Below are 70,488 nucleotides of genomic sequence, written 5' to 3'. Positions count from 1 at the left end.
ATGGAACACCACCCTCCTCCATAGCACTGCACATTTGTTTCTGTGGTGGCACCTGCTTACCGGGCACCTGCTGGGGCCATTCTCAGCCTGGACACGTAGGAGTTCATTTAATCCTCAAGCCACCTTGGACTGTACCCGTTTTGTTTTTATTTTTATTTTTTAATGTTTTATTCATTTTGTAAGAGGGAGAGAGAGAGAGAGAGAGAGAGACAGAGCCTGAGCGGGGGAGGGGCAGAGAGAGAGGGAGACACAGAATCCCAAGCAGGCTCCAGGCTCTGAGCTGTCAGCACAGAGCCCGACACGGGGCTCGAACTCACCGACCGCGAGATCATGACCTGAGCCGAAGTCGGACGCTTAACCGACTGAGCCGCCCAGGCGCCCCTTCCTGTCCCCATTTTGTAGATGAGAAGGCCAAGGTCTGGGGAGGTCAGTAAACAAGCGGAGGCCGCACGGCACAGACTGGGGGGAGGGACGGGCAGCACGGACACTGAAACGCAGGCCTGTGTCCCCAGGGGCGGCTGGGGACGAGGTCCCCCAGCCTTCTGTCTGCACACACCGTGAGAGGGGGTGTCACGGCCCTGGCCACAGGGGTCACGGGGAGTTGCCTCAGCTGCTCGAGAGGAACAGGAAACCACGGTCTTATCAGCTCCCCACAAGAGCTGCAGCGTGGCAGTACCCGTGGCCAATTAAGCTGGTGGTTTTCATTCACTTCCTTGTTCATTTATTCATTCATTCACTCACTCATTCACTTGTTCGGTCCGGGCTTAGAGAAGCCTCTCACGTGCCAGTTTCTGGGCCCAGCGGCACGGACGGGACAAGGCCTCTTTCCTGGACTTCCAGGAACAAGTCAGCAGGCGTGTGGTGTAGACACCGTGGCAGGCGGATGGGCTGTGAAGAACACTGATGCGGGTAAGGGGGTGGTGGGTGATGAGACAGGGGCCCACCTGACACGGGTCGGGGAAAGCCTCCGGGGAGGTGACATTTGAGTAGAGGCCTCAGTGAAATGAGAAAGAGAGAGAGCGAGCCAGGCAGAGAAGTGTGTTAATTTTCAGTGCATAACAAATGGCCACAAACTCCGTGGCTGAGACGACACCCATTTATTCTCTCAGGGCATCCGTGGGTCAGGAGTCAGCACCTTTTAGCTGGGTTCTCTGCCAAGGGTCTGGTGAGGCTGCACACGAGAGGTTGGCCGGCCCGTGTTCTCATCTGGGGCCTCAACTGCAGAAAAACCCACCTCCAAGCTCCCCCGAGTTGTTGACCAGCTCAGGAACGAGACCCCATTGTCCCACGCGCTGCTGGCCGGGGACGGCTCTCAGCTTCTGGAAGCTACCCATAAGTCTCCACCATGGGACCGCCCTCCTTAGGCCCCCTCCCACTTTCACTCCCGGATCTCAGAAGGGTCCTGGTTCCTTTCAAGAGCTCACCTGATTTGGTCAGGCCCATCCAGGATATCTCCCTGTTGGTGAATCATGGGAGTGATCTTCCGTCATAATCACAGCCCGGCCCACGTTCAAGGGAAGGGAATTCTGCAGGGCGCCCGTACCCGGGGCCAGGATTCTCCCGGCCACAGGCAGACAGCCTCTTCCGTGCTGCCAGAAAACACAAGAGCACTCTTTGGAAGGACTCCCGGCCAAACTGCCTTAGAGAGAAAAAATCGATGTGAGGCACAGGCTGCTTTCCAAAGCCTTCCTTTGGCTAACTTTAGGAATTTCTCCAAGTCCTGAGCAACCGTGAGAGCCAAATGTGAGTTCTGTTCATATGCAGCTGTATCCTTCACAGCAGAGGGAGGCAGTATGTTGCTCAGGGCTCTTTTGGCCACGAGTGACACAAAACTCGACGGAACCGACTTAAGAAAAACAATGTTTATGCAAACTGAAATGGGCTTCAGGCACGGCTGGATCCGGGAGCTCAAATGCTGTCATCAGGACTTGATTTTATTCCATCTCTGGCTCTGTCTTCCTCTCCAGTTGGCCCCTGATAGCTCAAGGTTTACATCTCCCCACCTGGCCTCCCAGGAGAAAGTCAGATTCTTTCTTCACAGCACTTTCACAGAATTAACTCAGATCATGTCAATTTGGGTAATGTTCTCCCTGAACCAGAGGCTGAGGCCTATGCAATAAGCTGGTTGGCCAGGCCAGCACCGCACAGGCACCCTTGGATTCTGGGAGTGGGGCTTTCCCCGCCCAAACCACAGGGATGCAACGTAGAACATTCTAAGTGCTCTTTCCAGATGTGGGCGTGCACACTGGCGGGCACGCGGCGGGGCAGAGTGGTGGCAAGAATGACAGCTGTCTCTGCATTTGGTGAGACACGAAGGAGTGGCATAAATGCCTCCGCATCCCACCCCACTCAGGGACAAGAAGCCAACGCAGGGAATTTCTACAGCCTGTGCATGTGTGTGCCGTGTGCAGGGGGAGAGCAGCGGGCCCTCCCTGAGGTGGGTGGATGGAGGGTAGACGCTGGGCGGGGTGAAGGAGGCGCAGCCGTCCCCGGGAGCACGAGACTGCCCAAGACTGGGAAGGAGAGGGGGCTGGAAACTTCTCCATGTGGGAGCTGGGAGTAGACAGCAGGTCCCGGGCAGGGGGGCGGGGGGACCCTCTTCCCGGGACTCCAGGTAAGGCCCGACCCATCTTCGGGAGGGTCCGGCTGCAGCCAAGTTCCCCAGCTCCCGCCCAGCCAGAGGCTGCGGACCTGCCCCGGACACGAGCACATCAAGGTGAGGGTGGCCTGAGCAGCCAGCACCTGGAATGTTCCACCTCGGGCGGGACCCTGCCTTTGCCCGATCCCCGGGACGGTGGGGCAGGATGGGCAGTGGAATTTGTGGCGCCCAGTGCGAAACGAAAATCCAGGCCCGCGTTCAAACACTGTTGAGAATTTCAAGATGCTGGGGCGCCCGGGGGGCTCAGTCGGTTCAGCGTCCCACTCGTGATGTGGGCTCAAGTCATGATGTCGCAGTTCGTGGGATCGAGCCGCGGATCGGGCTCAGCTCTGTCAGTGCGGAGCCTGCTTGGGATTCTCGGTCTCCCTCGTTCTCTGCCCCTCCCCCACTCACGCGCGTTCTCTTTCTCTCAAGAACGAATAAACATTAAGAAAAAGAAAATGAAACAGACTTCATTAAAAAAAAAAAAAACAAAAAAACCCCAGAGCATGAGACCAAGCACAGGCCCTTCTGAGCACACACGTCGGAGGGTGTGACCCCCCCCACCTCCGACAGCCCACCCTCGAAGTGCGGGATGGACCCCAGACTGCCCTCCAAACGTCGGATGTCATGTGACTCAGAAGCACTGAGCCAAGTGAGGCCTCCTGCCCCCACCACTGTGTCCCTGTCACCTCCGGCACTCGCCCCGGGGACCCTGGCCTCTGCGTTGCAGCAGGAAGAGACAGAGCATCGGATGCTGGGAGGGGAGAGACGAAAGGACCTGAATGTGACTTGCATCAATGCTGCTTTTGTCACTGATCAGCTGTGCGAGCCCAGAGAGAAGGTTCCTCCCGGACCCTCGGGCTCCTCTTCTAGAGGACGTAGTTTGACCGGGGCACATCACAGAACTGTTGCCAGATAAGTGGAGCCCACGGGGCGGCCGCATGCCTGGGCTCTGTGGTGGGTCACCAGGACTGTTGGGGGGGCTTTGGCGTGGCAGGGAGCGTGCTTGGCGGGGGGTGCTGTCTGTAACGGCCCCGGAGGGTGGACACCCTGGGAATGGGGCCTGGGCTCTGCGGCCACCTCTCTTGGTGTTTCTCCTGGTGTGAGGTGACGGGTTAATCCCCTGCCCTGCCTTCCCAAGTTCCTCCTGTCACCTGGCTCCCCCCTCCCCACCCCCCGCCCACCCAAACTGGCCCCTGATGGCTGTGGCAGTGACCCCCCTGCCAGAATCCTTTTTCTGTTTTGTTTTAAGATCTTATCTTTTTAAAAGTAATCTCTACACCCAGAGGTTCGGGGCTCGAACCTACAACCCCAAGTGCAAGAGTCGCACGTGCCACGGACTGAGCCGGCCGGGCGCCCCCAGAATTCTTTTGCTTTGTTTCCTTCCCTTCCCCTCTGTGCCCCCATCTGAACGCTTCCAGAAGCTCCCGGGGCCTCAGGCAGGAGCCTTCCCCAGTGTGGACTCCGCGGTCTGCAGGCTCAAGGCCTGTCCTCCTGGCTGCCATGGGCCAGAGGCACCGCAGGGATGTCCTGGGAAGGGCCCCCCGTGCTGCAGGGCTCTACCCAATGCCGGGCTCCACCTGCACGGTGCCCAGGGGACGTGTAGAAGACCCAGAGGGGCTGCCACTGCCTGGGACAGTGGATGTCCCTGTGTCGAGCTGCTTTCCTTCCAGGACCACGGGAACCAGGGAAGTGACTTTTCTGGCATCATGGCAAAGGTCTGGCAGCTTGGAGGCTGACAGCCGCTGCCCGGCTTATCTCCCGTAGCTGCCCGCTGACGATTTGACTTTTCCCAGAGCCCCCTCCCCTCCTCGCTCTGCCCCTCTTGATAGTGGTGCGGGCCACGCTGACTGCCAGACCGATTTGCACTTTGACTAATGGGGAGCCGCTGGCGGGGGCGGTGAGGAGGGTGGGCTGGAAGGGCCTGGCTGGTGGGGTAAAGGCATCTGCTGACAGCGGTCTCCAGATTTCACTTTTAAGGCAGCCAGGCCCCTGGGTGAGGCCAGCTTCATGGGCATGTGACCCGGTCAGCTGCCTGGGGCCCGTACTCCGAGGGTCCTACGCTCGGTTTCCTGCTCTGCTGTCGCTGCCTTGAAATTCCCCCTTCCTCTGGGGTGCCTGGGTGGCTCCGTCGGTTGAGCATCCGACTTTGGCTCAGGTCATGATCTCGCGGTTCATGGGTTCAAGCCCCGCGTCGGGCTCTGAGCCGACAGCTTGGAGCCCGGAGCCTGCTTCGGATTCTGTGTCTCCCTCTTTCTCTTCCCCTCCCCTACTCATGCTCTGTCTCTCTTTCTCTCTCCAAAATAAATAAACATTAAAAAACAAATTATTTAAAAAAAAAATTCCCCATACTTTTCAAACAAGTGCCCTGAATTTTCATTTCTCACCGGGCCCTGCCCTTGGACTTTGAACTGGGAAGAACACTTATCCTCCGAGTTCAGGAATGACTGTGTCCTCCTGTGCGGTGCCCCCTTGACGTGGCTCGTCCACTCTGGTTCAGGGTCCCCCGAGAGCTGCCTTCAAACCCGTCCGGGTGTTCCGCCTCACCCCATTTGGCTCCTCCCGTTTTTCCGTCAGTTGTCGACCTTTCTAGCAGTCATCAGGTGTGAGTCAGGTGCTTGTCGGTCTCTCTCACTGAGTGTCTTAGTCCTCAGGGCACCCCTGTGAGTTCCATTTTGCAGACGGGGAAGTCGAGGCTGGGATGTGTGCGCAGTAGCTTGCCAAGGCCACACGGGCTGTGGGCGGCCGAGGCAGTCCTGCATCCAGGCCACGGAGCCTAGACCCTTACCAGAAGCTTCCCTGTCCACAAAGATCAGAGGTCGGAGGAGAGAATAGCGTGTCCTGCGTCCACACCCGCCTCCCCAGCCGTCTCCTGGCCCCCTCTGTGCTGGGGTTGGTATAAGTCCCCGTAGTGCTGGGGTCCGTGCCTGCATCACTGGGGCAGGGGGGCGGCCGCCCACGGGACCCGCAGCGGGAGCCATGTGTGCTCAGGACCAGGAGCCAGCCCGGGCATCTGCACACATGCGTCTTCTCCTGGCCTTGTCCGGCCTGGCACAGCAGCCTCCCCGGGGACTCGAGGGACTGGTGTGCCGGGGTTCCCAGGGCTGGGTTCTAAGGGAGCTTTTTAAAGCCATTTCCTGGGCTGGAAAGAGGAAGATGCTAATTAAGTGCCCGGCTGAAGCGTGAGACCCGAACGTCCTTGAGCCCAGGCCCGGGGCCTCCTGGCATTGCTGTCCTGGCTCTCAGTGTGTCCTCTGGACTCACAATGGGCCTGGGCCTCCCACTGGAGTCCCTTTCAAGGGGACAGGGTCCGAACAGGCTTCTCAGAGTGTCTGTGCCCATGGGCTCCAGAAGCTCCCTACAATGCCCATCCTGACCCAGCCAGCGGGGGCAGCGCCCGGGGCATTTCTAGCAGCTCCCAGGTCCGTGGGGAGAGGGAGCGCGAGGGGGGTGCGTCCCCTGGTGGGAAAGAAGCCCCGGAAGGGGCTGCTACGTCGTGTGACCCGCGTGGGCTTTGCCATTGGGGTCCTAGGCCCACATCCTCCCTTCTTCCCCACTGGCTGTGACTCGGGGCCTTAGTCTCCTCCTCCTGAAAATGGGGCCAGTGACAGTTCCTGGCGTGAGGAGGAAGAGGGCCTCGCGCGGGGTGGAAGCTCAGACTGTGTGGGTCTCCGAGCTGTGACCAAGTGTGGATTCTTCCAGAGACCCTCCCCACCCCGATTTAGGACTCCTCCACAAGGATGGGTCACGTGGCATTGGAAGATTCTTTTAAAAGAAGTCTCGGGCACCCGAGTGGCTCCTTTGGTTAAGTATCTGCCTCTTGATTTTGCCCCAGGTCCCGATCTCGCGGTTGTGAGATCGAGCCCCACGTCGGGCTCCACACTGACAGTGCAGGACCTGCTCGGGATTCTCTCTCCATTTCCCTCTGCCCCTCCCCCGCTCGTATGTGAGCTCTCTCTCTCTCTCTCTCTCTCTCTCAACATTAATAAATGAACTTAGAAAAGAGAAGAAAAGGAAAAAAAAGGAAAGGAAAAGGAGAGAGAAAAAAAGAAAGGGAAAAGGAAAGAAAAGAAAAAAGGGAAAAGGAAAGGAAAAAAGACAAGAAAAGAGAAGACTCTCGAAGGTCAGGAAAAGCCACACATCACATTTTAGCTCCTGGGGTGTGGACTTGGGAGAGAAGGGCTGAAAAGCAGGTTTGAATTTTTTACTTTGCACATTTCTGTGCATACAAGCTCCCTGGGCTCCCTGTGCACTTCGAGGGTGCCCTTGAACTCTGAAGAAAAGTTGCAAAGGCTGTACAGAGAGTTCCCGGATTATCCCTCCCTCAGTTTGAGTTTCCTGAATTTCCCGGAACGTTACTCTTCTCCACGACCGGGTTACATTCGTCCAAACTAAGAACCTGACATCGGCACATTATTATTCACTAAATTCTAGACTTTATGTGGACTTCACCAGGTTTTCCGTCCCTTCCCTGCTCCAGGGTCCTGTCCGGGACACGTGCCGTGCTTCCTCACTCCTCGGGGTTGTGACGCTTTTTCCATCATTCCTTGGATTTGCTGATCTGGCCATTTTGGGGACTCGGCTCAGAGGTTTTGTGAGATGTCCTCCAGTCGGGGCCGGCCTGCCGTTCTTCTCGTGGTTGGGTCAGGGCTCTGGGTGTTCGCAAGAAGACCGTAGAGGTCACGCGGTCTTGTCCCATCCTCCCGGGGTAGCATGATCTCCGCCTGGCACTGTTTCTTACTTTGAAGCGACTCTGGAAAAATCGGCAACGCTGCGTGGAGATGTTGGTATATTTGTATCGACCCAAAGCGCTGGGAGGTGAGTCAGACCCTCCTCTCTACCTCCGTTGTTGCCTCAGTTTGAGGAACCTTCTCTGACATCCTGCACTGACTTGGCCAATTTCCTTGCTGAAATCACACCTCATCACCACACGAACCCCCGGCAGCCCGACTTCCCTGCGGCCGCACCCCTCCCCCAGGCGCTCTTGGGGTTCGGGTGGCGGGGTGGGCTCAGGTCACAATCTCGCGGTTTGTGTGTTCAAGCCCCAAGTCGGGCTCTGCACTGACAGCGTGGAGTCGGCTTGGGATTCTCTCCCCACCCCCCGCGTTAAAATAAACAAACTAAAAAAAAAAAAAAAAAAAGAATTTAGTGCAGTGGAGACCTGTGGCACATGCCTCTTTTTTTTTTAAGTTTATTTGTTTTTGAGAGAGAGAAACAGAGAGAGAGAGAGAGAGAGCGCCCCCAGTGCAGGTTTCGATCTCACAAACCCCGGGATCACGAGCCAAGCAGAAATCAAGAGTCAGACGCTTCACCGACTGAGCCACCAGGCGCCCCCGCAGATGCCCCTTTGGATCCCCCCCTCTGGGCCATCAACGCTTCAAGGGCTCGGGCAGGGGAGGGGGCCGCCAGGCGCAAGGGTCACCGCCCCAGACCCGCCACACCAGGACCCGCCCCCCGACAAGGCCTTGGGCGTCCAAGCGCAACGTGAAGGTCAGAAGCGAGCCCTGGTGTGAGGTCAGATGGCCCTGAGCTCAAATCCTCGCCCCGGCATTTTGCCCGCTCTTTTGACGGTGACTACTAATTGTGGGGGGTTCTGCCGCGTCCTTCGCACCCCACCATCCTATGGGATTCATGTCTACAACCCAGAGGCCCTCAACCAGCATTCCGTCCCCCGGGACACTTGCTGATGTCTGGAGAGATTTTGGTTGTCACAGCCGGGAGGGGCGTGTTGCTGGCATCTTGTGGGAATGGAGGCCGGGGCGGCTGTTATGCCCCCTCCGAGGCGGGACGGTCCCCACAGCAGAGAATCGCCCCGCCCAAGGGGCTGTTGGCAAAGCGAGTCAGTCACTCTCATGATCTGTCTCGCAGGGAAGGAAACCGAGGCTTCAAGAGGGGAGGGTTCCGAAGCCGGCCCCCGAGTGGTAGATGGAGGCTGTGACAGTCCCCGCAAGGGTTACTGTAACAAATCAACAGACCATTCAGTCGACTGACGTTTTACAAAGCATCTCCTCTGGGTCAGCGCTGGAATCACATCGGCGTGTGCCGGCACCCAGTAGGCGTCTAATAAATGCTGCTGATCACAACAGAGGCACTTAACTGTTGTGGAGCATTCAGGACACACACGGGGACGTTATCCATCAGGCTCCAAGGACATCGTTCTGTCATCCCCATCTTATGTTCTCCTCGGGAGGGGCGGCCAGGTCTCCCCTGGGGCGACCGCGGGCTGGGGTTTTCCACTCCCTGCCCCCAAGTTCCAGGTCTCTGCGCAGAGCCCGGCTGCCCTGGGGGTTCCCGAAGCTCTGCGGTCCACGGCTTGGGCAGCACCCCAGGCGGCCCATCTGGGGAGTAGACGTGCTGTTGGCAAACCTCCATCCTTTGGCCACGCGATGGGACGGAGGGGGCAGCGCACAGTCCCACTAGTTGGTCTAGCAATTTCCAACCACCCTCCCCTCCTCTCCTCCCTTCCCTGCTTTATTATTTCGTGTAAACTTGTTATCGAGACACGAAATATACATACAGAAAAGGGTGCAAATCTTTTTTTAATAATTTTTTTTAATGTTTATTTATTTTTGAGACAGAGAGAGACAGAGCATGAACGGGGGAGGGTCAGAGAGAGGGAGACACAGAATCTGAAACAGGCTCCAGGCTCTGAGCCGTCAGCCCAGAGCCCGACGCGGGGCTCGAACTCACGGACCGTGAGATCGTGACCTGGCTGAAGTCGGACGCTTAACCGACTGCACCACCCAGGCGCCCCCATATCCGTATTTTCTTAAGAAAAAAGTTTTTTTTTTTTTTTTCAACGTTTATTTATTTTTGGGACAGAGAGAGACAGAGCATGAACGGGGGAGGGGCAGAGAGAGAGGGAGACACAGAATCGGAAACAGGCTCCAGGCTCTGAGCCATCAGCCCAGAGCCTGACGCGGGGCTCGAACTCACGGACCGCGAGATCATGACCTGAGCCGAAGTCGGACGCTTAACCGACCGAGCCACCCAGGCGCCCCGAAAAGGGTGCAAATCTTAACTGACCGGGTGCATAAGACTTCACGAAGTACACACACGGGGTAACCAGCGGCCAGATCTAGAGACAGCAGGTGACCCCGGGTGCTCCCCTGGGCCCCTCCGGCCCCACGCCCCACCCAAAGGTAACCACTGTCCTTATTTGCAACCCCATACGTTGACTTTCCTGCTTTCGAGATTCACGTGTGGGAGCGGATAGTAGGCTCTCGAGGTCTGGCTTCCTTCTCGTGACCCCAAGTATGTGTGGCTGGGTGCCTCGCCTGTTCTCAGAGATCTAGAATATTCTGTCGTGATACAGCCCCATTTGTTTCCCCTTCCCCTGTTGATGAGCATTTCTAGTCTGAGGGTCTTCTAAGGAAAGCTGTGAAGAACATTCTTGCAGAACCCTCTTTAAATTTTACCCTCACCCGGGGCGCCGGGGTGGCTCAGTCGGCTGAGCGTCCGACTTCGGCTCGGGTCACGATCTCACAGTTCGTGGGTTCGAGCCCCGCGTCGGGCTCTGTGCTGACAACGTGGAGCCTGCTTGTGATTCTTTCTCTAATTCTCTCTCTCTCTCTCAAAATAAATAAACTTAACTAAAATTAAACAAATAAAAATATAAACTTTACCCTCACCCTTGACCGCCATCACCAGTCACTGTGACAGCCCCCGACTGTTCCGTAGGGCCATGTCCCCCGCTGGCGGGCGAGCCCAGGCTGTCCCGCTCTCCCTGGTAACCCAGCTCCCAGCTCCCCGCCCGCCCAAAGCTGGTGCTTAGCATGCATTTGGGGGATGAAAGGTCACCAGCTCTCTGGAGCATGTCAGAGACAATGCCCATCAAGGATTAACTTTGTGGCACAGAACTTGGATTTGCATGCATTTTGACTGAGGACCCCAGCAACTGCCATGCAAATGTTAGGGAAATGTCTCCCTTAGGCCCTGGGAGAGGACCAGATTGAGTGCGTGTGGAGCAGAGACCTGCTTTCCTCCCTGCAGCCACCTGCCTGCTGGGCTCCACCGGCCCGGGCTGTCCTATTTATGGCCACCGAGGGCTGCCTGGAACCCCCCGCCCCCTCCCGCCCCGGCAGTCACCAGTGGGAACATTCCTGGGCTTCTTGAAGGCCTCCAGTCCCCTGCTCTGAGCCCACGCATCGTCGGAGGATAAAGGATAATACAGGATCCAACCCCAGCACCGACCCGTCTCCTGGCCCCTCAGACCTGTGCTATCAGAGTCCTGCAAAAATAGCCCGCTTGTGGCTATTTTGGGTCACGGGAGGCCTCGGGGAGGCACAGTGTTCTAAGGAGAACCAAGAGGGAACCCAGAGCAGCCAACGGAGAGGGGAAATGGAGGTCCCCAGGCAAACCCAGCCGCCGATGGCATTTTCTAGCAAACGGGGACGTTTCTAAAAATTGCAAATTAACATCCAGGATGTCAGTATTATGAGTCATGGGCAATGTTTGCACTCAGCCTCTCTCTGCTGCCCATCCTGGTTGCCTGCCTGGCCTGGGAGGCATTTGAATTGTGGCCCTGGAAGGTTTCCATCCTGTGGGGTGGCGGGGGGGGGGGGGGGGAGTGCCCAGTAGCTGGGGGAGGGCCTTAGCAGGAACGTGGTCACACGCTAGCTGGGCAGGGAAGGGCCCCCGGGGCACCCGTGTGTAGGACGGGTGATGTCTCTGCAGAACCCCCGTGGACAGCCCGGCTGAGTGTTCTCTCTTCTGTTTAAATACCTCTCCCTTCAGGGGCGCCTGGGTGGGCTCAGTCCGTTAAGTGTCCGACTTTGGCTCAGGTCATGATCTCACGGTTGGTGAGTTCGAGCCCCACGTCGGGCTCTGTGCTGACAGCTCAGAGCCTTAAGCCTGCTTCAGATTCTGTGTCTCTCCATCTCTTGGCCCCTCCCCTGCTCATGCTCTCTGTCTCTCAGTAGTAAATAAACATTAAAAAAAATTTTTTTTAAACAATAAATAAATAAATAAATAAACATTAAAAAAAAAAAAAAGAAGGGAGCTACGGCGTCTGGAATCTGCCCCTCACTGGTCTGAGGAGCCCCTGCCGGTCACTGCGAAGGAATGCCTGGGTGATGGAAGCTTCCAGAAGCTTCCAGCCAGCCTTCCGGTATCTGCAGCGGGAAGTGGATGCTCAGGCAGCAGAGGCTCCTGGTTACAGCCATCGGCGTTTCACGAACGGTTTCACAATCTTCACCTGTGCCCTCTTTTTCTCTCTGGGAGGGACGGCCCGGGATAGAGGCCTGCTCCACAGTTGTGCTGAGGTCGCCTGAGCCCTGACGGCCTGCGAAGGTCTGCGAACGCCCCGGTTTTCCGCCTGGCTGCTGGCCGGAGTTCTTGGGGAGCTGTGGCAATGCAGAGCCGGGCCCCACGCCAGATGTCCTGGTGAAACTGGTCCGGACGCTGAGATCCGTAGAAGTTCCCTAGGGGCATCCCACGTTGAGAATCGCCGTGTCGATGTGTCTTCTCGAACAGGGGAAATACTAACGACCCTTTACTGGGTAACTTCTGCACCCTGAGATGCTTTTCAGTAAATGTTACAAACTGCGTTCCCTGCGGGGCTCAGGCAGGCCCCGTGACCAGAGGCAGCAGACTGGGCGACAGGCGATAATGGAGGGTGAGGACTTCGGGGAAGCCGTGGCCTGTCCTCGAGGGGCGGCCACAGCCCACGCAGTTGATGTCAACGTCTTAGGAAGCAGACCCAGGGTGCGGGCCCCTCTACTGAGTCAAGGGAAACAGGAACTGTGAATTTTCATGTGAAATTAGCCAGTGGGACCTCAGCAGCTGATTCAGGGTAAGGAAAGTGGGGAGGACCAGGCGTGCCCATTGGTGGGACCGAGCCAGCAGGTGGCTGCTTTGAGGCCTTTGCTTCACGTCCGGAATCTTCTCTCTTCACTGTAGTATCTGTGGGACTAGGACATCCCTGCTCTTTTAGAGGCAGAATAGTGCCCCCGTCCCGAAATGTCCCCATCCTGGTCCCTGTAACCTGTGATGTGTCACCTCTCCTGGCAGGGGGAATTAAAGTCGCAGATGGCAGGAAGGTTGCTAATCAGCCGATTTTTCAATGAGGAGATTATTCTGGATTATCCGGAGGAGCTGGGAGTCATCATAAGGGTCTTAAACGTGGAAGAGAGAGGCAGGAGGGCCAACGTCATCGTGAGAGAGACAAGACCGGCCTTCCCTGGCTTTGAAGATAGATGGGAGAAGAGACCACGCATCGTGGGGTTTGGGTGGCCTCGCCAGGAAAGGCAAGAAAACAGATTCTTCCCTAGACCTTCCAGAAGGAACGCAGCCCTGCTAGAGAGGCTTCACAAAGTTTTTAAGGTCTCAGGCTTCCTCAGCGTGTGACTTGGCCATCCTCATGCTCCAAAACTGTTGCCTGAGCTCCAGCCATCGTATCTTCTTTCCAGCCAGGAGGAAAGAGACAGGAGCAGAGGAGGGTGTCCCCTGCTCCTTTTAAGAACACTTCCCACACCGCTGTGTCACATGGCCGTGCCTCACCGCGAGGGAAACGTGTCTTTGTCCTGGGTGGTCATTTGACCGGCTAAAATCATAACCGGGGTGAGAGAGGCACACAGATACGGGGGATAAGCCACAGTTTCTGCTCTGTTCTGCCAAACCAAAACGGAAGGACTGTCTGATGACGGGTGGGAGCCCGAGGTCACAGCATCATCCCGTTTAAGTTGATTGACTGTGTGGCCTTGACCCTTCCGGGCCTCTTTTTGCTGGTTTTTCAAGATAACCGAATCGCCATCTAGCAGTGACGCTCCCAGCTGCGTCCGGTCTGAAGGTGTTCAGAGGCCCGCGCAGACGAGGAGGTCAGGCGTGAGCGGGGCGGCCAGGGGGGCACTGGGAGAGCCCAAGGCCCCAGTGTCACTTCCCCGAGTACGAGTCGTCCCGGACCCGTCTTTGTTATTTCCGGCCTCGGGGGGTCCCCCGCCTCCCTAGTTTGTTCCTGCCCCTCCGCACAGCTCGCCGAGGCCAGTCCACTCTTTGGGGCACACACTTCCCCGTCCGACGACGCCTCCTTAAATTTTGTGCCCAAGGCAACGCCTCTCCGCCGTCCACCCTCGGCCCGGCTCTACCAGAGGGCGGCCGTGCGTCTGAGGCTAAGGACCAAATGACCAAGGGTCGTTGTGCCATTGAGGCCCGGGTTGTGGGGTGCCCACATCAGCGCCCAGCTCTGGCAGCGGCCGGGGAGGCCGGCCACCGGGGGCTGGAGCACCTGGGCTTCGGGGCCGCACGGCCTGGGTTCAAACCTTGGCTCCATCGGTGAGCTGTGCAGCCTGGAGCACGTTTCTTCACTTCTCTGTGCCTTGCTTTCCTCTCTCGCAAAAGGTGAGTCACGCCGGCATTTCCCTCCAGGGATGGTTGATTAAACGAGAGAATCAGGGCCGACTGCTTGGACTGGGGAGAGCCTGGAACATTCCCCGTGGGCCGGTAATCCCACTGTTATTAGCGTGATGGGGGCAGCGGAGTAGTAAATGCTTGACCCTCACACTCCGCCTGTGGGCTCGGCGGGCGTCCCGCGTCAGCCGTGGCTCTGTCTGGGCCTTGTGTGTGCAGGGGCACGGGGCGCACGGAGGGGGGCGGGGGGGGGTTCTGGCACGGGTCTCCCCCAGGTTGCACTGCCTGTGAAGAAAAATTCTGAAAAGCAGCAACTTCAACCTTCTCTTCTTTGGATTCCGTTTCCCTTTTATAGTCCTTTTGAGGTGGCTTTGACTTTGGATCTCACCCCCGCCCCCTCCCCCTCAGCACAGCTCCGGCCAGAGTTCTCAGCCTGCTTCAAAAGGGCAGATGCCGTCCGGGGCTATGCCATGTGATCCCCGAAGCTCCTTGCAGCCAAAGGGGGATTACCCCCAGTCTATACAGGCAGTAATCATCATCATCATCATCATAGGAGATACTTGCTTAGCACGCACAATCTCAAGAATCCAAGAGGTGACCTTACCGAGAGGGAAACTGAGGCAGGCAGGAACGGAAGCCCAGAAACAGTAACTAGTTCGCCGTCCCTTACAAATGGGAGGAGGTAGCAGGAACCTGAGACCCAACTGGTCTCACTCAGCCTACGCTCTTTCTTTTCTCGCCTGATTCAACAGTAACTCCAGATTTTTCATTTTCCCCAAAGCCCCATATTCCTCGACCCCACACCGAGCACAGCTGGAGGAGGGGAGAGATGGGGGAAAAAGCCATCTTCTCCTAGTTGAGGCGTGGTGACTCCGACAGATGTCCTTGCAAAGCCGTATCTCTCCGCAAAGAGAGGCTTCGGTTGGGAAAGGTGAATGTTCGGCCCGTCTAGATCAGATTTAGAAAGCCCCACACTGGGAGCTGTGCTACTTAGAAACATTGCTCATTATTAGGTTGCTTTTACCATTTGGTAAGGAATTGAAGTTCCCCATCAAGTCAGTGCGTTGCTATGAGTTTAAAAGAATAGCCTTGGATTTCCATTTCTTTCTAAATAGAGCATCAGGACAATAAAAGGGACGTGTGGACATTTCGGGTGAATTTTTTTGTGTGCTTGTAAAATTCTAGGGCGGATGCAAATGAGAACAAACACAGCGACGTGGATATTAGCTTAAACGCGCTGCAAGGGTACCACTTCTGAACTCACTTTGAAAAATCAAATACATTGAAAAAAAAACACTTGGGGCGCCCGGGTGGCTCAGTCGGTGGAGCGTCTGACTTCGGCTCGGGTCACGATCTCACGGTTTGTGAGTTTGAGCCCCGCGTCGGGCTCTGTGCTGACAGCTCGGAGCCGGGAGCCTGCTTCGGATTCCGTGTCTCCCTCTCTCTCTGCCCCTCCCCCACTTGTGCTCTGTCTCTCTCTACCAAAAATAAATCAAATATTTTTAAAAACTAAAGAAAAAAACACCTTTACCACGCTGCTATGGTAAATGGAAAACACCAGCACTTGCCAGAAGCAGTAATCATCATCGTCGTCATGGGTAGTGACATTTTGAGCATTTACTGTGTGGCAGGAACTGCCAGAATGCTTTGGAGGCTGTGTGACATGTTTATCCTCATGGGGGTTCCTCTAGGAAGATGGCCCCATTATTCCCATTCTACAGATGGGGAAAACTGAGCTGAAATCCTCTTAGTATGTTAATAACGGGGATGTCATTGAAGACATGAATCCTACTTTATTCCATCTTTCTAACGGACCTGAATTGCCATGTTCCCTTTCCCTCTCCCCTCCCAGCGCCCAGCTCTGAAACCCCAACCACATGCTGGTCCATACACACCCTTCCCGACGAGCAGGCAGGCTCTTCCAGGGCAGGGACAGAGTCCTAATCCTCTCTTTCCCCAGCAAGGTCACACGGCAGGTGCTCAGCGAACACTTGTTGAGTAGATGGGTGAATCAGGCAAGAAGCAAATCAGATTCAAAGTCCGGCATAGCTGAGGTGCCCCGCCCATGGGCGCCAGGGTGACTGAGGTGGCCTCGCCTTTGGTTTCCAGGGTGATGCGTCTATTTTCAGGGCCGCCGCTCTGAGCCTCTTAACTCATGACAGAGGGAGGGGACAACACGGTGCCTCCCTTGGGGGACCGCAGCAACTCACTGAGTGAGTTAATATCATAGAGTCTAGAACAGCTCCTGGCACAGAGCAAAGGCTCAAAAAGGCTAATTAACAAGCACTATTTATTATCATGGTCGATAATGTCTATCTCTATATAATTACTATGTATGACGGGTGATACTGATTTTCCATTTACTATAGTGTTGCGAGGTTTTATTGAAAAATAAACGTATTTGGGGTGTCTGGGTGGCTCAGTCAGGGACTGAGCTCAGCTTGATCTCAGCTCTCAGGTCTTGATCTCAGGGTCATGAGTTCAAGCCCTGCATTGGGGTCCACGCTGGGTGTGGAGCCTACTAAAAAAAAGTATTTAATTTTAATTAAATTAAATTAAATTAATTATTTATTTATTTTTAATATAATTTATTGTCAAATTGGCTTACATACCACACCCAGTGCTCATCTCAACAAGTATGTAATTTTTAAAAGTGAGTTGAGGGGCGTCCGGGTGGCTCAGTTGGTTAAGCATCTGACTCTTGATTTCGGCTCAGGTCATGGTCTCACAGCTTGTGCGTTTGAGCTCCGGATAGGCCTTCTCGCTGACAGTGCGGAGCCTGCTTGAGATTCTCTCTCCCCCACCCCCTCTGCCCCTCTCCTGTCACCTGCACGGACTCTCTTCCTCTCTCAAAAGAGAAAGAAAGAAAGAAAGAAAGAAAGAAAGAAAGAAAGAAAGAAAGAAGAAAGAAAGAAGAAAAAGAAGAAAGAAAGAAAGAAAGAAAGAAGGAAAGAAACAAGAAATAAACAAGCAATAAACAAGCAAAAAACGAGTTGAAAATAAGTATCAGTAAAGCGGTACCCAGACCTGGTCCAAACGCTGCAGCGGTCATACCGAGCGAGGAGGTCATGAGACCACAGCGGGGAGTGACTCCCTTTGGCGCGGTTTGGGTATTCCAGCCTGGTCACCTGGGGACCAGCGCCGCGCTGCCATCTGCGTGGCCTGGGGCACCGGTATTGGCACAGAGAGTCCAAGGGTCTTAGGAGGGGACTGATAGTGCCTGTGGAGGACCCCGGGGGCAGCCTCCACCCCAGACCGGGGCTGGTATTTTTAGCACGCAGGCACCCTGCACCGCCTCCGACACTCTGACCAAATTTAGAAGTCTCGAAAGGTCTTCAGTAGGAGCAATGAATGAAAAGGCCTCCAGCTGCCAGTCTTGGCTAGACTCACCCCTCGCGTTTGCAGGGCTCTCTCTGCTGACTGGGAGGGAAGCCCCAAGATTTAGCTCCAGCGGTGAGAAAAAGCAAGCTGCAGGGTCACGTGTGTGGTCTGGGTCTACTTCCGCAAAAGCGCAACAAAATCCCCCTGGTGCCCGTGCCCGTGTGTCTGGGAGGCAGAGCCCCGACGGGGCGCCCACGAGGGCAAGGGGGTTGGGGTGGCGGCGCTGGAGGCTGGGGCGATAACTGTGTTCTGATCCACCGCTTATATTTACTGTTTCCTTTGTGCAAACAGACACGGATTACGTCTGGACTCTGAAACCCTTGAGCACCGAGAGTTTAAGAACATCCCAAGACTGCAAAGCCTCAACCTGAATGCTTCTGAGGGAGTTCCGGTTACCCAAGCGCCTCCGCGGCTGTGCGTGGTAGACCCTCGCTGACCAGGGGACCCCCGCGCCCGTCACTCCGAGGTTTCCTGACGCTCGCTCTGGGCTCCCGTCCCCTGCTGCTAACTCCACCCCCTGCCCCCCGGAGGGGGCGTGGCCAGGGCTGGCCAATCAGAGCCCTGCAGGCCCCAGGCTCTCCCAGGCTGGCCGCTCGCCCCCGCAGGGAGCCAGATTACTGTAGACGTTGTTGGAAACAGAAAACCCAAGACCCCTTGCTGAAGAGTTACCGTGGACCGTCCTGTGACGCGAACCAATTCGTTCCCTGCTGGGGGAGCTTGTCTGAGCCTTGTCCGAGTCGGGATCGGGTCTCTGTGCACCTCTGAACCCGCACAGCTGATGGCTGAATTACCAGTGTTGCATATCGGTTGGTGTATGTGGCCAGGATTAAAATCCAATAATATAAGCTTATAATTAAATGAATTATATTCAAACCCAAGGTGATGAAATACTCAGAACTTATCACTCCCTGCTTATTTTTGCGACACTTTCCTATTATCCATGCCCTCGGGGTTATCGACGTCTGTTGTCGCCCTACAGCGGAAATGCCGGATGACGGTGCGCGCCTGGGTGTCTCTTCTGAGTCACCCTGGTAGCCTGAAACGTGCCACGGAGGGGGTATTTCCACCACGGAATCTGGGCAAACACCGCCAATAGGGTTCTCCCACCCAAAGCGGTTGTTAAAGGTTTACCAGCAGAGAGGAGGCAGGATATCACACGCAGGGGTGGAGGGTGGAGGGTGGGGGCTGGTGTGTTCTTCAGGGAAAGAGAGAGTACACCGGAGCACCGGGGTGGCTCCGCCGGTTAAGCTCAGGTCATGATCTCGCAGTTTGTGGGTTCAAGCCCCACCTCAGGCCCTGCAAGTGCAGAGCCTGCTTGGGATTCTCTCTCTCCCCCTCTCTGTCTGCCCCTTCCCCACTTGTGCTCTCTCGCTCTCTCAAAATAAATAAATAGACCTAAAAAAAAAAAAAAAAAGAAAGGAGAGGGTATAAGCATCTTCAAGGCAAGAACCACACTTTATCTCATTTGGTTTTCCCAGCATCCAGTAGGTGCATTCAACTTATGCGTGTTGAGGGACTTGAGGAAATGGGGGTCCAAGAGGCCAAGGGCTCTGCCTGAGGTCACCTGGGGTGGGGTGAGGACGTGAGCGCGGCCGCTCCAGATCCTGAGTCCCAGTTTAGAATCAGTTCTTTTTATGCAGTGACCTCCCCCACCTCACTGACTGAAAGGCCCTACGGGAGGCTGGCCCCAAATGCTCTGCCACCAGCAGTGAAGGAGGGTCGGCTCCTCCCGGCGCCCGGCGGCCGTTATGTTCAAGGCCTCCGTCTCCAGCCCTCATTTCTCAGCACCTTGCAACTTGGCGAGGCAATTTTAGCAAGTGCACGGGCACAGCACTTAATAACACGGAGACCCAAGTGGAGGCCGGCATGCCTCTTCAAAACATATGCAGCAAAAACCCGAAGGATAGGGGGAGCTGGGTGGCTCACTCAGGTAAGCGTTTCGGCTCAGGTCATGATCGTGTGGTTTTGTGAGTTCGAGCCCCGCATGGGGCTCGGCCTTGACAGCACAGAGCCTGCTTGGGATTTTCTCTCTCTCTCTGTCCCGCCCCCCCCCCCCCCCCCCCACTCATGCTGTCTCTGTCTCTCTCAAAATAAATAAATAAGCTTAAAATGAAAATTAAAAAAAAAAACCCAAAGGACAAATAGACAAATGCAGAATTATAGTTGAAGGCCTCAACACTCTCCTCTCTAAGGTGTTGAAAGAACAAAAAGACAGAAAATCAGTAAGGATATAAAAGACCTGGCCAATACAATCAACTTGACCTGACATTTCAGAACATTCCGCCCAACGGCAGGATACACATTTTTCTCAAGGGCACACAGAACATTGTCCAAGGTAGACCTTACTCTGGACAATAAAACAAACCCTGACAAATTTCAGAGAAATGCTATCAGACAAAGTCCATTCTCCGATCATAATGTAATAAATCTGGAAATCACCAACAGAAAGGTATCTGGGAAATTCCCAAATATTTGAAAGTTAAACATACTTCTAAATAACCCAGGGATCCAAGTGGGAATCTCAAGGGAAAGTAGAAATTATTTTGAGCTGACTAAAAATAAAAATACAACATCTCAAGATTTATAAAATGCAAATAAAGTGGTGCCCACAGGGAATTTTATAACATCAAGCGTTAGAAAATGAAAATGGTCTCAAGTGAGTTACCCAAGCTTCTACCTGAGGAAACCAGGAAAAAGAACAGCAAATGTAAACTGAAGGAATGCAATTATAAAGATAAGAGCAGAAGTCAACAAAATTAAAATCCAGAAAATGACAAAGCAAATTAATGAAAGAAAAAACTGGTTATTTGAAAAGATCAACAAAATTGATAAACGCCTGGCCGGACCGACCACGCCATATGATTTCACTTGTATGTGGAATTTAAGAAACAAACAAATGAAAGAGACCAAAAAAAAAAAAAAAAAAAAAGAGAGAGAGAGAGAGAGACAAACAAAAAAGACTCTTAAATACAGAGAACAAACCGGTGGTTGCCAGAGGGGAGATGGGTGGGGGGATGGGCTGGGAAAAAAAAAGAAAAGAAAGAATAACCTGAATAATCTCATAGTTATCAAAGAAATGGAATTCACAGTTACAGCTTTCTTTTTTTTTTTTTTTTTTAATTTTTTAATGTTAACTTTTGAGAGAGAGACAGACAGAGCACAAGTAGGGGAGGGGCAGAGAGGGAGACACAGAATCCAAAGCAGGCTCCAGGCTCCGAGCTGACAGCACAGAGCCCGAAGCAGGGCTTGAACCCATGAAGTGTGAGATCATGACCCGAGCCGAAGTCAGACGCTAACCAACTGAGCCACTCAGGCACCCCTACGACTTTCTAATAAAGAAAAGACCAGACTAGGTGCCTTCACTGGTAAATACCACCATTCAAGGAAGAAATAATCCTAATTCTACACAAACTTTTCTAGAAAACAGGAAAGGAGGGAACATTTCCTAAGTCATTTTATAAGGCTAGCATTATCCTAATACAAAAGATATCACAAGAAAAGAAAACCATAGGCCAGTATTGCTTATGAACCTAAATGAAAAATAAAGCTCAACAAAACATTCTCAAATCAACTCTGGCAAAATATAAAAAAGGATAATATATCACAACCAAGGAAGGTTTATCCTGAAGGCAAGGCTGGTTCAACATGAGAAATTCAGCCAATGTAATCCATCATATCAGCAGATACAGAAAAAACATATAAACATCTTAATTGATACAGAAAAAACATTCGACAAAATTCAACATTCATTCATGATGAACTCTCAGCAAACTGGTAACAGAAAGAAATGGCCTCAATCCAATAAAGGGCATTTACAAAAAACTTATAGGTACCATCATACTCAATGGCAAGAACACTCAGTATCCTTCCCCTAAATTGGGAACAAAGCAAAGGTGTCTTTTCTTACCACTTCCATTCAATGTCATACTGGAGATCGTAGATGGTGTAATATGGCAAGAAAATAAAAATAGAGACAGACTGGAGAGGGAAAAATAAAATTGTCTCTATTTGCAGATGGCATGACTGTCTATATACAAAACATAAAGGAATCTACAGACTACCAGAACGTATCATAAGTGAGTTTAGCAAGGTTGCAGGATACAAGGTCAATATACAAAACTCAACTATGCTAACAATGAACAATAAGAAGTCAAAGTTTTAGAAACACTACAATTTACAATAGCGCCGAAAAACAAACCAAACCAAAAAAAACCATGAAAAACTCTGGTATGTATCCAACATCTGTGCAAGTTCTATATGCTGAAAACTACAAACAATGATGAGAGATATCAAAGAAGACCCGACTACGTGGAGAGATAAACGGTGTTCATGGACTGAAAGACTATATTGTTAAAATGCTAAATTCTTTCCAGAAGGATCTATAAATCTACGTCTCGGCAACATTTTCCTGTACAGATTAACAGGTGTATTTGAAAGTCTATTGGGAAAGGCAAAAGATCTCAAATAACCAAAACAATGACGGAAAAGAACAGTGTCGGAGGACTCACGTTTTCTGCTTCGATATTACCGCGACGTTATAGGAATCAAGGCAGCCTGGTCCTGACAAAAAGCTGGACTGGGTGGAACGGAATGGAGTCCAGAAATAGAGCCCCACATGTGTGGCCAATTTGCTTTCAGCACAGCTGCGAGGGGGATTCAATACACAAAGCATAGTTTTTTCAATAAATGGCCCCGGAACACCTAGTCATCCACAGCGAAAAGACGAACCTCGATCCGCACCTTGCATCGTAAACAAAATCTGACTTAAAATGGACAGCAGACTTAAACGCAAAGCATAAGATCACAAAACCTCTAGAGGCAAACCTAGGAAAACATCCCGTGACCTTGAGTTACGCCGAATATAGGACACTAACAGAAGGATTCATCAAAAACAAAATAAGTTAGATTTCATCAGAATTAAAAAAACAAAATCTGCTCTTTGGGGAAAACTGTTAAGAGAATGAAAAGGCAAGACACCAACTGTGAGAAAAGATCTGCCAAACATGTGTCTGATAGAGAACTTGTGTCCAGAATCTATAAATAACTCTCCAGCATTCCTCTTGTAGAACATTATGAAAAGATCTGACCAGACATTTTGCTCAAGAAGCTAGGAAGGTGACAGTGGGCCTACGGGAGGATTTTCCAAATCACAAGTTATTAGTGAGATGCAAGTCAAGTCCGCCATGAGGTATCCCAAGTAAGATGGCTGTAAACAAAACGGGACAAACCCTCACAAAACCTGGTGAGGATGTGGGGCCACTGGAATATTCATTCCTGGAGTGCTCGTTTCCGGCTGGCGGGGGGACCGGATGGTACACCCACTTTGGGAAACAGTTTGGCAGTTGCTGGAACTTTTTTTTTTTATTTTTAGTATTTATTTATTTTTGAGAGAGAGAAAAGGGCAGAGAGAGGGGGACACAAAATCGGAAGCAGGCTCTGTGCCGACAGCAGCGAGCCCGATGCGGGGCTCGAACTCACAAACCGAGAGATCATGACCGGACCGGAAGTCGGATGCTCCACCGACCGTGCCACCCAGGCGCCCCCATGGCAATTGCTTATAAAGTTAGACATACATCTACCTTAGGACTCAGAATTCTCAGCGCCAGAGAAATGAAAGCACGTGTTTGTGCACAAATGTTTATAATGGCTTCGTTCATAGTCTTCCCCGACTGGACACGACTCACGTGTCCTTGAGCTGGTGAATGGAAACGCAAATCACAGAGGGTCATACAGTGGTACACGACTCAAATAAAAGGGCGAAGAGACCCACACAACAGCAGGGTTGAATCTCAGAGTCAGACTGTTGAATACGAGAAGCCGGGCCCAAATACACAGCGTTTAGTTCCATCTCTGTGACACGTTGGGAATGACAACCCCAGGGACCTAAAGAAAGCAGTGGTTTTGCTCGGGGCAGGGCATGGGGGAGTGGCTGGCTACAAAGCCAGGTGGAATTTGGGGAGAGATGGGCGATGCTCTGAATCTTGGCCGTGGTGACGGTTACATGACCATTCATTTCTTGTAGAATCGTACACAAAGGGGGATTATACCGTATGCGTGCCGCACCTCAAACAAAATAAAAAACATGCAAGAAAACGAAAAAGAAAAGCGTTCTTGGAAAATAGCACGAAGAAGAATTCTGGTATCCATTTCGCTTAGATAAAACACGTGATTAGTAAATGAAGTTCCATTTGGCCACATTTGGAGTCCCCACCTTCCCATGACTAGTTTCTGACTCTTGGTGGAATTTTTTTTTTTTTTAAACAGACAGTTGCAAAAATAATGAACAAGCATCAGGAGACATCCATCCATCCATACTGAGATCCTCCTACCCCTTGAAACAAAAGGTAGGAATAATTTTTAGGAAGAGACAGCTGTTTGGGGCACCCGGGTGGCTCAGTCGGTTGAGCATCCGACTTCAGCTCGGGTCAAGATCTCGCGATTCGTGGGTTTGAGCCCCGCGTCAGGCTCTGTGCTGATGGCTCGGAGCCTGGAGCCTGCTTCCGGTTCTGTGTCTCCCTCTCTCTCTGCCCCTCCCCCACTCATGCTCTGTCTCTCTCTATCTTAAAAATAAATAAAACATTAAAAAAAATTTAAGAAGAGACAGATGATCTTATTCTGAAACGGGTCTGTGTTACTCAGAGCGGCACATCGCTCCGACATGGGACAAAAACCTGGCCGGGTCAGACGAACGCGCTTTCCAGCGGTCAGTTAGACTCGTTCGTGCTTTGCATGACGTGGGTCCCGTCAGCCTAGAAGAGCAAAGCCTGTGCCGGTGACAGATCCCGAATCTTGCGGCCGTCCCCCTCCCCCGCCCACGGGTTATGCTTTGTCACTGCCAAACTGTTGTCACATTTGCTGCCAGGTCACCTGAGCGCGTGATCTCAGGGCCAAACCACGGAGGAGGCCCAGCAAATTCCACAGCACGGGCCACGTGTCACTTCCCGAGCTCTGCCTTCTTGCATTCCTTCTGGAACGAAAACCCGTTGGTAGGCCACCAGAGAGAGGCCGAGCCCCCCTTTGGGGGCAGAACCACCTAGAATGAGATGCTCGGGGCCTGGCTACCGAAAGCATCTTCAGTTTTTCCAACATCTGTGGAAACAGGGAAGAAACCCGGCCTGGAGGGCAGATCCCCCGCCCCCCGCTCCAGGGCCCCAAACTGGCTATGGAAAATGCTGATTCTCGGGTGCTGTTCCCCAAGATTCCAACTCCGTGGGCCTGCAGGGCCCCGGTCCAGGAGTCTGTATTTTTCACAAGCTCCCTAGGTGATCCCAATGCCCAGAGATTTCTGAACCACTGCTGTTGAGGGCCTCGAAGGAGCCAGAACTGCCCCCCTGCCCAGGTGACGGGATCAGGTGGAGGTCAGGTGTATTGTGGGGCAAGACAAACGCAGAGCCACACTTCAGGAGGACCCCCACTGGCCAAGGCAGATGGAGTGAGCAGGTGACCGACACAAGTACATATCCAAGTGGCGACCTGGGCGCCCGGCACAGGCTGCCGCGGGAGCAGGAAGCACCCCCAGAGGACGGGGAGCCCCTGTAGGCACACACATGTGGAGGTGCCGCCCGCTGGCTCCTGTCGCCGACTGGGTCTCCCTCTCTGTCCTGCCCAGCAGCGTGCCCGGCACCTCCTTCCTCTCCCTGCAGACCTCTGCACCCCCCCACCTCCTCCAGCCGACGCACCAGATGGCAACCTGGCAACTTGTGCGTAATCCGGCCCTTCTCGGTTCCTTAAAAACTTGCGTTCAGAGTTGGCGCTTCTGAGGGACTGGACGCTCGGTATTCCGATACAACACGGATTCGTTCATCCACAGGGTGTGGGATATCGACATTTCTTGGGATCACGTTCTCAAATCCAGGCTCGCAAAGTCAACAAAGAGCGAGGTCAGCCGCCGCGGCCACTTCGGGGAGAAGTCACGCGGGGCTGACCCTGCGGTCGCCAGCGTTCATCCTGGGTCTCCCTGCTCAGGGGGACACGTCTACCAGTGAAGTCTAATTTTCTCCACCTCCTCCAAAAGCGTCCTGCTTTCAAATACTAGCTTTTTTTGTTTTCTTAAGTTTACTTAATTATTTTGAGGGAACGCAAGAACCGGCAGGGGAGGGGGACAGAGGATCCAAAACACGAGGCTTGAACTCACAAACCGTGAGATGATGATCTGAGCCGAAGTCAGATACTTAATAGACTGAGCCACCCAGATGCCCCCCACACGCTAGCTTTTTAAAGGAGCTGGTATCCGAACTGTAAGCTGGTCTCATGAGGCTCCGTGGCTGGGACAGAACACGCATGTGCGTTCCCGGATTTCATTTAAAACCAATCTTTGAACTCCTGGGGGCAGCTGTATTTAAAACCTCCTCTCCCAGCAGCAAACCCGGGTGTGCCCGTGTAATGAAACTTTTTCCCTGCTTACGACAAATTATTTAACTGACAAAATGGCTGTTTTTACCTAATAGAAGAATCCTAGAATCTCTTTAAAAATTATTTTTTCAGTGGGGCGCCTGGGTGGCTCCGTCTGTGAAGCGTCCGACTTCGGCTCGGGTCACGATCTCACGGTTCATGGGTTCGAGCCCCGCGTGGGGCTCTGCGCTGACAGCTCGGAGCCTGGAGCCTGTTTCGGATTCTGTGTCTCCCTCTCGCTCTCTGCCCCTCCCCCGCTCATGCTCTGTCAAAAATAAACATTAAAAAAATTTTTTAAAAAAATCTCTGTTTTGTCTGATACACTCAATTAAATATCAACTGCCATGAAAAGATAGGGAAACGTAGAAACAGCCGAGGATTTCAGTCGAGGGTCCTAAGGCTTTCACTGGACGTGTTTAACAGCCCGGCCCCTCAAGGATCGATTTGTCCTGAAGAATACATTCGCAGGGGCTGCTCAGTGAGGTTCTCAGTGGTTATCGAAATGTGTCAGTGTTTCTAGCCGAAAGAACATCTGGAAAAGAATTTCTCGCCATTTTCAAAAGGTAGGAACTTTATAATACAAACTGCTTCTATTTCATCAGGACTGACTCCTCCCTCCCCAACTCTTTCAGTGACCGACCTCGAACAATAGAGGCATCTGTCAGGCCTTCGGTTTGTTGAAAAAGCATCCCTCATACGTAGAGCTGTTGTCAAACAATGTTGCAACCTAAACACCCTTCCCCGCAAACGGAGACGTTAAATTGTGCAAGTGGTGTACATTCCAGGGTGGTTTCCTGCTGGATCTCAAAACCATTTTATTTTATTTTTATTTTTTAAAGTTTATTTACTTATTAAGAGAGAGAGAGAGAGCGCGCGAGCGCACAAGTGGGGGAGGGGCAGAAAGAGAGAGAGGGAGACAGAGGATACGAAGCAGGCTCCAGGCTCCGAGCTGGCAGCACAGAGCCCGATGTGGGGCTCGAACCCACGGACTGTGAGATCGTGACCTGAGCCGAAGTCGGAGGCTTAACCCACTGAGCCACCCAGGTGCCCCCAAAACCATTTTAAAAGCATTCGAAAAAGCAGAGCCGAGGAAAGTGTCCTCACACGAAGGTTTTGCAAAGGCCCCTCTCTTAGCAACGTCAAGTGCAAGAATCCTCCTGCTTCTCTTGAAGGCAGAGCACTTTTTCTTCATTCTTCGGTGCAGTACAAAACCCAACAAACTAATCTCCAGGACTTTGTTGTACCTGGAGAGTCTAATCAGTCTCCGGCAGCTCAAGGAGCCTGTCCCGATGCTGGAAAAGAAAGCCATGCCTGCCCTCTTGTGGGGACTATTGTCCTTGCTCCTGTCACAGAGACCCAATCATGCACTTGAGGAGCTCATGAGTTTCTCCTTTTATCCGGGTGTCTGGTGGGAGTCTGGGCACATAACTGAACCAAAGCCGAGCATCTGAATTTAATTCCACGTAATACCTCCTCCACGTGTGATGCATGCAACATACTGCAAATTACCTACAAAAGACGGCTGAAGAGTTGGTGGGGCTTAGATACATACTGGTCTTGTACTTTCCAACATGTTTCTTGTGTTCTTTTTTTTTTTTTTTTTTAACTTTTTTACAAAAATGTTTTTAATGGTTTTTTTTTCATTTTTTTATTTTTGAGAGAGAGACAGAGTGCGAGTGGGGGAGGGGCAGAGAGAGAGAGGGACACACAGAATCCGAAGCCGGCTCCAGGCTCCGGGCTGTCAGCAAGAACCCGACGTGGGGCTTGAACTCACGGACTGTGAGATCCTGACCTGAGCCGAGGTTGGTCGTCCAACCGACTGAGCCACCCAGGTGCCCCTCTTGTGCTCTTTTTAAAGCAAAAACATTTAATTGTAGTAAAATACATAAGAAGACATTTACTCTCTTACCCGTTTTTTAGAAGCATTTATTTATTTATTTTGAGAGAGAGGGCATGCGTGGGAGGGGCGGGGTGGGGGGCGGGGAGAGAGCGAGAATCCCAAGCAGGCTCCACACCGTCAGCGCAGAGCCCGACGCAGGGCTCGAACCCACGAACCGGGAGATCGAGACCTGAGCCGAAATCAAGAGTCGGACGCTTAACCGACTGAGCCGCCCAGGCACCCTAAGTGTACAGAGCGGGTCAAGAAGGCGGAACAGCATGGGAGTTTTTTGCGTCTCTCATCCTTGAAATGCAGCCAGATCAACACCAAACCCATTTTTTTTTTAATTTTTTTAACGTTTATTTATTTTTGAGACAGAGAGAGACAGAGCATGAACAGGGGAGGGCCAGAGAGAGAGGGAGACACAGAATCGGAAACAGGCTCCGGGCTCCGAGCCATCAGCCCAGAGCCCGACGCGGGGCTCGAACTCACAGACCGCGAGATCATGACCTGAGCCGAAGTTGGACGCTCAACCGACCGAGCCACCCAGGCGCCCCCTGCACACCATTTTTAAGGGTACAGCTCAGTAGTGTTGAGAACGTTCACGCTGTGGTGCAACCAACCTCCAGAGCTCGGATTATCGTCTTGCAAAAGTGAAACCCTACCCCACTAAACACTAACTCCCCATTCCCTACCCCCAACCCCTGGTCGCCACCGTTCCGCTTTCTGTCTCTATGAACTGGGCGACTCTCAGTCCCACACACAAGGGTATTTGCTCGTGCCTGGCTGACCTCACCGAGCATAGTAGCCTCAAGGTTCGTCCGTGCTGTAGCCTGTGTTACAATTTCCTTCCTTTTTAAGGCAGAATTATATTCCACCGTATGGATAGAGCACATTTTATTGATCCATTCATCCACTGCTGGACATTTAGCTTGTTTCCACCTTTGGGCTATTGTGAATGACGGCGCTGCGAACGTGGGCATACAAATATCTCTTTGAGACCCCGCTTTCAATTCTTTAGGGGTATGTAACCAAGGTACTGGCTCATAGGGTGATTCTATTTTTTTAATGTTTATTTATTTTTATTCTGAGAGAGGTGTGATGCATGCGATATCCTGCAAATTACCTACAAAAGACGGCTGAAGAGTCGTTGGTGGGGTTTAGCTACGTATCGCTCTTGTACTTTCAAACGCGTTTCTTGTGTTCTTCTTAAAGAACAAAAAAACTTAATCGTAGTAAAATACAGACAATGAGAATTCACTCTCGTAACCATTTTTTCCACCACTTATTTATTTTGAGAGAGAGAGCACGCATGGGAAGGGCAGAGAGAGAGGCGGGGAGAGAGAGAATCCCAAGCAGCCTCCACGCTCTTAGCTCAGAGCCTGAGACGGGGCTTGATCCCGTGGACCTGTGAGATCGTGACCCGAGCCAAAACCAAGAGTCGGACGCTCAACCGACCGAGCCCCACCGGGCGCCCCTGCTAATTCTATTTTTAATTTGTTGAGGAACCTCCATACTATTTTCCATAGTGGCCGCACCAGTTTACGTTCCCACCAAACAGCGCCCAAGGTTCCAGTTTCTCCACATCCACGTTTTTAAGAACCGCCATTCACATAAAACGAAGAGAGCCATTTTGAGTCATTTCATTTTATTGAGTTATGCAAAACATCTTGAAACAACAAAGAGGAAGGAAGTGTTACAAGAGGTCAAATAGTCACAATGACGGCACGCAAGAGACCACAGGGTTCAAGTCTTACTATGTGAACTCAACTATTGTGCTGCATGAAAAGAATGCCCTTCCCGCTGGAAGGTGCTTCTACGTTCCCGGGACACCGGGCTCTGGGCTTAGGAGAGCAGACCAGCATCTTAAGAATTTGAATCTAGTTCACCGATGGGAGGCGTCGCTTCCACAATGTACCCATGTATCAAATCATCATGATGCACATTTCTAATATCTCCCAATTTTATTTGCCCATTCTATGTCAATCAAGCCAAGAAACTGGCATTTGGGACCCGTATCAATGATGTTAAACTAAGGGGGGAAGTTCAGAGCAAAAGCAGCTGCTGAGCTAAGAAGAAAAGTATGAAAAATATATCTCTATGAAGGTGGGTATTAGTTACTTTTAGGTTCTAACGAGGCATTTCGCTTAATGCTTGGCGTTGGGAAAAGCCTCGTCAACTGGCGAAAGAGAAACACTCCCCCGCCCGTTAGGGCATCACAGAGTATACATTCTTTACAGGTACACATTTCATCACGTTTTCTTCTCTCTCTGCTAATTACTTAAAAAGCATAAACGAAGCAGTTTCAGCGAAACAAAAGAGAGGCGAACTGACCTGCTGGGCAGTGACAGTGAATGTCCAAAGGGAAAATTTCACACCCACCAAAAAACATAATTTAGGAAGAATACAAACTCTCAAACTGTACCTTGCTCAGTCACCAAACTAAAATAATTAGGCATCACTCTCTAATCCAGAGGTTGCCATTTTCCACTCGGTTATTTTTAAAACATTAAGATCTCTCTTGTTGAATTGAGAACGCATTGAAGGTATTACGGTGCCTTTAAATTTTATGGAAAATTCATTTGTATTTTAAAAAACGGTATCAAACTAGTTGTTTAGGTTTAAAAACTCATGTTAGGACGATAACGGTGAGGGGAGCCTGGGTGGTTCAGTCAGTTAAGCGTCGGACTTCAGCCCAGGTCATGATCTCGAGGTTCGTGGGTTCGAGCTCTGTAGCTCGGAACCTGGAGCCTGCTTTGGATTCTGTGTCTCCCTCTCTCTCTCTCTCTCTCTCTCTCTCAAAAATTAATTAAAACTTAAAAAAAAAAAAGAAATGTAATGGTGAAAGTACCCAGCTTTGGCTGTTTGCTGAAGCACTAAATAGTCTTAGTGGTACAACTGCTAACTATTACGGCTCCAAATCACGGCCCCTTCATTGCAGGCCACCTCGGCAGGATCAAGTGAGTGAATTCATAGCTTTGAGGTTTTATCCTCCAATTCAAGATTTGGGCCTTTTATGAAACACCTGCAGTGTTCTTTGTGTTTAAATATCCAGTCCAAAAAAATGGGCAAATAATTCTGGGCACTAACCTCACACTTGGGAAAAACCGAGACCGTCCATCGTCACGAACTTGTTTCAAAGAACGTGCCGCAAAATTCGAACTTGTCGGAGAATGGACTGCTACGAACGCGAACTGGGAAGCTCTGTCACTTGTCCATCATTTGGAGGATCATTTCACAGCTCAGGTCTTCGTCCAGGCCCTTGTTTCCGACCGCGACGCCTCCGTAACAGACTGGAACCGTCTCTCCCGGGTACTGCTTCACGCTCACAGCAGAGACCTCCTTAGTGGCGTCTTTTGGGGCTGGGGGTGGGGGCGGGGAGGCAGAGTTTTGACAAATTTAAAATAAAGTCCAAAGAATCAGTGCATTTAGATTTTGGAAACAATCCTTTGATTTGTAACCTAGCAGCAAACATTTTAGAAAATGATTCTTTCCATTTATAAGACAGAACAAGTAATCTGATGGGACCTATGGGCGTGAAGTCAGGGGTTTCTGAACCTCAGCCCTCTATGCTTTTAGGGCTGGACCAATTCTCCACTGGGGGCCTGTCCCGTGCGTTGTGGTGTTTGGGGGCACACCTGGCCTCTACCCTCTGGAGGCCAGAAGAACGCTCCTCCTCACTTGGGACACCCAGACACGTTTCCGGGCATGGCCGTACGTCTGCTGGGAAGCAGAAGAGCCCCCAGTGACAGCCGCTGCTGTAGGTTGAGGGCAGATCCTACAGACCCAGATGGTGGCTGAGCCCCTCACCTGTCTCGCCTCAGTGCCCGTGGAACGACTCCACTGAAAGGAAGACAGCCAGCAGCTCTCAGGGCACTCGTCCCTACCGCCAGGGAACTCGGGCAGAGTCGGCTGGGTGCACCCTGTGAGCCGCGCCCAGATCCACAACCAGCCCGCCCACCCTCCTGCGGCTTATAGCCAGCCCAACCCTGGGCGCTTAAAAATAGAAGATCGCTGTAAATCCGAGTATTTTCATCTCTCTCCCTATTTCCCAAATTACTTCCCAAGAACACCCACGGAGAGGCAAAGAGCCCACGCCTACCGAAGCTTTACCTCCTGTCGGTTCAAGGTCATTTGAAGATGTGTTTGCTTGTGGTTTTTTTTGGGGGGGGGGTGGGGAGTGTGGGGAGAGCACGAAGACCGAGTTCTTACGAAGACGAAGACGGAGTTCTTACAAACGCAAAGGAACTGCCACTTGCAAAGACCTACCCTGAACAGCCAGGTGGCCTACAGCTGACCCGCCAGCCCAGCGGAGTAGACGCCAGACCATTATCTGGATAATACAGGTGCGAAACCTTTGATGTGCAAAGTCGTAGTTTTTGCTAACATTAAGCTGGGTTACTCGTTTCAATTCACGCTTTGCTTGGGGGTCCAACAGCTGACCATCCACAATATGAGGGGCGCCTGGGGGGCTCCGTCGGTTAAGCCTCCGACTTTGGCTCAGGTCCTGATCTCACGGCTCGTGAGTTCGAGCCCCGCGTCGGGCTCTGTGCTGACAGCTCGGAGCCTGGAACCTGCTTCGGATTCTGGGTCTCCCTCTGTCTCTGCCCCTCCCCCTGTTCGCGCTCTCTCTCTTTCTCTCTCTCAAAAATAAACATTAAAAAAAGTACGAGAAATGTTTTCATACGCGCCGCGCGTCAAAGTAAACCTGAGAGGGCCTTCCTGTTTCCGTCCTTCTGGAAGGTGAGTTTGCCGGCCAGGCAGCATTCCCAGGTGCCCCTGGTGCCCAGGTGACCTGCTCCAAGTGGTGCTCCTGTTCAAACACCAGCCCGAGCCCCAGCGGGAGGGGGCAGAGATGTGGACCCACTTTTCACCCCTGTGACTTCACTCTTCGTTTATTTCCCGGCCAGTGTCCGGGAGGCTCGGGGTCAGTGCTGGCAGGGGCAGTCAGCCAACCACGGGGGCCTGTGGCCAGCCTGGAGGCTGTGATGCTCTAACTCTGCCCCACTGCAAACAGGTCACGGACCACGGGCGACATTTTCAAAAACCTTTAGTCTGTCCCCAATCATTTGATCTTCTAGGGAAGGCTTATTTGGATGAAATTTGGTCAAAGGTTTTTTTAAGGACTTGGTGTACTAGATAATGAAAAGAAAATACTGCATTTAGGTATGAAGCGGGAGCCAGTGGGCGCCTAATTAACCGGGAAGTCATACATGTGTATGGACGCTTCAGGGTCCGTCCCAGCGGGAGCAAGGATCCCAGCAGCCTGGCCTCTGCATCTCTATACGGTGGTTGGGAGATCTGAGCTGGGTTTCACCTACTTGTCTTGTCCCGTAAAGGGCTATGCTCATTTTTCGATCGTAAGTGGGAATGAATGAACCCTGCTCACGCCAGGCCTGGTGTGGACCCGAGGGCCAGGCCCGCTTTGGAGGGGAGCTCAGTGCGGGTGGGAGCGGGCACTGAAGCAGCAGATAACTGGGACGCTGAGCACCAGGTGGGGGTGTGCAAAGCAGAGGCCCGGGCCTGGGGTGTACGTGAGGCGGGGCGACCTGGTCAAGGGTCAGAGCTGAGATCTTGGGGGTCCGTGGACGAGTTACCAGGAATGCCGGGCAAAGGAGAGGGTGAGTCTGGCCTGGCTGGGGTGGGGGGACCAGTATGGCTGGCTGCCTGGGAGGGCGGGGAGCGGCTGGCCACACCCAAGGCCCCGTCTTCAGAGCGCTGGTGCACAGAGAAGGGGTTCAGGTGGTGGGCCGCGAGGATGGGGGACAGGTGCTGACACGAGGTCCCGGACCTGGGGAGACAGGTGGACCCGGTCCACGGCAGCGGGGGAGGCAGCTGCCTGGGTGCCCTGGCTTCCAACACTAGTGGGGATCAGGCCTGCAGGAGAGAACGAGGCTGAGGGTGGGGGCGGGGGCAGCGGCGGGGTGTCAAGACTTCAGTTTTAGACGAACTGGGTTTGAGACAGCAGAGGGGAGACGCTCACGAGGCAGCAGGACATCCGCTCCCACCCTCTGGAGGCTACGTGGGGGCTGCAGTCCCAGACCACCAGTGACCTGCCACGGGAGAGGGTGAGAGTCATGTATGCAGGTGTGGACGTGATACGGAGGTGGACCGAAGGTGAGAAAAACCGTGGGGAGGAGAAGAGGAGAAGGCGAGGTGGCTGGAGAAGCCAGAGGAAATTCCAGAAGGATGGATGCCTGTTGAGCAAGCAAGAGGGGAGAGGGTCAAGAGGGGGACCAGTCGGTGGCCCTATGGCTGCAGCAGGGAGAGGCCAGCGGGACGTGGTCACAGGGAGCCCCTGGTGACCCCAGTGGTGTGCTGGGGCCGGAGCCAGATGGAGGGACCCGGGAGGGGTGGGGGCGAGTCCGTGGTGAACGTGATGGGAGTTCTGTGGACCAGGAGGGGTGGGCGTCGGGCGGGGGTTCGTTTCTCCTTAGGCCTCTCGTGTGTGTTCCAGGCTGGCAGGCAGGCAGGCAGGAGGGGGAGGGGAAGTGTGGAGTCGGGAGCGGGGACAGGGTCACCGCGGGGCCTCACACCTGGGACAGGAGGGGCGGTGGCGCTCCTCGGGGAAACCACGGAAGGTGGTATTCATGACACCGTCAGTTTTATATCCATGCTGTGACCGTCACTTCTCTTCTGGGTCCCCCCCCCCAAGCACCGTGGGCTGACCTGTCCCTGCTGCTGGAGAAGCCAGGAGCTGGTGGAGGAGGGCTGGAGCTCTGGCCCCCGGTAGGAAGACTCAGGAACACTGAGGAAGGCCTGAGCAGGTTGCAGAGCCCAGGTCAGGAGAACTCCAGCCCGGCTGTCCACGTTCCAAGCACCATGCGTAACTGCTTAGTACAAGTATATCTCAAACGGCGCATGGGATATACTCACGCTGAACGCGTATTCACTGTTTACCCGGAATTCGAATTGGGCCGGGCCATTCCCTTATCGTACCAGGTGACTCTGAGGTAGGGAAAGGGCTGACTGCCACCCGCGGGAACATTCGCTGCTCGAGGATTGGGGCTGGGGTCAAAACACAGGGGATTCCAGAATAAGGAGGCCACGCAAACGTTTTCCGTTTGTTTTTGCGGGAAGGTCGTGTGGTCTCAGTCTAGGGTCTCTCCAGTTCTAGGATCCTCATGAAGGGAATAGAGGACGTAAACGGAACGCCTGCCCGGAGCACTAGGTCTGTCCCCTCGTGGAGCAGAACTTCTTAGAGGGCAGGCTGGACTCAGACCCATTTTGCTCTAACCTGGGAACCCACGTCGGCTCCCGGAGGCCAGACGATAAAGACTGTGATGCCCAGAGCGACCCCCCAAAAAGATACGTCCACATCCTAACCCCTGAAAGCTGTGAATGTGACCTTACGCCTTTGAAGATACGATGAAGTTAAGGGTCTCAAGAACAGATCATCCTAGCTTTCAGGCAGGCTCTACATCCGGTGACAAGTGTCCTTAGAAAGACAACGAGAGACAGAAGAGGGAGGAAAGCCGTGCAAAGACACAGGCAGAGACTGGAGGGATGTGGCCATGGGCCGAGAGACCCCGGGAGCCACCAGAAGCTGGGAGAGGCAGGAAGGCATCGCTCCAGAACCTTCAGGAGGAAGACAACCTTTTCCGACACCTCGAGTTGGGACTTCCGGGCCCCAGAGCTAGGAGACGGTGAGCCTGTGATGCTCTGAGACACTCAGCGCATGGCCATTTGCTGTAGCAGCCCCAGGACACGCACATGACGCCCCAGAAGTTCCACCAGGCAGAGGTGACAGGCCACCGGCTTCCAGAGGAGGGCGGCCTTCAGCCTCGCTAGACTGTCTGCCAGGAACCCCGGTGACGAGAGCCGTGGACGCCTCCTGGGGCTCTCTGCACCTGCACGAGTAATCGCTTCCACTTTGCCAATGACCCAGAGGGGGCAAACTGAAGTTCAACACCTGCCCGAGGTGGCAGGGAGCGGCCACAGGGCTGGGCCCAGGACCTTTCGGGGACAGGCACTTAGGGCTTCTGGGTGAATCCCCTGCACGGGACCATTCAGCACCCGGGAAGCAATAACATGGAGATCACTCTCAAATTAAAACCCAGTTTGTTCAAAATGAGTTACCGTCTTCCTTTCCTGCCTCTTTCAGGACGGCCAGCTTTCTCCTCTTCACTCTTCTCACTTTGCCCGAGGCGGCCGGCTTTCCCTGGCCCGCGTCACACTTCGCAGAATGTCTCTGCATATTATTCTGTCGGCGAGACGACACAGAGCACACGGGAGTCAGCATCACCGGCGGAATGTCATTTCAAATTCCACAGTTAGAGACCCGGGTACGGGAAAATGGGGCAACATGTACCTGGTAGAGTCTCGCACAATAAAAGGTGGCTTTTAGGGGCCCCCGGGGGGCTCAGTCAGTTGAGCATCTGACTTCGTCTCAGGTCAGGATCTCGCAGTTCCTGAGTTCGAGCCCCGTGTCGGGCTCTGTGCTGACAGCTCGGAGCCTGAAGCTTGTTTCAGATTCTGTGTCTCCCTCTCTCTCTCTGACCCTCCCCCGTTCACGCTCTGTCTCTCTCTCGAAAATAAATAAGCATTAAAAAAAATTTTTTTAATAAAATAAAAGGGGACCCCTCTGTTGTGTTTAGGTCTAGCCAAATTTTTTTTTATCATAGAGGTCAATGAGAAGACAAAATCTGTTCTTCTAGAATGTGTCCCCTGTCCAAAGTGAGGTTTGATGTTGAGCCAGAAATTCAATAGATTGTCAATTTTAAGAAAATATGTAACATACCATGTATATTTTACTGGCCTGCCAGCTCCTCTCCTGATCTAACATGCATGGGGTTATTTTTTTAATGTCTGTTTATTTTGAAAGAGGAGGGAGTGCCCAAGCAGGGGAGGAGCAGAGAGGGAGAGAGAGAGAGAATCCCAATGTGTGCTCTGAGCACACAGCCTGACTTGGGGTTCGATCTCACAAACTGTAAGATCACGACCTCAGCCGAAAACGAGAATTGAACACTTAACCGACGGAGTCACATGGTCACTTGCCCCCACAAGGGGTACCTGAATGTAGATACAACACTCAGAATGAAAAGGGAAGTCAGAGATTTCTGGGTCAAGACTATTCACCAATGTATTCTTACATGCGAACACTTAGGATGGTTTAAATTAAGCTAGAAATTTTTCATCGTTTGGATAGTTCATATGCTAAAGTAAGATACTGCTACGTGCCATTCAACTTGGTGATTATATAAAACCTCCCCCCTAATTTCCACTTCAGCTTCAGTGGGTGCTCCACTGGACCGTCCTGGTTTATGGGCCGAAGGGGAAGGATTCACGTGTAAGGAGAAGGAGGATGTTACAGGTCATTTAAATTGGTTCCCTTCCGGGTGGGAAAACAATGACCCAAGGGTTCAATCCAGCTGGCCAACTGGATTTTGTAAAGCAAGTTTTCTGGAAGACTGCCGTGTCTATTCATTTACGAATTGTCCGTCTATAGCTGTTTTGGGGGCTCCAACAGACTTGAGCAGTTGGGCCAGAAGATGGTCTGCGAAGCTGAAAATATTACTACCGGCCCCGTACAGAAGAACGCTGTCCAGTCCCTGGGTTTATATGACGACCGTGCACAAACTAAGCCTTCGGGGGCCACAGATTCGAGACTATGACGACAACAATGGCCCCTTCCCCAGCCAAGCACACACACACACGTGCACACACACACCACCTTCCCCCAAATGCATGAGGCTCCTGGCTAACGACTCCGGGCGTCGGTTTTGGATTAATAAGCAAAAACACGTCTAGCCTTTAAACAGTAAATGGGCTAAGATTTTAAGTAAACCGATATGACGTTTAGATTAGTTGCGACTCAGAGGGCAGAGCGATAGGACAGACATGTGTCAGAGGAATGTTTCTCAAGAGAGGAGGGAGCGAGCGTTTGGAACCCAGGGCACGGGTCCTTTACTGGGGAGGCAGGGGGCCTTGCCCTATGACATTCAGGCACGGAGATACACTTGCCTGTTGCGTGTTAAAGAATGGAAGTTTGCGAGTGATTGACTTTCTAGAAATTAAATTGGATTCAAATGTCCCGAGAGGCGCTTATTTATTTTTAAAGACTTCATATTTCAAAGCAGACTTAGGTTCATGGCGCGTCTGGGAGGGAGGTCAGAGATTTCCCTTATCCTCCTGCCCCCACCGGCACAGCCTCCCCCGCCCCGTTATCAGCACCCCCACCAGAACCGGGGGTACATTTGTTACAACCTGATGAACTTCCTTGGACACGTCATAATCGCCCAAAGTCCACGGTTTACACGAGGGTTCCTTCTTGGTGTTGTTCATTCTGTGCATTTGGACAAACGTATAATGGCAAGCATCTACTGTTCTGGTATCACACAGGTTGGTTTCACCGCCTTAAAAAACCCTCCGCGCTCCATGTGTTCATCCCTGCTCCCCCACCCCTGGAAACCACGATCTTTTTACCGTCTCCACAGGTCTGCTTGTTCCAGAACGTCGCATCATTGGAATCATAGCGCATACCCTTTCCAGATTGGCTTCGTTCACTTAGTGATACGCGCTTAAGGTTCCTCTCTGTCTTCATGGCTGCATGGCTGCATGGCTGCATGGCTCGTTTCTTCTCAGCCCTGGATAACACTCCATCGTCTGGATGGACCACGGTTCACTTATCCATCACCTACTGGAAGGCGTCTTGGCTGCTTCCGACTTTTGCCAGTTAGGAATAAAGCTGCTACAAACACCTACGTGTGGGTTTCTGTGTGGATTTACGTTTTCTACTCCTTCAGGTGAACAGGAGTGTGAGTGCGGGACCGTACGGTAAGACTACGTTTGGTTTTGTAAGAAACCATCAAACTCTTCCCAAGAGGCCGTGCCACCTCGCATTCCCACCAGCAACGAATGAGAGCTTGTGCTGTTCACATCCTCGCCGACATCTGGGGTCGTCAGGGTTCCTGATTTGGGCCATTTTGATAGGTACGTGGTGGGGTCTCGTCCTAACTACATTTCCCTGATGACGTACGACGCGGAGCATCTTTTCGCGGGCTTATCTGCCACCGGTGCGTCTTCTCGGGTGAGGGGTCTGTATGTAACAACGTCCCCGGCCCATTTGTTAACCGGGGTGTCTGTTCCCTTAGGATTTTAAGTTTTAAGAGCTCTTTGTGTATTCTGGACGACAGTCCTTCATCAGAGGTGACTTTGGCATATATTTTCTCCCTGTCTGTGGCGTGTCTTCTCCAATCAGAAATTGTTCAGTTTATTTTATTTTTAATTTTTTTAACTGTTTTTATTACTGAGAGACAGAGAGAGACAGAGCACGAGTGGAGCAGAGACACAGAATCCGAAGCAGGCTCCAGGTTCCGAGCTGTCAGCACAGAGCCCGACGCGGGGCTCAAACTCACAAACCGCGAGATCATGACCCAAGGCGAAGTCGGACGCCCAACCGACTGAGCCACCCAGGCGCCCCAGAAATTGTTCATTTTAGTGAAGGCCAGCTCATCCATGATTTCTGTCATGGAGGGTGCCTTTGGTATTATCTGTGAAAAGTCGTCACCACATCCAGGGTCATCTAGATTTTCTCTTATGTTACCCTCAGGAGTTTTATAGCCTTGCATTTCGCATTTAGGTCTGTGACCCATTTTTTAAAATGCTTATTTATTTTGAGGTGGGAGAGAGACAGAATCCCAAGCAGGCTCCATGGTGACGGTACAGAGCACGACACAGGGCTCGAACTCACAAACCGTGAGATCATGACTTGAGCTGAAGCCAAGAGTCGGACGCTTAACTCACTGAGCCGCCCTGGCGCCCTGGTCTGTAACCATTTTGAATTAATTTTTGCGAAAGGCATAAGGTCTCGGTCTAGGGTTTTGTTTTTTTTTTTTTTTTTTCCACGTGGATTCAAGTTCCTCCAGTACGTTGGCTGAAAAGGTGGTATTTTGTCCATTGCATCACCTTTGCTCCTTGGTCAGAGATCGGCAGACTGTGTTCACAGGGTCTGTCTGGGCTCTCTGCTCCATCCATGTGTCTGGTCTTTCACTAACACACCCTGCTGTGATTACTCTAGCTTTATTTTTTTTTTTTTAATTTTTTTTAACGTTTGTTCATCTTTGAGAGAGAGAGAGAGACAGAGCGTGAGCGGGCAAGGGGCAGAGAGAGGGAGACACAGAATGCAAAGCAGGCTCCAGGCTCGGAGCTGTCACCACAGAGCCCGACACGGGCCTCAAACTCACGGACCGTGAGATCGTGACCTGAGCCGAAGTCGGACGCTCCACCGACTGAGGCCCCCAGGGGCCCCAACGGCCTCTCCTATTTCAAATCCCACCAGCAACGGAGGAGGGCTCCAATTCTTACAATATTTCAAGCTTTTTTTGTTATTATTATATTTGTTACGGTGATCAGTGATCAGCTATCACCGTTTGCCGAAAGCTCTGGTGGTCACCATTTGTCAGCCGTGAAGTATTTTTAAATTACGATACATGCTTTTTTTAAGGCATGTTGTTATTGGACACTTAATGGACTACAGCACAGCATCATCGTAGCTTTCGTATGCCCCGGGAAACCAAACCATTCTTTTGACTCACTTTATTGTGACGTTTGCTTTACTGCAATATCTCAATCTGCAATATCTCCGAGGGATGTCTGTGTTCTAGATCCAAGTCCCCATGCGCTCTCTTGAATGCGAGGAAAACTTTCAAGACTGCTGACCGTTTGCTCTGAGGAATTCTATGAGGCCGACTCTCCACCCCTTCTCTGTTTTCTTATTCTTCCCGCCAAAAGGCAGAATCTTTCCAATGTTGACCCTTGACAATGCTAAGTCTGTATGAATGCTGTTTTCGGACTATTGTCACAACTTGTATTTGAAATTTTGAACTAAGAGTATTAACACTCTGGAATTACGTCACTACACTACCCAGAAAAACACAGAGAGAAAAGGTATAAAGCTTTCCCCACAAAAACAGTCAACTACAGATAATTCAGAACTTTTATGAAGTGAGCCTGGAGCATATACACTGTCTAGAGATCTGGCTCATCATCTGTGGTATTTTTTTCAATGCCCACGAATTCTGTGACACTCTTTCTTTCAAGGGGAACTTCATCCCCCACCTCTTGGGTGTGGGCTGGACCTAGTGATTTGCTTCTTTTTTGAAGTTTTTAATGTTCATTACCTTATTTTGAGAGAAAGAGAGAGATCGAGAGCGTGCACAAGCTGGGGAGGGGCAGAAAGAGAGAGACAGAGAAAATCCCAACCAGACTCCACACCATCAGTGCAGAGCCCGCTGCGGGGCTCGAAGTCCCGAACCGCGAACCACAAGATCGTGACCTGAGCCAGTCGGTCGCTTAACCGACCGAGACACCAGGGCACCCCTAGTGATTCATCTCTAATGAACAGAGGTAATGGGTCACTTTAAAAAGTAGGTGACAAAAGTCACAGTGGCCTCCCCCTTGCTCCCTCTCGCCTACTCTGGGTCATGAGACCCCTCGAGCAGCCCAATGGAATGGTCCACGTGGTGAGGAACTGAAGACCCTTGCCAACAGCCATGGGAGGGCGCCATCTTGGGAGTGGACATCCTGATGACATCCTGACGGTAACCTCCTGAGAGACGATGAAGCAGACCCACCGAGCCGAGCCCCTCCCAAATTCCTGACCCACTGAAAGTGTGAGGAAATAAATGTTGTTTTAAGCCACTAAGTTTCGAAACGATTTGTCATATGGCAACAGATCACTCACACAGCACCTAAAGAGAGTAACGCCGAAGAGTAAACGCATCTCTTAGCAGAGTACCAACAATACTATTTGAAGAACGTCTCTGAGACATTTCGAAAATTGCATTCTCTCTGGGAAACAGCCTAAATCTAATTCACAGGAACAATGTTAAAATGTTACATTTAAGAGCAGTGGTTCTTGTGGACTCCAGGGAGTATGAGAATTCTCTAAAACCATTTGCAAGGTTTTGTTTGTAGAGCCGTCTTTTTTCATGGAAAGGGGAGACCACACTTTCATACGATTTGCAAGAGCTTTGTGACTCCAAACAAACGAATAACCACTTCCCCAAGGCCAGGCAGATGCCGTCTTAAGCCCCGGCAAGTTTCTATAATTGGGTTTAAACTCCCTGAGTGTGTCAGAGCCTGTGAAACAGAGGACTCTTTGCAAGAAGTAAGGTTTACTGTGAGTTAAGTGAGCTTACCCAGCGGGAGAAGCCTTTGCTACACTTGGGGCATTGGTAAACAGTCGGGATGAAGTCTGCATCATGGTATTTCCTGAAGTGCACATTTAGAAGTTGCTTCTGTCGGAAACATTTATTGCACGAGACGCAGGTAAATGGTTTCTCTCCGGTGTGGGTACGTATGTGAACGGTCATATGGCGTTCCTAGGAGAGAAGGGGAGGGAAATGAGAGGTTTAATATTTACAGGGGTTTTGTTTTTAGTCCTTGACGTTATTTCTTATACACCTTTTTCCCTCCCTAAGGATGAATGCGTGATTACAAAAAATGATGGCACACACAATGTCAATGTGGTTAGTGATGCGGGCAGCACGGTCTGGCTATCTAGGAAACAAACTTGTCCACCATCAGGCCACTGACGAGGGCCTCGCGGGTCCCACAGCCCCTCAGGGAATGTGGTAGAACATTCCTTCGGGAGGGAAACGATAATCATTTGTCCCTCCAAGAGGCCTCATGGACTAGCAGCCCTTCTTCTAGAACTATCTGCAATGACCCGAGTTTACAAAGGGCAGAAGGAACCTGCAAACTTAAAATCTAACATCAGAGTTTCAATTCCATGGCTATTTGGCATTGGAAGTACATTACGCCTCTTACCTTCCTGATAAGTATTAGGACAAACCTTAATATCCATTTAAAAGCATAAAGCTGATAATAACTGTTCTTAGCAAAGAAATAATTAGGAATTTTAACTAAGATTGACCCAAGTAAATAACCTGGAGAAGCTGGGGCACCTGGATGGCTCAGTCGGTTAAGCATCTGACTCTTGGTTTCCGCTCAGGTCATGATGACACCGTTCGTGAGTTCAAGCCCCGTGTCAGGCTCTGCACTTAGTGTGGAGCCTGCTTGGGATTCTCTCTCTCCCTCTCTCTGCCCCTCCTCCGTTCTCTCTCTTTCTTTCTCTCTCTCTCTCAAATAAATAAGTAAGCTTTAAAAAATTTTGGAGAAGCATGACAAAAATATATATAAAGTCAAGCGAAAGTACCCATTTTATTTGTTTTATTTAAAATGCTATGACTGGGGCGCCTGGGTGGCTCAGTCAGTTGGGCGACCGACTTCGGCTCAGGCCATGATCTCACAGTCCGTGAGTTCGAGCCCCGCGTCGGGCTCTGTGCTGACAGCTCAGAGCCTGGAGCCCGTTTCAGATTCTCTGTCTCCCTCTCTCTCTGCCCCTCCTCTGTTCATGCTCTGTCTCTCTCTCTGTCTCAAAAATAAACGTTAAAAAAAAAAAATTAAAAAAAAATGCTTTGACCATGCAGAGGAAACACACACCCACTTCTATGTTACTGTTCATAACCAAACTATATTCCTACAAGGTTTTCTCTTGGGGGTGCTCTCTTCCCACACGTCTTGCCTCCAGCCCCCTTCCAGGACAGCGTGGCCTTGGTGGGACCTTGACTTTCAACGTGGGACTGAGCGATGGTGTCCTGGGACGGAGGGTGAGAGGAAAGACATGTGGGGAAGAGGGTCCTTTTAGTACTCCATTACATGAAAATTCATTGATCTTATACTTTTTTTTTAAATTTTTTTTTCAATGTTTACTTATTTTTGGGACAGAGAGAGGCAGAGCATGAACGGGGGAGGGGCAGAGAGAGAGGGAGACACAGAATCGGAAACAGGCTCCAGGCTCTGAGCCATCAGCTCAGAGCCCGACGCGGGGCTCGAACTCACGGACCGCGAGATCGTGACCTGAGCTGAAGTTGGACGCCTAACCGACTGAGCCACCCAGGCGCCCCGATCTTATACTTTGAGTGAATATTCTATCTATGCATGATTTTCTAAAATAACAGACTGGTCATTTGGAAAACTATCAGTTTACCGAGTTATGGAGGGCTTCTAAACGTTGTCACACTTCACTACATAAGAAAATGCTTTCTTTTTTTTTTTAAAAATTTTTTTTTTTTCAACGTTTTTTATTTATTTTTGGGACAGACAGAGACAGAGCATGAACGGGGGAGGGGCAGAGAGAGAGGGAGACACAGAGTCGGAAACAGGCTCCAGGCTCCGAGCCATCAGCCCAGAGCCCGACGCGGGGCTCGAACTCACGGACCGCGAGATCGTGACCTGGCTGAAGTCGGACGCTTAACCGACTGCGCCACCCAGGCGCCCCGAAAATGCTTTCTTAAAATCACTCCCATCTCATTAGAGAAGTCTTCAAGTGTCAGAAAGTTTGTCAAGCTCATGGTGGTGGATGTACAGATTTCTAATTGTAATTTCCTCCTGACAGATGGGATTGTATCTCTGGCAACCACATTTTCCTTGAAGTGACGGACTCACTTCATTTACTTTTTTTTTTTAATGTTTATTTATTTTTGACAGAGAGAGAGAGAGAGAGAGAGAGAGAGAGAGAGCATGAGCGGGGGAGGGGCAGAGAGAGAGGGAGACACAGAATCCGAAGCAGGCTTCAGGCTCCGAGCTGTCAGCACAGAGCCTGACGCGGGGTGCAAACTCACAGACCGTGAGATCATGACCTGAGCCGAAGTCGGACGCTCAACCGACTGAGCCACCCAGGCACCCCTCACTTCATTTACTTTCAAGAAAAAGGCACTGCATGTTGCCAAATGTCCAATGACTGAAGCAGGAGAGTTTGCCTATCTCTTGTTCTCCCAAGTGAAAACAGCGGTTCACGAAAAAAGTGGCTAGTTGGGCTGGCAACTCACACAATGCCACAGGTGATTCCCTGCAGACAGGTGCTGTGCTTTGGAAGACAGCACAGGGGCTCTGTTATTCAAAGATGAGTAACTAGGGGCACCTGGGTGGCTCAGTCAGTTAAGCGTCCAACTTTGGCTCAGGTCATGATCTCAGGTTCATGAGTTCGAGCCCCGTGTTGGGCTCTGTGCTGACAGCTGGGAGCCTGGAGCCTGCTTTGGATTCTGTGTCTCCCTCTCTCTCTGCCCCCACCCACTCACACTCTTTCTCCCTCCCTCAAAAATAAATAAACATCAAAAAAAGAAAAAAAAAGATGAGTATCCTGGGTCAAGACTGAATGAAGCTGAGAACTGTTACTCTCTATCAAGGACATTCTTAAGTAAAACCACCCTTCACTTTTGCGGCTGTGCGTGAAGGTGAAGAACACAGCAGACGCCAGACCAGCCTGGGGTGACTGCTCTGCTTGTTCTCAGTCACCTCTGCTGCTGTGGCGCCTTCACGGCCGATGTCAACACGGTGAAAAGGGCAAATAATGTATCGGCATGAATCAGTCATCTAACGACAAGAACTTTGATCTTTCGGCCCCGACTGGCTGCAGGGACCTCCAGGGGTCTGTAAACCACACTTTGACGAAGTGCTGCTTTCAAGTATTGGCTCACGGCTGCTTTCGGGTTATTCTGAACCGTCTCTCTCACCAAAGCATGATCTTTTTTTTTCACGATTTTCAAAGCGATGGGGAACCCCAACCCTCCCTCCCTCCGTACACCACTGCCTCCCGCCGCCTCCCCAAACTGGCTGAAACCGAGTACCTGCTTGCAGGCATAAGAGCAGTATTCACACTTGAACCTTTTCTCATTTTTATGGGTTTTCTGGTGCTGAACGAGGGCGTAGCGTTCGTGGAAGACGGCGGTACAGTAACGGCACTTCATTTCCGTGGCTTTGTAAGTATGCAGGTTGCGCAAGTGGACACCTAGAATAGTTACAGAACGTTATACGGCAGAACGGTGTTCGGTCAGCTACTCTCCCCTCCCCTCTGAGTCAGGGCTTCTAGACCTCAGCGCTATGGAGCTGGTTTCTTCTTGGTGGGGTGGGCGGGGGGGGGGGCGTGTCCTGGGCACTGAGAATATTTAGATTCCAGTTAAGATTCCTTTCCTCCCCAGCTGTGACAACCAAAATGCCTCCAGATACTGCCAAGTGTCTCTCAGGGAACGAAGCCATTCCCTGCTGGGTGCTGTGCAGCACTGCTCAGAGGGAACCACAGGCTGCCAAGCCCAGGAATTACTCTTTTGACGTGGATTTCAATGTCACTTAAGGCACGGCACGTCCCACCTATTGTGTTCATTTAACAAAGCGCCTTGAGAACCTTATCAGCGAGGCGTGGGCAGGTTTTTAGGATAGCCTTACGGTGGTTTTACATAACAAAGACACAACCTCTGGATTTTAACTGAAAAAAAAAAAAAAAAAAGTCCAAGTGTCGTGTTAAGAGTCAATGCCCTGTTTTTGCCTCTGTCCTAACGCATGCAGGACTTGCGGTAAGGTCTGATTGGACACGCTCTGGAATAATTTCTGCTGAATGGAGTCTGAAGCACGGTGGTTTGTGATCCTTTGTGTAAGAGGCCAAGCAAAAAGGGACAGCTGGCGGGGGTGCACCCTAGTCGTGCTGTCTCAGGCATGTAAGAGTCTGATTTCTCCCACAGCGGCAGGAAGGGAGACTTCACTCGCTCACAAAGCATCTTACAGGGGTCCATGGGGAGGGCCACCTGCTGAAAGGAGATGTAACCTACATCACTCCGTCGAGCTGTCAGAGACTTGTTTCCTTTCTCGGCAACAGGCTTGTGACCCTTGTGCCCTACAAAGTCCCACGGGGCTGTGTTTTGTGGCATGCCGGTAACTCCAGTAACGTTGACAGAATGTTCTAGATTTTTAAAAGTTAAAGCTTCTTGGGGCACCTGGGTGGCTCAGTCGGTTGAGCGTCCGACTTCAGCTCAGGTTGTGATCTCGCGGTTCGTGGGTTCGAGTGCCGAGTCAGCTCTGTGCTGACAGCTAGCTCAGAGCCTGGAGCCTGCTTCGGATTCTGTCTCTCTCCCTCTCTCTGTCCCCCCGTACTTTCTCTATCTCAAAAATTAATAAAATGTAAAAAAAAACTTCAAAAAAAAATTTTAAAGCTTCATTAAACACCCTCACCCTTTCAGAAATGTTTTCCAAACAGTGCACCTCGTCTCCAGGGTTTTCTCCGGGCAAACCGGCGACTTGTACATCTGCTAACGTGTTTTGAGCATCACAACGTTACATACTTTGGAAAGAGAAAGAAGTTCACGGAAAATGGGAAGCCCAGGGACCCCGAGACAAAGCAGGGATGCTCATTCGCTGACGGCTGTGCCCACCACGACCCCACTGCTGAACATGCCTGGTTTTCCCTGCGGGCAGGGTAAAACCCCGAGTCCTAACCCTGGCATTTGGAGTCGCTTGCGGCGGGTTCTGTGGTGTTTTGTGCCACAAAGGGGACGTAACCATGTCACAATAAAGGATTTCAGGCCCTGGCTGGCCTCCTTTGCTGAAGGGAGTTCCTTAAGGGGAGGACTGGTTTTGGTCCTCACTTTTGCCACTTCGGCCGCCAGAACTTTTGAGGATTACAGCAAGAGCCTAGGAAAATTCTGCGGAGCATCACTGGTGGGGACATTAACAGAGTCAGAACCTATAACGAGGCCACCTGCGGGCTCCCTGCACCTCCGGACTCGGGGGACTTGGGGACAGATCACTCTATGTCTCTAAGCTCCTTCATCATCTGCTTCATCTGTAGAAGCAGGCCTAGGGTGGGATAAAACGAGACCTGTGAAAATGCTGTAGGAGCTGAAATACCTGTGACTGTCATCGGGTGTACCTGCAACGAAACGGGCCCTCGGCCAGCGCTCCGAAACCAGCCATGAAACTGCACCTCTTCAGTCTCGCCACTAGATGGCGCCACAGGACCGCTGGGGAAAAAACCCTCCCTCTTCCAGAGTAGGTCCTGCAGCCCAGCTGCCTCCCTGTAACCAGGCCCAGGGCTCCAGGGTCCAGGATGCGCCTCCGAGGAGCCCGTAAATACCGTAGTTAAAGGAAGCTCATTAAGCCAGACACTCACGCAGGTCGCTCTTCCTTGCGATGATGGTGGCACAGTGTGGACACTGGTACTTGGGGACATTCTTGCTGTGCTTCTGCAGAACGTGTATTTTCATGGTGCCGCTCTGCGTGAAGCGTGTGTGGCACACGTGGCATTCGTAGGGCTTCTCACCTGTGACACGGATGACAAAAGTGACCCTCTGCACTGCAGCTTCGCCCAGCAAGCCCTGAACCTCCCCAAAGGTCTTGGGAGCCAAAAGCTTTTCTGCTGTCCCCAGGGCTCCTTTCTCCACCCTTCCCCCAACCGTTTAGCCCCACAGTTTGTGCCGGGTTCCTAAATCAAGCCCAGACAGACAGCGTTGGGTCGAGTGGGGCTGTGTGGACAGTGGCCCAGACGGGCGGCTCTCCTAACATCTGGCGGCTGACTCGTCACTTAGCTATCCGGTTCCTGCCGTGGCATCAAGACCCGAGATGTCCACGGAAACGCATCCTTCGTACCAAAAAGACAAACAGACAAGCAAACAAACAAAAAACCCCACAAAGCGAGTACTAGAAATACCACACGATCCACGAATGCCACTTCTGGGGATTTACGCGAAGAAAACGAAAACAGTGATTCGCCAAGACATGTGCCCCCGTACGTTTACTGCAGCATTATTTACAAACACCGAGATACGGAAGCAGCCCAGGGTCCGACAGATGGATGGCTACAGGAGATGTGGTAAATACACAACGGAATATCGTCCAGCCACAAAACAAGAATGAAATCTTGCCATTTCCAACAACATGGACGGACTTAGGGGGCGTCGGCCTCCGTGAAAGAGGCAGATGGAGAAAGACAAATACCTACGTTGTCACTTATATGCGGGATCTTTGGAACAAAACAGACAGAAACAGACTCATAAATACAGAGAACTGGTAGTTTCCACAGGACGGGGCGGGGGGGGGGGGCAGCCGAAGGACGGGCCAACAGGTGAGGGGCATTACGAAGCACGAAACTAGCACACTTTACGTTTTGCCTTAAAACTGAAGGGTCCCCGGGGCGCCTCGGGTGGCTCAGACGGTTAAGCGTCCGACTTCGGCTCAGGTCACGATACCGCGGTCCGTGCGTTAGAGCCCCGCGTCAGGCTCTGGGCTGACAGCTCAGAGCCTGGAACCTGCTGCGGATTCTGTGTCTCCCTCTCTCTCTGCCCCTCCCCTGCTTACTCTCTCACTCTCCATCTCTCTCTCAAAATAAAATAATAAACTTTAAAAAAAAAACCTGAAGGGTCGGTTAAGTATGTGACTTTGAGCTCCCCGACAAACCTCGCCAGCAGGCACTGGACGGCGTCCTACTTAGCCCCGCGGGGTCCCAGCACGGTACTCACGTGGCCTCCCTCCGCGCCAAACAGGCGCAGACGTGCGGATCCAGATCCCCGTGTCGGAAAAGCACAAAGAAATTCACTCTGCCGCCCGAGCTCTAACTGGGTGGCGGGGCGACAGGGCACCGGCCGAGCCCCTGGGCCGCCCGCAGGGCCCGTCCTCACCTGAGTGTGTCCTCATGTGTCGCTTCAGCTTGTAGGTGTCTTTGCTGGCATAGCTGCACAGGCTGCACTGGAAGGGACGCTCCCCCGTGTGCGAGCGGGTGTGTCGCTTTAGCTTGCTCGCCTGGCGAACAGAGGAAAGGCCGCTGGTGCCCCCGAAACCTCAGGGCGGTGGCTCCGTCGGCAAAGCGTTCGACTGTGGCTCAGCCCGCGATCTCGCGGGTTTGTGGGTTCGAGCCCCGCGTCGGGCTCTGTGCGGACGGCTCAGAGCCTGGAGCCTGCTTCGGGTTCTGTGTCTCCCCCTCTCTCTGCCCCTCCCCCACTCTCTCTCTCTCTCTCTCTCTCTCTCTCTCTCAACAATAAACATTAAAAGGAACAAAAAGAAAATAATAAAAAGCGGTAGAGTCTTCAACTAATCAGAGTTATAAAAGATGCAGAAATCGGCCCAAGTTTAACCTCAGAGCATATTTCACACACTGAAAAACATGAACCGGTCATTATTTTTATTTTCTGTCGTGGATGAAGTTTCTCATTTGTGTGTGTGTGTGTGTGTGTGTGTGTGTGTGTGATCCTTTGTAGATAACGAGCAGTCATTTCGAGAGACTCTCAGGTTCAACTTCACTTTTACAAAGGGAAAACTGAACCCTAGCAGCTCAGAGCCATACATGATTTTATTTGCATTTCCAAGGCAACATGCATTCAATAGCTGTAAAGTTTAGATCAGGCTGCGGTGCACAGAGGGCAGAAAACATCTGTCTGCGTAAATAAAGCAGGAAGCTTGAGGCATCAGGTCTTTGATGGGACGTTTCCCTACGGGCCCTTCAAGTTCACAGTTCTGTGGACCCCCATGGCACGTGGACCAAGGGAGGGCTTGCTTTCTATCAAGGGCAGGTTCTGTGTGTTAGTGATTTGTTTATAAGATGAAACTTTAAAGTAAAAGGAAACAAATTCTAATTTGATTAACTACATATCCCAGGCAATTAGTTAAAAGGCAAACCACATACTCCCTCCCATCTGATCATTTTTGGCCTGACTGAGCGCCTTCTAGAACTGCTCTTTTTCTGTGTGTGCTGACGGCAGGCCCGTATCTGCCTTTAGCGGACACGGCCCCATCAGCCACACTTGGGCGACAGAGGTCAGAAAGCCCGCATCAACCCTGAGCACCATCCCAGGAAGGCTGCACTCGGGTCTGGCTCCCCAGTATGGGATAAGCATACAGAAGCCTGGAGAACATTCAAGAACAACAGAAGACTTAGGACGGAAAACAAGGCCCAAACCGAAAAATGCAGCTTGGGTTTTTACAAGAAAAGTGGACGTCTTTGGGTATATTAGAAGGCAAAGCGAGATGTTTTAGCAACAACAGCACAAAAAGTTTGGGGAGCGGTGAGAGGGAGCAAAGGCGGCTGTGACAGATGTCCCCCGTGGCTGCAAAGGGAGGAGGGGACAAGGCGCGTTGACAAGGTGTCAGGAGCGCTGTGATCTGCCTACGGCTCCGGTACCTTCCTGGTGGCCCAAGCGTCAAGGGATGGTGAGGGGGGCCTAGGCGGCTCCCCGCTCAGAACCGAGCAGCAGGGAAAGGCTTGGAAACTGTACAAAAGGGGTGATGGCAGCGGCTGGGGGTCCCTCTGTCGAGGCTGACCAGCCCTCGAGCTGCATGCGGACTGCCCACCCCCGAGAAGGGCCTCTGCCAACACACAAGCTTGCTCAGAGAGCCAGGAAGACACCAACGACGGGGCCACTCCGGGCCTCGGGTCCTCAGGCGGCTTTGAGTTCTGAAACCTCCTCTCGGGGTTTCCACACGCAGCCACCACCTTTAACTCCGATGGCAAATCATTTTTAAAAATAGTAACAGTGGGGGGAAAAGAATTCCTGGAACCAAATCCTGACCCCGTGCGCGAACTTTCCTAGTTGATGAAACACGGTTGCACCATGACTATTTAAACTTGAGGCCTCCCCTTTAACTCCGTTCCTTTCGCGCGTGTGATCCCTCCCCAACTGGGCTCAGACTCAGGACAGAGGGCCGAGTCCTTAAAGGGTGACTGCAGAGACCTGACGTTGGAAAGGAAGTGTCACATTCTTCTGTCGTTTCATTTAGGGTGCGGCTAGGCCTGCCAGAAAGTATAAATACAAGAGAATTCAAAGGAACATGACACACAATTGGAAATCTGAGAAAGGTGGTCTGTCTGTAATTAAGACAGGAAACGGGCCGTGTCTGAATGCTCACACAAGTCGCTTTATATCTGACCAGGGGCCCCGGAGGTAAGGTCCAAAGTTGCAGCAAAAACCCACACTGAATCTGTGTTCTATGTTAGAGCAAATACATTTTGATTTTGTAGAACTGACTACACTCCACAGAGCACCACACGGAACTTAACACACTTGAGAATTATTTCCCAAGTAGAAGTGATTGTATTTGTAATTCGTACACCTTTCATGTTGCTTTCACGAGTTGGTAATCAAAAAAAAAAAAAAATCCAATTTTCTATTTTAAACGTATAAAATAAAAACGAATATTATTTCCCACATAGATTTTCTACGAATAATACCTTTAGCGAAACCTATTTTGTAAGAGATTCTGTTAGTGTGACTTAACTTTTGCGTCAACTTTTTAAATTTCTTGTCTAATGTTTATTTTTGAGAGAGAGACAGAGTGTGAGCAGGGGAGGGGCAGAGAGAGAAAGGGAGACAGAGGATTTGAAGCAGGCTCCAAACTCTGTCAGCAGAGAGCCCGACGTGGGGCTTGAACTCACAAACCATGAGATCATGAGCTGAGCTGAAGTCGGACACTTAACCAACTGAGCCACTCAGGCGCCCCGTGTCAAGTGAGAAAGAATGCCACAAAGCTCTACGGACAAGGACGGACTTACTTCCACACTGGCATACTTGCAGATGGAACATTTAAAGGGTTTCTCGTGAGTGTGTTTGTAACGTCTGTGTCGGACAAGTTCTCCACTGGTGACAAATGCCATGACACAGTCACCACACTTGTAGGGCCTGGTTCCTGTAAAATCACATAGTTCAGCCTTTTCAGATAAGACTTCACCACAAATATCCCTAGGGATCTATAACTTATCAATTAGGCTCCGTTTCAAAACGCTCTAACAATGAAGAAGAGGTCCTGTAAACCCTAACTACCCCCAGACACGTGTGAGAAGAAAATCTTTGTAACATTCGATGTTTTTAAGCACAATCGAAGAAGACAAAACCAAAGGGGTCGAAACAAGCATGTTACTCTCAAGTGCAGATAGGTGGATTCGCATTCGTACGTAAACCTTAACACGCATCCTTCATGGGAAATAATTCTTCTCCCCTGGTTTACCTGTGTGAGTGTTGATATGATTCCGCAGAAGAGTGACCGTGCGGAAAGCTTTCAGGCACAGGTGGCACATGTGGGGCTTTTCGGTGCTGTGAGTTTTCATATGACGATTAAAACTCGAAATTCTAGAAGAGGTGAACACGCAGCTATCACAGCAGAAGGGTCGTTTTGCTTCTGCAGGAAGAAGATACAGAGTTTGTGTATTTGTAAAAATCTTTCGTTTAGATGTTGAAATTCCACTGAAACACATCAAAGTCACTTGGTACATCCTTTTTTTTGTTTTTTGTTTTTTTTACGCGTAATATGGTAACCCAACAGAAGACGTTCCATGCAAACGGTGACCGGAAGAGCTGAGGCAACTCTAGCAATAGACAAAACAGACTTAAGGCAAATACTGTTCCAAGAGACAATTAAGGACGTTATACAACGGTAACAGACTCGATCTATCACAAAGGTAGAACAGTTATAAACATATATGCGTCCCATGACAGAGTCCCAAAATACTTGAAGCAAAAATTGACAGAAGTGAAGGTGGAGAGAGGCGCTTGGAGATTTCAACACCCGACTTTCTACAACGGAGAGGACAACTAGACGGAGGATCAGCAAGGAAACAGAAGACCCCCCGCCATCAACCAAACAGACGTTAACAGACATCTACAGAACACCACTCAACACCAGCACAGTGGACATTATTCTCCTCACGTGCAACCAGAAACTTCCTCAGGAAAAGCCACGTGTCAGGCCACAAAACAAGTGTCAATAAATTTAAAAATATAGAAATCATATGCTCTCCGACCATGATGGCACTAAAGTGGCAATCGGTAACAGAAGGGAGTTTGGAAAATTCACACATATGTGGAAATTAAACAACACGCTCACAGGTGACCGATGGGTCAAAGAAGACATCACAAAGACACCGCGAGATGCTCTGAGCCGAATGGAAGTGACACACAGCACACCAAAGCTTATAGCATGTAGCGAAAGCAGTGCTCGGAGGAAAAGTTTTAGGTGTAGACACCTACGTTAAAAAAGAAAAAGCATTTCGGGTCAATAACCTAACTTTACATCCTGAGGAACTAGAAAAATAAGAGAAATCTAAACCCTAAGCCAGCAGAAGGAAGGAAATCATGAGGACTGGAGTGGAGATAAATGAGATCGAAGACAGAAAACAACAGAACTGATGAAAGCAAAAAGGGGTTCTTTGAAAAGATCACCACTGACAAACCTTTACCCGGACTTGCAACTGGGAAACAAACGAGGCAAGTCAAATAAGCAAAAGCAGGAAGGGAAAGCAGGGACATTGCTACCAACTGCACAGAGGGACAGAGGTTATAAGAGAATACTGCGAGCCACTGTCTGCCAGCAAACCAGATAACCCAGAGAAAATGGAAAATTCTTAGAAACACACAAACCACCATAACCGGCTCCAGAAGAAACAGAAAATCGGAATAGCGCTATAGCAAACAAAGAGATTGAGTCATTCATCAAAAAAACTACCCACAAAGAAATCCCTAGGACCAGAGGGATTTCCTGGAGAATTCTACCAGGTGCTTAAAGAATTAACATCAATCCTGGGGCGCCTGGGTGGCTCAGTCGCTTAAGCGTCCGACTGCGGCTCGGGTCACGATCTCGCGGTTCGTGAGTTCGAGCCCCGCGTCGGGCTCTGTGCCGACCGCTCGGAGCCCGGAGCCTGCTTCGGATTCTGTGTTTCCGTCTCTCTCTGCCCCTCCCCCACTTGTGCTCTGTCTCTATCAAAAATAAATAAAATGTTAAAAAAAAAAAAAGGAATTAACATCAATCCTTTTTCAAAGTTCAGGCACAAAAAAGTAGGACCCTTCCATGAGGCCAGCATTACTCAGACACCAAAGACACCAATCTTCAAATCTTCGGTAGAATTCCAATAAACCAAACCCAGTAGTAGCTCATTAAAAGGATTGTGCACCAGGACCGAGTGGAATTTATCCCAGGAAAGGAAGGGTGGTGGGACATATGGAAACCAATCACTGCAACACGCCATATTCACAAAAGGAAGGGGAAGGAAAACGCGGTCATCTCAACAGCTTCAGAAAAAAGCACTTTACGAATTCCAACAACACCCAATAAACTTGGAATAGAAGGTTCACGGGTTGACCTGCGTTCCCCAAAAAGATACACTGAAATCCTAACGGCAGAGGTCTGTAACTGTGACCTTACCTGCAAATAGGACCTTTGTAGATGTCATCAACTTTAGATGATCATGCCGGATAAGGGTGGGTCCTAATCCAGTATGATTGGTACCCGCGTGAGAACAGAAGAAACAGAGAGAGAGAGACACACACAGGGAAGGAGAGTTTTATGTGACAACATGGGCAGACACCAGTGATATATCTATAAGCTAAAAAATGTCGTGATTGTGACAACGGCCAGATGCTCAGAAAAAGGCACAGAACATGTTCTTTCCTAGAACCTTCCAACATCATGATCTCGATCTCAGGTTTCCAGCCTTTGGGACCACGAGAGAATCCATTTTTGTCGTTTACAGCACCCAGCTTGCGGTATTTTGTTACGGCAGACACTGGGAAACGAATACAGGCACCAATTAAAAAATAAAAGATTTCAACAGACATTCCTCCGAAGAAGATCTACGAGTGGCCAATAAGCACATCAAAATATATGCGACATCATCAGGCGCCAGGAAAACGCAAATCAAAACCACAATGAGATAACTCTTTACATCCACTAGGATGGCTATTATGGTTTCAAGACGGGAAGTTAAGTGTCAGCAAGGACGTGGAGACACTGGAACCCTCTGACACTGCTGGTGAGACTGTAAATCGGGGGAGCTGCAACCGTGAGTTGCAACCGGAAGAACAGAGAGAAAGCATTCCAACAAAAGCCTGTGCGCGAATGTTCACGGCGGCACTCTGGCGATGGGTGGACGGAGGGGAACGAAATAGGCTGTACCCACGACGCAGTACGACTCAGGAATGAAGGAACAAAGCCCTGATAGATGCTACAACGTGGGCGAAGCTTGCAAACATTAGGCCAAGGGAAGACACCCAGACACAAAAGGCCACGTGTTTTAGGTGCACGAGTCCATGTAAGGGAAATGTCCAGAACGTCCCAATGCTACGTGGGAATACTTTGGGGGATGAAAACAGCCCGGAATTAGTGGTGAGGGTTGCACAAAATTGTGACCATATTAAAAATAAAGCGAGCTAGGAATTGGGAATTTGGGGGTACAATCTCCTGCTTTAAATACAGGAGAAACGCTATATACGGGGACACACATCATAGCAAAGGTTGCAAACTCAACCTCCTGCTGAGGCCAGAGGCGATAAACCCAAGCGAATGCTTCTACCCACGGGTTAAGATCAGGTTAAGTGACTTTCGAGACTGAGTCACCTCCCCACCCCGGCCACCTGCGGCTGAGAGGAAACAGCCGAGCGTTGCCGGATTTGACTTTGCAGAAATGAGCTAGAAACTGAGATTTGGGGGACGAACTCTCTTGATTTAAGTAAGCGAGACCCTGGTATTTTCTAAAAAGCTCAACAATTTTTGAGGGTCAATTTGTCTCGTGGGCGGCCGCCAGGCAACCTCGGTTTTAACGTGACTCTAAGAGCTTCAAGGTCCTTCTTAACCTGGCCTCATCACCTTCTTTGAGCACCCACCGTGGGGCTCTCCGGGAGCTGTCCACTCTCCGAAGGCACGTACTTCTGGAGCTAACCCCACGGGCCATCTCCTGCCGCCTGGAACGGTGATCCCGTCTTAATGGTTTCTGAGTCCTCTCCCTGGGCCTCGCCTAACATCAGATGCTCTGCTGCCTGGTGCCCTGGTGCCTTGTCACCCCTTCTCCTGGCCCCGAGGCTCTCGCCCTCACCTCCATCAGCCCTGCATTCCCCCGCCCCCGCCTTCCCCTGCTTCCACCCGCCGGCTGCAAACTAGGGGCAGATCAGGGCCCACCTTCTCTGTTCTCACGCAGCACTTGTCAGAACTATTTTTACAATGCCTTTAGAACATTTCTGTCCGAGACACAAAGCTCTTTGGGGTTCGATTCCCCATACAGACCATTAGCTTAAATTTTCTGCCGTTTCCTGACATTTCGGAAGCCAACCGAAAGGCGACCCCATAAAATTTCAACCCCCATCCCGTTCCCCTGAAGCAAAAGCGCAGCCCCCTTGGGACGCAGGGTCTCTTACGCTAAACGAACCAGCCTACCCTTTGCCTTTTTCTGATTGTTTGTAGAGTTGGCTTTTTCAACAGGGCCTTGACCGGAGGCAGGTCTGTCTTCCTGTTCTCCCACGTTTAAGTTTGAAATTGTCAGAACAATTTCGTCACTTCCTTCGTCTCCAGGCTTGGCTTCCACGAGAAAGAACTGCTCCTGGGTCTGGGCGCGGAACCCTCCTTCAGCAGACGGCTGGTCCTCCCCCTGACCTTTCTCAAGCTGATAAACAAACATGAGTATTCACACAAATATTATACTCTCGATGACAATCGACAAAACTCTTTGCCGTGATGAAACCGCAGAATACGTAAAGAAGAACAAAAAACTAAAGAAGCACAGATTATTCAGTGCAACCAAAATGCTTAAGCCATAAGTACTAAGCATCAAGGGTTTTGGTAATAAAATGTCACACAATTTTAAAACAAAACAAAACACACGCACAGCACCCTGAAGTATTCTAATCTAATTATTTAAGCTCTTAGAAAAGAACATGAAGGGGGCACCTGGGTGGCTCAGTCGATTGAGCGACCGACCCAACTTCGGCTCAGGTCACGATCTCACAGTTCGTGGGTTCGAGGCCCGCATCGGGTTCTGTGCTGACAGCTCGGGGGCCTGAAGCCTGCTTCGGATTCTGTGTCTCCCTCTCTCTCTGCCCCTCCCCACATTCTCTCTCTCGCTCTCAAAAATAAACATTAAAGCAAAAAAAGAAAAAGAAAGAAAAGAACATAAGGTCTCCCAAGATCTTCCCAGGGCATTATTTTTACCGTGCTTAATTTTAAAGTGCGATTTTTAAACTGCTTGTCCATACCTAATACCGCACCAAGGGCCACTTTTTAAAAAACAACCACAAAAAAAGAAAAGCCGCTGGGAGTTTTTCCTCTATGTACAGGGTCTGTTTATTAAAACTGGCCGTACCTTGACCCACCCGGTGCTTTCGGCCAAGCTCACCACAAACTTGGTGTCTTCGCTGGCCACGGCCACACTGCCCTCCAGAACGTGAAGCTGCATCACCTCCAGCTCTTGCAAAGTGTAAGCGTCTTCCTGGATGCTAATGGCCACGCACTGCTGGGACCCCTCGTCCAGCCACAGCAGAGACTGCTCCCCGCCGCTGGCCTGCCGGACCGCCCCCTGCACCCCTTCCCGGCCCTGCGGTGTCAGCCAGCCGACGTCCTGTAGCTGCACGTCTTCGGAGGAAAAGTGCACCGTCTGCAGGGTCACGATGTGCTTCTCGCTCTCCTCCGTGGTGAGCACCAGCCCCCGCTCCCCCTCCAGCATCTTGGCCTCGAGGAGCCCATAGGTGCCCTGGGCCTCCACATTTCCGGGACCCAGGTGTTCCCTCCCTCTGCACGCTCCCTCTTCCTGCACCACTTCCAGGGCTTTTGGTGGCATCGACTCCCATGCTTTGATTTTGGTAAACTGCTCAGAAGGGACGGAGAGCTCAGTCCCCGCCATCGTGACGTGGCCTGTGTAAGAAAGAAGCGAGCCGTCTTGGTAGGGCACAGAGCGGTTCGATCAAGGCATGCCAAGGTCCTGGCCTACGAGTCAGGACTAAGTTGATTCAGCTTAGGCCTGGAAGGGGCCGAGCCTAAACAGGGTTTATGCTAAAGCCGGCATTAGTCCAGAAGATTCTAGAACCCACGGGGTTGGGCCTGAAGTCGGCTTTTGGCAAATGCACGTTCCAGGCCTAGCAAAGAGGGGGGGGGGCGCTTAGCAGGGTCGGGGGCCGTGCACGCCTCTAGGCCTAGAAAGCTCGGGTCTGAGCGGGCTTTCAGCAAACGCATGTGCAAGGTGGGGGGGGGGGGGTGGTTGCTGAGCAAACTTTCCAACACCAGGCACGTCCAGATCGAGTGCCGTCTGTGCCGCGTGCACTTTGGGCCTGGAGCCCATGCAATCTCGGCGGAGCTTCAGCCCCGGGCACGCACACCCTCGGCGTTTGGGGCGCCCCCACTCCCGGTCCCACCCGACCCCGGCCCTCCACGCCTAGCCCCCAGCCCCGCCCGCCCATGCCCACGTGGCACCAGCCTGTATCCCGGAGGGGCCTGGCGTCCAGCCCCCGGGGCGGCCCCTCACCCGGGAGGCGTGGCCTGGGCGCCAAGCCCACCCCGTCTCGACGCGGGGTGGCCTCCGCCTCGAGCCAGCCGCGAGCCGTGTGCTGCCAGCTACTGCCTGCAGCTTGCAGGCCGCTTGGATGCGAGGGTCAATGCGGCAGCGCGCAGGCGCTGGGCTGGGCGGGAAAGAGGGGCTCAGCGTGCAAGGGGCGGAGCCAGGGGAGAGTGTCGATGCAAGGGACGATGGGGGTGTTGGAAGGGGAGGGGCACCCTCAGGGGGAGCCGAGACCCGGATAGGTATGGAGCGGAAATGGGGGCCACCTGCAAGGGGCACACGGGGGACGGATGGGGGGAAAGTATACGGGCACCTGCAGGGGGCGCGGAGAGACCCTAGGGACAGAGTAGTGGGGGCACCTGGGTGGGGGAGGGACTAAGATGGGGGGAGGGGGAGTGCACGAGGGAGGGAAATGGGACCTGCAAAGGGCGCCGAGAGACCCCGGGGGGCAGGTGGATGGGAAAGGGGAGTGGTGGGGGCACCTGGGGGGGTGCAGAGACTTGGGGTAGAGTGTGGATAAGGTGGGGGCGTGCCAGGGAGGGAGAACTCCGAGGAGCTCGGAAGCACGAGTGGGTAGATGGGTAGGGGCGGTGGATGGGCAGTGGAGGAGCCCGTGGGGGGCGGGGGCGGCTCCGGAGGTTCTGGTGAGCGGGACTGAGAATGGCAGGGAGCCCAGACAAGGGTGGGGCGTGGAAGTCCATGGAACAGAAGGGGAGAGGTAGGAAGGGGCGCCGGGGAGGAGATACAGGGGGCGAGAAGGAAGCAGAGCGGAGCCGGTGGAGCCGGTGGGGTTGGAGGGAGCGTGGAGGGGAGGGAGGGCTGGGCTCGGGCGGGAGTGGGAGCTGCAGGTCAGCTGGCGTCTTCTCCTGATCTCCCGACCTTCTAGACCTTACCAAGTTCTTTCCCCAACATCTCAGGGCGGGCGGGAGAAGGGGGGGGGAAAGCGAAGGAGAAAGGGACCCGGCAGGAGCGCACCGTGCGCCGCCGGGCTTTTCGCTTAAAAGAGCGGCTTGCCTGTCGTGCGAATTTCACCTCAATAAATTCTTTTTAATGGAAATTAATAATTTTGATGGTCTCCAGAAGGAGTTGGTTGGCGTCTTCAGCTAGGTCCAAAATCGATGCAAGTTTGGAGCGAATGGTGATTAAGATAGTCTGCCTACATTGATTTTTTTTTTAAGGTATGGTTTTACAACATTCCAGGGAATCATCCTATTTTGTTTTCACTTTTTTCAAGATTTGAATACAATTTTAATGGAATTTTATTGTTTGCTGATTGCGGATAAACTTATTTGGATGATGGGGGGAAGGGGTTTTGTACAGACAACTCAGGAGACGACAGTCTTGAGGAGAAGGCTCTGATGGGTTTCCAAAGCCTCAGAGGAGAAATAGTTTCTTTCTTTTTTTTTTTTAAGTTTATTGTTTAATTAGAGATCGAGAGAGAGTGCAATAGGGGAGGGGCAGAGAGGGAGAGAGAGAATCCCAAGCAGGCTCCATGCTGTCAGCACAGAGCCTGATGCAGGGCTCGAACTCAGCAGTAATGCCTTTGTGACTTAGATTCTCGGATCGCCGGTTTTAAATACTATGTCTGGGGTTTCTGTTGCAATAAGAGTACTCCACGGGGGAGATAGTTCTTCGAAGGTCATGGGAAAATAGCGTGTTCTAACAACCGCTTTTAGATCATTTAAATGAGTTTTTCTGCTTGAACAACCCCCACCTACTTAGTGCCTTCTCTGGTAATTTTGTGTTATCGCTCCAACACTCTTGCAGCTAGAAAGTTTTGCCAGTGTTAGGCTACAAATCTGTGATTAGAAATTTCAACTACTGGGGCCCCTGGGGGGATCTGTCGGTTGGGCGTGGAACTTCAGCTCAGGTCACGATCTCATGGTTCGTGGGTTCGAGCCCCGCGTCGGGCTCTGGGCTGACAGCTAGAGCCTAGAGCGGCCTAGAGCCTGCTTCCGGTTCTGTGTCTCCTCTCTCTGCCCCTCCCCCACTCGTGTTCTGTCGCTCTCTCTCAAAAGTGAATAAACACTAAAAAAAATATTAAAAAAGAAAAGAAATTTCAACTACCAATTAAAAATGAAAATTTTAAAGGAGATATAAGGCCAAGTGGGAGGATGGCCATGGAGAGGGGAAACCGAGGTAGACTTGGAGGAGAAAGGTAGGGGCTTAAGGAGAGACGGGGAGAGATGAGTGGAGGGTAGGGGGGTGGCAAGGAGATACGGCAGGAAGAGAGCTGCCTGGGTGGGGCGGGGAGGGTGACATGGATGGAAGGGAGGCAAGAGGTAAAGCAGAAGAGACAAACCTACGGTGTTCTAAACTTTGCTCCTGAAGTGGGAAGTTGCCCCAAAGATTGTATTTGTTTTCTTTCCTCTTGGCAGACGTTCTTGGGAGCCACCAGGGGAAGCCATCTTGGAACCCATTAGGGGGCTTGCCAAGGAAAACCCCTTTGGAGCCTCTGAGGGGCCCTGTTTGAGGGGCCTCTGAGGGGACACCTCAGAAGGTCGCCTTCCTTCAGGAGGGTCCAGGCAGCCCCACTGACCAGGGAAAGGAGAGGAGCCTTTGCGAGTGGATCACGACGAAGGAAAACCGTCGGGGCCTTGAGGTGGTCGACGTTGAAACAGCGTTCCCGGGCCAGGCTGCCAGCCTGACTGTGCCTGTGGATGGGGTTAAAAGATCTGGGCAACGGTGTTTGGAGCCGCCGTGTAGCCGGACTCGATCCCCAGGCAGCGGGCACGTCTGGCAGTCTCTGGAAGAATCTGGAAGGTCAAGGTCACATTTCAGCAGTGTCGGCGTCTTTGGGCCGCAACTGGCTGTAAGTACGGGCCGCCTCCGATCCCCGTTCCCCGTGGAATCTGAACTGACTCTTGCCTTCGGACTCCACAGACCTCCCTGTGTTGGCGGATAGCATTTGGAGGGAGACACCCCAGGAGGGAGATGCTGGCTTTCTGCCGAAAGGCCTGGGGAGCCCAGGAGACTAGAAATGTAAGAGGTGGGATCCCATTTGTCCCTGAGCGTGTGCAGTGCTTTCTGCCAGGTGGACTCATGATCCCTGCTGCTTAGGGCATCGAGATAGAGCACGAGGCAGGTTGCCTGCATTTAGTCTAGAATGAAATAAACAATTAACTCCTGGGCCCACGACCTTCTCGTCCAACCCACACTCCTCAGATTCGCCTCCGTTCCTTCCTGGATCTGCCCTCCCCTGTCCCTCTTTCCAAACTTTTTTCCAGCGATTCCCGGTCCCCGCTCCATTATGACCCGCCTCCTACTTACCCCTCAAGTGGCCTCGACAGACGTAAGCTGGGCTGTGTGTCTGCTGGGCCTCGAACCCGGAGCTTTGCTTTGCGCGTCGTAGGTGGCCCCCGGTGCGCCCGCGGCTATGGCATCCTCTCCCGGAAGCAAGTGCTCCTTCGTCTCCTCACGGTGCCCAGGGTGGTGATGGGCCAGCCCGGGTTCACCCAGTGCCTGTCGTACAATTGTTGGTCACTTGTCTCCCCCTGACAGTGATGCTTACAATGCCTTTTGTCCTGGGTCCCCTGCCCGCCCGGCGGGTTCCTTGAAGGTTCTCACAGCCCTCTGTTACATTGTCATTTTAGCCTTTGGGGCGGTATTGTTCCCTGGGGGGGGGGGAGGGGTCCGCGTCATCAGCCCTCAGTCAGCCAGCGTGGCTCCAAGCGGAGAAGGGTCCTGGCCGAGTATATGGTGCATAGCACACAAAATACAGCAAGTGGGGAAGGCCACGCTAGGGCTTGGCTGCGGGAAGCAGATGTTCGAGTACCTTCTGTTCAGACGGCTCTCTTGGCTTACCAGCATTACCTCCAGGGCATGCTTGCGACCAAGCAGGCATGTCCCACGTGTGGGACGGATATGATCCATAATGCTACTCAGAAATGTCATAGATTTAAACAGAGATAGGGAAACGGCCAATATAAAACTACCTTGGAAGTTAGAAATAAGTCAGGGTCCTGTAGGGCAGCAGGGAACGAGGGAGGCCAGCAGGTGCTACCACCGTCTTTCGAAATTCTTCTGTCTGCTCTGTGCTTCCCAAGTTTAGTGTCACCAGCCTTGCCGCTCAACAGCTCCCTAGGCCCCTAACCTGAGCGCAGAATCTTCCCGAGGCACGTGGTGAGCGCTTCGGTATCTGAAGTTCCCAAGGGGAAAAAGAGCTCAATGATGACATGGTGTGAGAAGGGCTGGAATTGTCAGCAGGTCTACACCGGGAAGGGGCCGTGAGCCGCGTGAGCTAAGCACTTGGCCTGAGTTAGCTCTCGAATCATCCGGGTAACCTAGGAGGGGGCGATGTCACAACCCCCTTTTTTCCAGTGAAGAGAACAGAAAGGCTAAGAAACATGCTACTATGATCAGCTCAATTCTCAGGAAGAAGAGGAGAGTTAATTACTACTTTGTCCGATACTAGGATTGGAGAGGAGGCCCCAACTTTTTCTTCTTTCCGCGCGGCTGGCTGTTCTATTTATTTATGTTACTCTGAAGCCTGATAACAACTGGTATGTGAACTGTGATTTAATCCACTCTTAATGATGCGTTGGGCTTCCCCTAAGTCATAAAGATAACTTGTACCCAAAAAGTACATAAACAGCCTAGCTCCTCTGCAGCTAACCTGTTGGGCAAACGTTGTTTTTTATACGGATCGTTACACTTTGAACTTTGGTGTGAACACAGAGCGTATGTACTTTTATTTAATGAGCAGTTCGGAATCACTCATGGACTTGGCCACAGGGGTGAGGAGTTTGGGGACACAGGAGGCACAGAAAAGAATTCTTAAAATTGTGTAGAATGTTTCTGAGAAGGGAAGAGGCAGGGTCCAAGCAGGGGAACGTGACTATCGTGCAAACGTGTTCCAGGTGTTCTGGAACTCTCTAGAACTTTATCCTTATAATTTCTGCCTTGTCCTGCTTGTACGAGAAGCAGCATTTGGGAAATAAATAGATCATAAGTAAAAGCTTTATTACATTTAGTCTGGTGAAAGGGAGTCTGAAAACAAACATCTTGGGGGAGAAATCGATATGCGTACTGCAGCCCATTAACGGTGGTTAATTTGGGGGCTGGGGGGCTGAAGGAGCCCATATGAAGGACTTTTTTTCTCTGCATAATTTCTTTAAGTAGTACCTGTGGCTGGTGCAAAAGAAGAGGTGATCTCCTGGGGCGCCTGGGTGGCTCAGTCGGTTAAGTGTCCGACTTCAGCTCAGGTCACGGTCTCACAGTCCGTGAGTTCAAGCCCTGCGTCTGGCTCCCCATCGCCTGTGCGGACGCCGCTTGGCATTCTCGCTCTCCCCTCTCTCTCTGCCCCTCCCCCGTTTGTGCTTTTTCTCTCTCTCAAAATGAATAAATAAACTTTAGGGGCGCCTGGGTGGCGCAGTTGGTTAGGCGTCCGACTTCAGCCAGGTCACGATCTCGCGGTCCGGGAGTTCGAGCCCCGCGTCGGGCTCTGGGCTGATGGCTCAGAGCCTGGAGCCTGTTTCCGATTCTGTGTCTCCCTCTCTCTCTGCCCCTCCCCCGTTCATGCTCTGTCTCTCTCTGTCCCAAAAATAAATAAACGTTGAAAAAAAATTTTTTTTTAAATTAAAAAATAAAAAAATAAAAACAAACCGACAAAACCCAAAGAACGCCATCCCTAAATCTTCTAGCATAGGGCAGGTGGAGAGCTCCTTTTTACATTTGTGTATTTCTCAAAGAGGTTCAGCACTAGAGAAAGGTCTAGATTTGGTGGCAGAGTTCGATCGTGCCTGGCTGTGTGCTAACCAGAGGCTGATATGCCGAGAACTGGAAGGCGGTGATGCTCGACACCCGTTGGCGCCGAGGACGCTTCGGGGATGTCCTGATGTCCTCCTTTCCACGGAAGTTGCTCCCGCCAAGGTCAGAGGTGAGCCCGAAGTCATGGCTTTATGCTCAGTTCCCAGGACTCACCTTACTCGACCTTCCGGGGCCATTTAATACCGTGGGCCACTCGCTCCTCTTTCCTACTCGGCTCTTCCCTCGCGTGTGTGACTATGTGAGCTTACACGGCAAAGGGGACTTTGCAGACGTGACAAAGTTAGGGATGTTGATGCGGGGAGATTTCCTCATCTCTAGCTGGGGGGGGGGGGTGTGGTATCATCACAAGGAGCCTTGTAAGAACGAGGCAGGAGGGACAGAGCCAGAGAAAAGGACACGTGGTCATGGAAGCAGAGAGAGATGGTGGGGGGGGGGGTACTGCTGGCTTCGAAGGAGGAGGAAGGGGCCAGGAGCTAAAGTGTGTGGACACCTCGGGAGGCTGGAAAAGACCGGGGAACAGATTCTGCTGTAGAGCCTCCAGAAGGCGTGTGGTTCTGCTGACTCACTTTAGACTCCCGGCCTCCAGAATGTGAGAGAACAAACACGTGTCCCTTCAGGCCGCTCGGCGGGCGGCTCTGTGTTACATCAGCAGCACGAAACTAGTACCCTTGCACCCGGAGACCCCATCCCTCTGGTCCCCGGCTCCCTCAACAGGGTGGCTGCTCCTCTACCCCCTGCGGGACGGTGTTCAACCTTCCCCGCCCCGCGGCCTTCTTGACCTCCCTGTGGCTTTTTTGTTGTGTTGTTGTTTTAACATTTTTAAAAAATATTTATTTACTTTTGAGAGAGGGAGACAGACCGCGAACGGGGGACAGGCAGAGAGAGAGGGAGACACAGAATCCGAAGCGGGCTCCGGGCTCCGAGCTGTCGGCACAGAGCCCGACGCGGGGCTCGAACTCGTGGACCAGGAGGTCGTGACCTGAGCCGACATCGAGTGATCAACTGACTGAGCCCCCCAGGCGCCCCTGATCTCCCTGTTTAACGCCAACCCCCCATAGTCCTTCGGCAGCCCCGTTTTCTCCAGCTTTTGAACGTTGCTGGCACCTTCCCCCCAAACTGAATGCTCATGGTCTGCTAACGACAAATGTGGCCAAAATGCCAGCCCCGCCCGGGGCCAGGGGCCGTTCCGGGTCACCTTCTGCTGTTTGCTCCCTCCCCGGGACTGGATCGACGCCCGCCACCCGTGAGGCACTCGCCCGCTGTCCGCCGAATGAATGAACACGAGCAGGAGAGTTGAGCAACCATTTTACACAACAGTTTTACCCGGTCCTGCGAGCTGAGTGTCCAAGACAAACGAGCGGTGGGCTCGGTTTACCGTTCCGTTTCGCTGTCGATATTGTTTGACGTCAGAGGCGTCTGACATTCCGTCACGGTCTCTGTTCGTAGAAGGCGTAAAGGCTGCGTGTCACAATGAAACAGTGTGATGTGGACTCCCCCCGACTGAGCTGAGAGTATGTTCAGAGTTTACCTGGTCTGCCCAGGGTAGCTCTGGCTTTTGACTGACCCACGTCCCAACATTCGTTTCTACAGAATGAGAAGTCAGGATCGTTACTCTGGAAAGGCGAAGGGACGCTTTTCGCTCGGGGCAAGGGTCTACGTTTAGGGTGACAGAGGACTCGGGAGAGGCGGCTTTGCCCTCCGTGGTTGTGGGCTGCCTGCCGAGACACCGCTCTCTCTCTCTTTTTTTCTTAATGTTTATTTTTGAGAGATAGAGACAGAGTAGGGGAAGGTCAGAGAGAGAGGGAGACACAGATTCTGAAGCAGGCTCCAGTCTCTGAGCTGTCAGCACAGAGCCTGATGCACGGAGCCTGACGTGAGGCTCGAACTCACGAACCATGAGATCGTGACCTGAGTGGAAGCTGGATGCTTAACCGACTGAGCCCCCGGGTGCCCCTATCCATGGCTGTGGACCGCTTGCTGAGATGCTGCTCTTCTATTGTGAACAGTCTGCTTTTCACTCGGGGGTCCTCAGGGCTGTGCTCCCAGCCAAATATTTGTGGGGGGAGGGAAGGGAGAGAGGGAGGGAGGAAGAGAGGGAGGGAGGAAGGGGGGAAGGGAGGGAGGGAGGAAGGGGGGAAGGGAGGGAGGGAGGAAGGGGGGAAGGGAGGGAGGGAGAAAGGGGGAAGGGAGGGAAGGGGGAAGGGAGGGAGGGAGGGAGGAAGAGAGGGAGGGGGAGGGAGGGAGGGAGGAGCGAACACTTCGGAAGGCAGCTGGAGGGGCACCTGGTGGCTCAGTCGGTTAAGCGGCCGACTTCGGCTCAGGTTATGATCTCACATTTGGGGGTTTGAGCCCCGTGTTGGGCTCTGTGCTGATGGCTCAGAGCCTGGAGCCTGCTTCAGATTCCGTGTCTCCTTCTCTCTCTGCCCTTCCCCCTCTCATGCTCTGTCTCTGTCTCTCAAAAAATAAATTAACATTAAAAGATATATACAAAAGAGAAGAAAAGCAGATGAAAGCTCTGAATGAGTGTGGCGGCGCTGGCCGATAAACAGGGGTCGCAGAGGCTGCCGCTGACCCGAGAGGAGAGGACTCTGTTTAGATTGACCCGGGTCCGCACTCCTGAGGCGGAGCCGTCCGCGTACTGCGGGTGGAAAGGGGACCCGTCTACGCGGTGACGGAGCCGCTCTGGTCAGAAGGGAAGAATTCACCTGTTTTGGGTTTGCGTTTGTTGTTGGTTTGTTGTTTGAAGGGGTGGGGCGTGGGGGGGAAAGAGCAGAGGGGAAGGGGGCACAGGGAGGGCCCAGGGATCCTGGGAGATGGCTCGAACATCGCTTACAGGGCTATGTTGGTAAACGACAGGTGGTGGGCATCTCCTCCCAACCGCCAACGAGCTCTGCACACACAAAGGCCTTGGGCCATGGTTTGGGGTGTGTGTGTGCGTGTGTGTGTGTGTGTGTGTGTGTGCACGCGTGCAGGCCGGGTCCCACGTCTGTGAGGTTGCACGGAATTAGCCCGAACTGGGAGCTTGGGCACAGAGACCACCGTAAGGATTCTGGCTCTGTTTCTCAATTTTTTGGTTGTGAAAATAGTTACAGGTTCCCAGAACGTTGCAAAAAAAAGTCCCCTTTGCCCACTCTCCCCAGACGGCGACATCTTCCGTATTTACCGTGCAACATCACACCCAGCACGCTGACGTAGGGGCGGCTCAGTTTATGCCGAGTTGCACCCTTACACACACTCCTCCGTGTGCACGCTTGTGTGGTTCTGCGGCACGTGTAGATCCGTGTAGCCGGCAGCGCCATCCGGTCACCCCCTCGCCCCGGGGACCCCTCGTGCCCCCTCACAGCCGTGCCGGCCTCCCCGGGACGCAGCGACCTGTGCGAAGCCTCCCGCCGACTCATCGAGATCGGAAGGCCGTCTGGGCTCCTGCACGAGGCCCGATGTCACTGAAATAACACCGACCGGATGCTAAGTAGCTCATGTTCTAGAAGACTCTCAGCTTGCAGAATCAGGGGGTGCCCAGCCCTCCCTGCGCAGGAGGCAGCCTCTGACAACGGGGCGCACCGGGGCCGGGGACTGAGGTCGGGTGTCCCCGGGGACCAGGAAACAAGGCCTCACGTTGCCGAGCCCCACGGAGGTGCCACGTGGGCAGATCCACTTCCCTGTACCCCAGAACCCGACCCGGTGCCCCGTGGCGGTGACTGCTTGCACAAGGCACCCCAAGGTTACGGATATGTTCTGGATTAATCACATATTTTTAAATGCAGAGAGCGGGAGACAAAGCCGTTTGCCTTTAGGGACCAGGCGAGTCTCTGACCCTTGGCCGCTAGAGGCGGGATCGGTGTCCTCCCCCAAGGGGATTAGTGCTCCCGGCTCGTCCGCAGCCACAAAGAGGTGCACACGTGTCTTGTTTTTCTGGAGAAGCCGGGACCTGGTGTAAGCAAACTCTCCTGATTTTTAAGCAGTGGCAGCTAATTAACAGAAATGTGACGCCCTCTTGTGAATCAAACAAAATAGACGCTGGAACCAGATTTGGCCCAAGCCAGCTGGTGACCTCGACTCTGGGACCTTTTCCTATCAGTGCTCATTATGCAGTCGCAGAATGAGAAAACACAGAGAGAGGAGTTGGACGGTTGGCGCCTCGGTAGCACTTGTAAGCGCTCGATTAATTCATTAAGTCGTTGTTTTTCTCAAACGAGGGCTCTGAGATGACAATAATGAATGTTTGTATAGCGCACCTCGGCTCACCAAAGCCGCGTTGGCATTCGCTTCTTCTAGTCACCTCCCGGGGGGCGGGGTGTGGATAGCTTGGCTGAGGGCACAGGGCTGGGAGGTGTGCACGGAATCAGGGTGGCGAGAGGCACCCAAGGGCTCCTGCCAGGCCCCCCACCCCCGCCCCGCTGCATGGCGGCTATATCAGCGGTTCGGACCAAAGACACAGTGAGCTTTTCCCACTTGGGCGATGCCAGACCTATGGACTTGAGACTGAGAGCCTAGTGAAGCGTCTTGAGGGACTTTCACGCGGAATTTAGACTACGTACCGTTTCAACTGTGTTCAGAGCCCAAGCCCCTCATTTCCCGTCGGCCACCCAGAGGCCCCACAATTTACATGTCAGAAGCGCCTTTTCTTGGAGCGCCTGGGTGGCTCAGTCGGTTAAGCGTCTGACTCTTGATCTCAGCTCAGGTCTTGATCTCAGGGTCCTGAGTTCAGGCCCCTGCGTCGGGCTCCATGCTGGGCGTGCGGCTTACTTAAGGGAAAAAAAAAAAGTCCTTTTCTGCCTTTAATTCTTGTCTCGTGGCTCTTTGTCCCCTGCAGAGAGCCTAGGGCAGTGCTTTAGACTTCATAATTGTAATTGCGATCGCCGCTGATCCGGAGATCTGTCGCCCTGCCATCTGCTGACGGCAAAGGCGTCGCTCTGCGGAGGGGGTGTCACCGGACTGGCCAGGTGGAGGCGGGGCAAGCGACCGTCTGCCTCTGCAGGTCTCAGGGAGCTGGGATTACTTTCTTACCCGGTTACCATTTACGGAGATGCTCCCTGGGCACGTATTTAGTCTTGACTATTTTATGTTTATCTTTTTATTTTTTTTAACATGTATTTATTTTTGAGACAGAGAGAGACAGAGCATGAACGGGGGAGGGGCAGAGAGAGAGGGAGACATAGAATCGGAAGCAGGCTCCAGGCTCTGAGCCATCAGCCCAGGGCCCGACGCGGGGCTGGAACTCACGGACCGCGAGATCGTGACCTGAGCCGAAGTCGGCCGCTTAACCGACTGAGCCACCCAGGCGCCCCTAGTCTTGACTATTTTAAACAGCCCAGGCTGAGGCGTAAGGAAATCAGTCTTTGGTTTGTTGACCTTGAACATTTGATCCAGAAGGAGGCCAAGGTGCTGGCTCCTTCGTTTCAGGCTGCAGGCTCCACCCTGGCTCCCAGAGTCTACCCCACCCAGCTCCCACCTCAGCTCAGACCTCACACCAGCTGTCTCCCCAGTGGTGCCACACTCCAGCCTCGTGCTTCCTCGGAAATGCCAAACTCGTGCCCACGTGGGAGGCCTCCTCCCTCAGAGGTCATCGTGATGGCTCCTTCTTATCACGACTGCCCTCTCCCCTGTCTGACTGCGAACTAGAACGCTCCCTCCCCAACGTATGATTTTGAACACATCCCGTAGTTTAAAATCTCCTTTATCTGAATCCTGTTTATTGTTGGCCTACCTTTGGGACATAGCCCCAGGAGGCCAGGGCTGTCTTGTTCAGCCCTGTCTCACAGAGCCTTGAACAGTGCCCGGCCTCCATCTGCGGAATGACCTGGAATCTTGTCCAGCCCCATCGCACAGAGCCTTGAACAGTGCCCGGCCTCCCTCCACGGAATGACCTGGAAGAATCCAAATAGCAATGTGCGTTTAAGTCCTGAGTTCCTGCCGTGAACCGGAGTGAGGCACAGCTGATGCTGATGCTCTTGGCCTTGACGACAGTAGACCTCACCCAGCTCACCCTTCCCCCTGGTGCTCCCTGTGCAA

The 70,488-nt window shown here is 52.2% G+C and overlaps 1 protein-coding gene across 1 annotated transcript; it reads right to left on the bottom strand.

Annotated features, from left to right (window-relative positions):
* Window positions 1-30,426: 30,426 nt before the first annotated feature.
* CTCFL (CCCTC-binding factor like) lies at window positions 30,427-58,793 on the bottom strand. The gene is made up of 11 exons (XM_047853163.1): window positions 58,675-58,793; window positions 57,520-58,067; window positions 56,598-56,823; window positions 52,404-52,574; window positions 51,952-52,085; window positions 49,088-49,208; window positions 47,584-47,733; window positions 45,272-45,432; window positions 41,780-41,962; window positions 35,718-35,841; window positions 30,427-31,000 (listed from the first exon to the last, which is right to left on the bottom strand). Exons 2-11 carry the CDS (start codon window positions 58,054-58,056, stop codon window positions 30,846-30,848), a joined length of 1,962 nt encoding a protein of 653 aa, XP_047709119.1. The 5' UTR covers window positions 58,057-58,067; window positions 58,675-58,793; the 3' UTR covers window positions 30,427-30,845.
* Between the last annotated feature and the right edge of the window lie 11,695 nt (window positions 58,794-70,488).

The sequence above is a fragment of the Prionailurus viverrinus genome, chromosome A3 (assembly GCF_022837055.1).
Source record: "Prionailurus viverrinus isolate Anna chromosome A3, UM_Priviv_1.0, whole genome shotgun sequence".
NCBI lineage: Eukaryota > Metazoa > Chordata > Mammalia > Carnivora > Felidae > Prionailurus > Prionailurus viverrinus.
This window is presented reverse-complemented; position numbering and strand designations above follow the sequence as displayed.

What these genes read in the sequence shown, in the direction of transcription:
- CTCFL (XM_047853163.1), bottom strand. Translation starts at nt 58,056, where the DNA reads ATGGCGGGGACTGAGCTCTCCGTCCCTTCTGAGCAGTTTACCAAAATC. An exon ending in GCAAGTATGCCAGTGTGGAA is followed by an intron (nt 49,209 to 51,951) that starts GTAAGTCCGTCC and finishes TCTGTTCGCCAG; the next exon opens with GCGAGCAAGCTAAAGCGACA. An exon ending in ACACATGAGGACACACTCAG is followed by an intron (nt 47,734 to 49,087) that starts GTGAGGACGGGC and finishes TCCGTGTCACAG; the next exon opens with GTGAGAAGCCCTACGAATGC.